Source organism: Nicotiana sylvestris, chromosome 4 (assembly GCF_000393655.2).
Source record: "Nicotiana sylvestris chromosome 4, ASM39365v2, whole genome shotgun sequence".
In the NCBI taxonomy this organism is placed as follows: Eukaryota; Viridiplantae; Streptophyta; class Magnoliopsida; order Solanales; family Solanaceae; genus Nicotiana; species Nicotiana sylvestris.
Window position 1 is genome coordinate 140,061,404 of NC_091060.1, and position 72,089 is coordinate 140,133,492.

At 37.7% G+C, this 72,089-nt stretch overlaps 1 protein-coding gene across 1 annotated transcript; it reads right to left on the reverse strand.

The window, feature by feature from the left end:
* Positions 1 to 6,513: 6,513 nt before the first annotated feature.
* LOC138890242 (secreted RxLR effector protein 161-like) lies at positions 6,514 to 8,174 on the reverse strand. Its single transcript, XM_070173612.1, has 2 exons — positions 7,733 to 8,174; positions 6,514 to 6,731 (listed from the first exon to the last, which is right to left on the reverse strand). The coding sequence occupies exons 1-2, from the start codon at positions 8,172 to 8,174 to the stop codon at positions 6,514 to 6,516; spliced, it is 660 nt and encodes a 219-aa protein (XP_070029713.1).
* Positions 8,175 to 72,089: the final 63,915 nt, after the last annotated feature.

A 72,089-nucleotide genomic window follows, 5' to 3' on the forward strand; every position in this document is an offset into this window, starting at 1 on the left:
CAAGCAGAATCAGCTAAGACCCAAGATCAAGTTGAAAAAGAATCATAGATAGGAATCTTGTAACTAGCGGTTGACAGGCATACATAGTTAGTTCAGTTTCAATTTTCCTTTGGTTGTAATAAGGAGGTCAGTAAAGCAGTAGTGGTAACAACAACAGCAGTAACAACAAGCATTGCAATCCAATGGTAGTCCCAGATACCAAAGTTTCCCGAACTACATCTACCTGATTCCTGTTTAGCCCAGGATATGTAAGAAATCTTTGAAGCAAAGATTCGGTCAATTTTTTTCAAAATGTGCTTCGCACGGAGTAGTCAAACAGAAAAAAATCGCGCATATCCGCTCACTTTATCTTTGTACAGAAACTCTTCGTGTTTTCGCACAAAGAGGGGCAGCTGTGAGCACGTGATTTTTGTTTACGCGATAATCACTCCAAAAGAAATCAAAAAATAATAACAAATGGTCTTGTTGTACGATTTTTGGAACTTACGTGGCATTTTTGGTAGTTATTTGTGGTTTTGTCCATTCTTATTTAGTCTTATCAAACAAAAATACAAAAAAAGATATATGTCGTGTGTAATTAAACCATAATTCGGTTATTAAAAGGAAAATCACAAAAAAATATATGCATATTTTATTCTATTTGTCGCCATGGTGTGATTTTACTTATTTGAATATTTTAATATGTGTGTGATAATTGTGTTAAGTGCTAACTAATGGGTGTTTAATTTCACTTTAATTAGGTATTGTGTTTTAAATTAGAAAATAAAAGAAAAAAGTGCAAATTGGTTTTAAAATCGGATTGGGCCTGTTTTTCTTTAAGAAAATTTGAGGCCCAAAAGCAGCCCAAGGCAGCCGGTCCAAGCGACCCATCTCCCAGGCCACCAAACGACGTAGTTTGGCACCAAAACTACGTCGTTTCAAGAACAATCCATCTCAGCCGTCCAAACCAAGTTGATCTGACGGCCCTCGTCATATATCCATACCCATTGTTTAAACCCGACTCGTTCAACCCCGGACCAACCCAACCCCTTGCAGTTGAAACGACACCGTTCCTCACCAGCTGAAAGATCCTGGCCCTTCATCTCGCTTCATCCAACGACCAGGATCTGATCACTCACTAACTATATAAACCCAAAACCTTACCCCACGCCCCCATCCAAACACCCCCCCTTCATCGTCCCAAACACAGACCTCCCAAACCCTAGCCACCCCTGTGCACCTTCACCGTAAACCCAGCGGCAATGACGCTGGTGACCACCACCTCAACACCCTAGGACCACTCAACCACCCTGAACACAGATCTGCTAGCCTTAGGTCTCGAATTTTCCCCCACCGTCTCGAATCTTCATTTGAAGATTCGAGCCGGGCCTCGACCTATGCCAAACCACCCCAAATTCATACCAGGTATCCCCTTGACCTTCCTCGTGACCAAACCAAGCTTGGTTTGGTCCGAATCTACCCACAAATCCCAAAACCCCAAACCTGAAGATTTGAACCCTAGAACACAAGAATATTTGGAGTCTGTTTAGATTTAAACGGAAGTTTGGGGTCTAATAGACCCTAATCGAAGTGTTCTCGGTCAGAGAACACCTCGATTAAGATCTGTTCGACCTCAAATGGGCAAATCAAGCTCGGGCCTGGGTCATCTGTGTTTAAGCTTTTCTGGTTTGTTCACTTTTCCCTTTTGTTGTCTATTTTAGTTTAGATTAGTTTATCGGCATGTTTATTTAGTTTGTTTGTTTATTTTGGGATTTCTGTTGTCAGTTGTTCTCCATCTCCATAAAACCTTTTATTTGGTCGATTGTTTATTCTGTTATGTTGAATCCGTATAGTGGTATACATATTTCAATTTGATTGATATCGTCGAATCAATAATGCCTGTAGTTTTCCTGTGTCGTGCAAATTGTCGAGAACAGTTTGATGCCCCATTTGTATTATTTGTTTAATCGACCAATTGTTCCACGTTATAATTAGTATAGTCGATTAGATAAATGACGTCGATTAGTCTCGTAGGACTGAATGTTCAAATGCCCTAATTCTGATAAGCTTCATATGATTGATCGAACCATTCTCGTTTAACTGATTATTTGAAACTATCTGCGAATGGTTTGTTGGCTGCAGTACAAAGGCTGGAACTCAGTGAGGATAGTTGTGAATTTGAACTCCCATTAGTTTGGATTTTCAGTTTGATAAGCTTAGGGTAATACGGTTAATAATCAGTGGATTCAGGGTTAGTTTAAGGTTGTAAAAGCTGTGAAAAGCTTAAAGGCAAGTGGGCTGACAGTAAAGTATTAAAACATTGATTCAACTAATGGAATTAATTGACCAATAGTGGGATTAATGACATATTGAGTACCTTTAATGGCTGGAAACCAGTAACAACATGTGTTTTGTCAAAGTTAGGGAATTAGAGTAGAAATGGACAGCATGTGCTGTCAGGACATGCCCACACTGCCCATGTCTGCTGTTTTTAATAAAGACATGTCACTTTAGCAGTAAAGAAAGGGCCTGTCAGGGGAATCTCATGGGAGGGGGTTTTTATTTTTAATCTGTGAGTGGGAAAACAGAAAGAGAACATGGGAGGGGTGGCAGTTGGTTTAGAAGCTGTGGAATGGGCTGAGGCTATAAATAGAGGGGGTTTTCCATCAGTTAAGGGGGAGAGAATTAAGAGGGGAAAATAAGAAGAGAGAGGGACAGAAGCTAAAAAACTGGGAAGAGAGTTGAGGGCATTAGTTCTGAAAATTAGAAAGAGATTAGTTCTGAAAATAGGAGATAGTTCTGAAAAATCAGAAAAGAGAGGGTGCTGAAATCAGAAAGAGAGCAAGAGTTTTAAAAACCATAAAGAAGAATTTTCCAGGGCCTTAGTGTGTTTAAAGTTTAGGTTTCACAACAAAGAACTTCAGTTTTGTCTTTTGCTCAGAAATTCAAAATCAGAAACTACTGTTTTATTGTCTCTGCTTGCAATCTTAGCAATCTTCTTGTACTGTTGGGATTTATCGGGCAGCCTAGTTATCTGTTGACTTTTAAGCACTACTTTTCAAGCTCTTCTTTGGGTTCTATTCTTTCATGGAGATTCCTGATGCTGTTGTTATTGGTTTTACTAGTCCTGCTGTACTGCTGCTTTGTGTGTGCTACTACTGCTCTACTGACTTTTCTGCCTCTTCAATTGTAAGCACTTTCCAGGTACACATTTGAATCTCATACTGCTGTAACAGTTAAAAGCATGAAATGAAAGATGCAAAGGAGTTTTATCAGTCGCTGCTTTACTTACAACTTTATAAATGTTGCTAAAATTGTGTAATTCTTTAGTCTGTAGCTCAATGGAGAACACATTAGTGAGTTTCGTATCTAATTGAAAACTCAGTTGGTTTAATTATTGTGATTCACAATGGCTAAGTTTGTTTAGTTATACACATGATGTACTTATGTAATTTGTAAAAATGCATGAGTATTTGGTATAGCAATGACTAGACTCCATCTTTGGTTATATTTTGTACATAAGGTACTGTTTCTAATCTTGCCCAAAGTAATATAGTTTCTTTTTCATCATTCGAGATGACTTTATTAAATCTGATTCCGTTAGGCAGTCTATAGAACCATGTTCGAATCCTATTAGTAGCAGTTTCTAGTAGTTAACTCCGCTAATCTAGTGTAAATAAGTTAGTTTAAATTCGAACTTGAAGAACATGTAGCGTAAGTTTAGCATTTTCATTAATCTTGTACATTAATCTCCTTTAGCAAATTAAAAGCATGCTCGCTCATGGAATAAGGCTCGAAACGATTCCCCGCCTCGTAAACAATTAATCCAATAACTAACAAGAGGCCCGAATTGGCCAAGCATGTAATTTGATTAGCATATATTTTCTCCTTCTATTTTTTAGAGACGAATGTAATAGAGATGTAGTCGCTGTAGGTTTACCCTTTCAAATAATGAGACGAGCCTCGCCAAAAAAATAAAAAGGCAAATTGCGGGGCCCTCAATAATTGGTCATAATAAATACTTAGAATTTGGGATGGACTGTTTAGTGAATTCCACTGCCTTCCCCAAAGATAATAACGCGTTAGACTTTTTAGGCGCGACTTAATTAAATTACATTCTTAAATTCGGGTGCGCATTTATGTGACCCAAATTCAAATCTCAACGGAGTCGAAATGTGTTAACAACTACGGGTGCATTGATTGTGACGTGGTTCGAGATGCATTTTCACGACGTTGCAATTCTATAAAAAATAAATGATAATAATAAAAGCGGTTTAAACTTAATAAAAGCACATAAGTCATAACATGTATTTAAATCAGATATTTAGCCATTATAACAATTTAAGCGACCGTGCTAGAACCACGGGATTCGAGGGTGCCTAACACCTTCCCTCGGGTCAACAGAATTCCTTACTTAGAATTTCTGGTTCGCAGACTTCATTTGAAAAGTCGAATATTTTCCTCGATTTGGGATTCAAGATAAACCGGTGGCTTGGGACACCAAAAGCCAAACCTTTCCCAAGTGGCGACTCTGAATTAAATAAATAATCCCATTTCGAATATTGTCACTTAAATTGGAAAAACTCCCTCGCGCATTTTACCCCTCGGGGCGGGCGCGCAAAAAGGAGGTGTGACAGTCATATTATACTATTATTTTCTCCCTTTTGGCATCATTAAAAAGACACAATCAGAAGAATAACACAAAGAAGTCTAGCCAAGATAACTCATGCCACATATGTGCACACAAACATGATAGAGAATAGAAACACAGAAGTAAAGCACTGATATAATAAAAGAGGATAGAATTTATATTGATAAAACTTTGATATGCCTTTGCTTAAAAATCAAGAGGCAATATTGGACTATTAAAGCAGGAGGAATAGTGTTTCATCCCAACCACAAAAAAAAATGCCAAAACAACAAAAAAAACATAAAAAATTGAAGAACATTTCCAGAATCTGGTCACTGACGGGATACTTAGGAGGCACTAGGAGTAGAAGGCTTGGAGGCTGCAACAAGTGTTTGGAGAACAAGGTATATTCGGGCATTGGCCGACTTTTGCTCGTTGAGCAGTTCTGCTTTCAGGTTCTCTACTTGTGCCCTGAGATCAACATTCTCCTTTGCCAAACGAGCTACCTTATCATTTGACGCTGGAACCCCTTGGGCTTGCCGACCTTCCAAGATAGCATTCATAGCCTTCAACCGATGAATTTCCTCAATTGCACTATTTTGAGCATTAATCAGCTGTGAGACGGTTGATGTACTTCCTACTCCCCCATTCTTTTCCAGGCACTCGCATTTTTCCAATGTAGTCTGTGAGAAAGTTTGCTTCTTAGTCCCCGCCTTGCCTTACCCCAATGGCACTGCAAAGAAGTTAAATACTCTGGTAAGCAAAAACCCGTACGGAAGGCCATGATTGTCATCCTTGAAAGTGGCTACCTTTTGCATGTGCTCAATCATAATAGCAAGCACGATTACAGGGCTAAAGCTGTCCAGTTGCTCCATTAAGAACAGGTCAGACTTAGAGGTCACGGACCTCCTCTCATCTCGAGGCAATAGAACTTTGTTGACCAACTCAAAAAGTAGCTGATAGATAGGGAGTAACGCCTTCTTATGGATCTGGTCCCCCTTCTGGTTTGCGTTGTTCTTTACCACGGTATTTCTAAAGTTGAACTGACAAATATCCTTTACACTGGACACACCGGCTGTAGGAACTTTAAAAATTTCACCAAGAAGTTTTACATCAAACACTATATCCACTCCATTCACCAAAGCACAGATGTGGTCGGTGTCAACGGGAAAAAGGCTAGAAAATAAGCTTTGTACTTCATCCGCATAAGCCTTAGGGCCATCTATTTGAAATAGATGCCCCCATCATTGAAACTCAACCATTTCAAGAATCTGTCGCATGCCAGCCATCTCACAGATTGCGGGGTTAAATGTACGACCCAGCAGAACCTTTTAGTGCCTTAGGCGTTCTGAGCCAAGACTGACTTCACTCCTTAACCGCTTCACAGAACCAGGTTCCTAAACAATTTCAGAATTGCGTTTTCCGGACTTCTCACCACTTAATTTTCCATTTCGCTTAGATTTGACTAGCACATCCTCATCAGACATTGAGAACTCACTCACAATCTCCTTTAATTTGGAGCTATAAGGTGACCCTTTTTCTATTGAAGTAGGCTTTTTCTTTTTCTAAGACCGTCTAACCAAATAACCAGGTTCATCTAGTGTTTCTTCTTCCACCTATACTACATGGATCACCTCATCATTTACGTGTACACTGTCTTTCACTAACTTCCTCATTTTCTTCTTACTACTTTTCTTGCTCTTTTGAAGGGCAAAATCGTAGGCCACCTTAGCTTGAAGCCTGGTAGTAGGTCGTTTGGTTTCAGAATCAGGAAAGGACACAACCCACCGCTTAACTATGAACACATCAAGAGTCACGTTATCTAGGTCCTCCTCATCACTGGACCTCATTTTAGGTACTTGTAATTCCAAAGGCACAACAGCGAATGCAGTAGCAGAACTGTCCTAGGAATGAAAGCCCTGAGCTGGGTCCTCCGGAGAGGGATCAGGTTCCTCATGTGAGGGCCTAGTAGTATCTGCTAGTGCATCACCTTCTATAGTTACAATGGCCCTTTCGTCCCCCACACCTTGTACCTTGTTTTTCCGAGAGATGATCTCATGCAATACACCATTAGCAGACACCACAAAAACGGTTACATCATTCTCTTTCTCAATTGGTACAACTGCCACCACGAAATCGGTAGCAACGATGGCAGAACTCTCTGTGACCTTAGGGTTTTAACCTTGTTCTTCACTTGGTCTTTGACTAGTGGGAATCTCAGAAGATGGATAAGATGGAGCAACAATTTTAGGGTTTTTTGAAATGGAGAGAGAGATGGGGAATCTGAGTGAGGTGTGATTTTAGCATGAAGGGTAAAAGCGGGTAAGGAAGGCTCAGTAGGAACATAAGTCTCCATATGTTTATCAGTAGTAGGTACGACTGAGGCATGGAGGTCGGAGTTTGTCTTAGCCATTAGAACAATGATGTGAAGATGCTTTTGGGAAATTCTAATTGAGGACTTATGATTAGGGAGAACAGAAAAGGAATAGGCACCGGTTCTGAAATGGTGGTTAGGAGTGGAGCAATGCAACGTTTCAGAGGGAGATGAAATGATTTGAAGTGAAAAAATGTGACAGCAGGATCTGAAAAGTTGAATGACGTGGCAGTTGTGTTCTGTACCCTTTTAAAGACGTGTATTAAAAGATTCACAGAACTACTAACCTTTGGTACAAGAGCCAGGTTCTTGACCTTTTATTTGAAGGAATCAATCCTCTTTTATCATTCATGCACTGCATCTACAGCTTCTATACTCATCATGCATGTTTACCGGCAACGGTATTAAAGTGAGTTAGACATGGCCAGAAAACACTTTTAGCCAGTTATTTCTTAAAGGTGATTTTCATAGCGAGATAAAGAGGAATCAGGTTCTCAATTGGGCTTTAAAAGCCCCAGCTTCCCTCTGTTTCTTTCAAATTGTTCCCTACTTAATGCCTTGGTGAAAATGTCTGCAATTTGGTCTTCTGTGCTACAGAACTTCATACATATCACCCTTTTCTCCACATTGTCCTTTAGAAAGTGATGTCTTACATCAATATGCTTTGTCTTTTTGTGTTGAACTGGATTTTTGGCCATGTTGAGTGCACTGGTGTTGTCACATAGAAGGGGCACACTCTTAGTGAGTACCCCCAAAGTCCTCCAGTTGTTGTTTAATCCATAAAAGTTGAGCACGGCAGGATGCTACGGCTACATATTCTGCTTCAGCTGTTGAAATAGCCACTGGATTTTGTTTCCTTGTGCCCCAAGAGATAAGACATGAACCTAAGAAGTGAGCCATTCCAGAAGTGCTTTTCCTGTCGACAAGATAACCTGCATAGTCTACATCAACATAACCAATGAGATTAAAGCTGTTACTTGAGGGGTAATACCGAACCAGGTCCTGTGTTCCTTTGAGATATCTCAGTATTCTTTTGGCAGCCTTCAAATGAGATTCCTTGGGATTTGATTGAAACCTTGCACATAGCCCCACACTAAAGACAATATCAGGCCTGTTAGCTATGAGATAGAGGAGCGACCCAATAATGCCTCTATACATGGTTTGATGAACAGGAGATCCAGTTTCATCCATGTCCAGTCGAGTGGCCGTAGCAATGGGAGTGTCTATCACTTTTGATACTTCCACGTCAAATCTCTTCAAGCGCTCCTTGATGTATTTTTGCTGACAAATGGATATACCCTTTGCGGACTATTTTACTTGAAGACCCAAGAAAAAGTTCAGTTCCCCCATCATGCTCATTTCAAAATCACTTCCCATGAGTTTTGCAAAATTTTCACACAGAGAATCAGTTGTTGCCCTAAAGATGATATCATCGACATAGACCTGAACAGTGAGCATGTTCCTTCCTTGTTTCTTTAAGAACAGAGTGTTGTCTTTCCCTCTCTTAAAGCTATTTTCCAAGAGAAACTTTGACAGCCTTTCATACCAAGCCCGAGGAGCCTGCTTTAGCTCGTACAATGTTTTGTCCAGTTTAAGCACATATTCTTGGTGTTCATGACATTCAAACCTTGGAGGTTGCTTCACATAGACTTTTTCCTTAAGAAGTCCATTCAAAAATGCACTTTTGACATCCATTTGGAATAAGGTGAATTCCATATGAGATGCAAATGCCATGCGAGCGACTGGAGCAAACATTTCATCATAGTCAATCCCTTCCTCCTGATTGTAGCCTTGAACTACTAGCTTGGCCTTATTCCTTGTGGTAATTCCATGTTCATCAAGTTTGTTTCTGAATACCCACCTGATTCCTATAATGGTTCGATCTGAGGGTCGGGGTACCAGGTGCCAAACATTATTTCTTTCAAACTGATGTAACTCGTCTTGCATGGCTATAATCCTATCTGCATCTTTCAAGGCTTCCTTGATATTCTTGGGTTCTATCTAGGAGAGAAAAGCTGAGAATGCAAGTGAATTTCTAGCTCTTGACCTGGTTTGTACTCCGGAATCTAAAGGAGTAATAATGTTGTCCATCGGATGAGAACTTTGGTGTCTCCAGTTAGAAGTCTGAGGTTCATTTTGAGAGGATGTGGGTGTGTTTGGCTGGTTTTCCTGTGTTCTTCTCTCAGGTGCTAATGGAGGTCCCTGAACTGCATCAACCACTCTTTCTTCAGCTTCAGTGGTTGTAATTGAAGTACTTGGTTCCATTGGAGATGAGGGAGTATTGTCTTCACTCAGCTCTTTTACTTGTCTCATCATATCTGCCTTTCCGTTTGTCATGTCAATGACTTCACCAGGAACTAGTAAGGGTTCTTCATCTTGATCTTCTTCAGCACTCTTCTCAAAGGATGGATAAGACTCATCAAAAATAACATGAACACTTTTCTCAACACATTGAGTCCGCTTATTATATATCTTCTAAGCCTTGCTTTGAGAAGAGTAGCCCGAAAATATTCCTTCATCACTCTTGGCAATGAATTTACCAAGCTAATCCTTTCCATTGTTGAGAACATAGTATTTGCACCCAAATGTTCTTAGGTGAGTCAGCTTGGGCTTCCTTACATTCAACAATTCATAGGGGATTTTGTTCGGAAGTGATCTGATCATGCACCTGTTCACCAAGTAGCAGGCAGTGTTGATAGCTTCAGCCCAGAAGTTCTTTGCAATTCCACTGTCGATTTCCATTGTTCTTGTCATCTCTTCCAGAGTTCTGTTCTTCCTTTCTACTACTCCATTTTGTCGGGGAGTTCTGGGAGCTGAGAAGTTGTGAGTGATGCTATTTTCATTGCAGAACTCATCAAATTTGACATTGTCAAATTCTGTCCCATGATCTGATCTAATGCATGCGACTCTAGACTCCATCTTCACCTGGATTTTCTTCACAAAAGCCACAAACACTTCAACGGTTTCATCTTTAGTTCTGAGAAACAAAGTCCATATGAATCTGGAGTAGTCATCCACTATTACAAAAATGTATCTTTTTCCTCCTCTGTTTTGCACTCTAATAGGACCACATAGATCCATATGCAGAAGCTCTAGTGGCTTTGAGGTGCTTACATCCCTTATAGACTTAAATGAGGACTTTACATGTTTTTCTCTAGCATAGGCATCACAGACCTTTTGCACCTTGAATTTTGACATGGGTAGACCATGGACCAGGTCCTTCTGAATTAGTTTGTTCAGAAGAGAAAAACTTGTGTGGCCCAGTATTCTGTGCCATAGTTCAGTATCATCATCAACAACTTTCAGACAACTCAGATCACCACTTTGTAAGGACTCGAAATCAGCAACCTAGATGTTCATGTATCTTTTGGCCATAAGTACCATTTCACCAGTTACCAGATCAGTGACTGTACATTTAATGGACTTGTAATTTAATGGACTTAAGGTCATTGACATAGTACACATTTTCAATAGAATGAGTGAGTGACTTCCCGACTTTTCCAACTCCAAGAATGTACCCTTTTTTCCCATTGCCAAAGGATACACTCCCTCCTTGCAAGGCTTTTAGTGAAAGAAAGTCCATGGGGTTCCCATTCATATACTTTGAGCACCCACTATCCATGAACCATCGTTGAACGCTTCCTTTCAATGTTTGATGCACAAGGATATTAAGAGTTAGTTTTAGGAACCCAAGCAAGTTTGGGTCATTTTAGTAGGAAAGAGGATGAATAAGATCTCTCTTAGTCCATGCAGGTAATGTGCATTTTCTGTGAGTGGAACCCGGTCCCTCCTTTGTAGTCATCTTTTCAGCAAACACATTGTTTTTTTGAACAGATTGATCCCTGGACAGGCAATTTTCTTTGAAGTGCTCATTGTTCCCACATTGGGTACAAGGCCAGTTATCAGAGACATTGACGTACTTGTTGTGAGGTTTGTAAGAGGTTTTCTCCCTTTGGAACCCTATTCCCTGCCTGTTTCCACCATTATTAGTGTGCATGGCAGTGTTGGCTTCTGAGGACCACGTCCACTTTAAGAACTTTTCAAGATCATTTTTTACTCTTTTCAGATCAGTGTGGAGGTTCTTGTTTTTTTCAATTTCAGCATATATCCTAGTTCTTGGAATTTTCAACTCAGTTTCAAGCCTAATATATTCCACACTAGCTATCTCTTTTCCTTTTCCAAAATTTTCAGGTTTTGATTTAGTCCCTGGTCTCTCTATTGATTCCCTTAGGTCTGTAATTACTGTCATGAAATCACTTCTTTCTTTTTTGAGTTTTTCAATGGTTTCCTTATGGTCAATAATTACAGCCACTAAGTCATCTCTAGATTGTTCAGCTTCTCCTAGTTCTACGGTCAAGGAATCCCTATCCTCTACAAGACTATGATAGGCATCAATCAATATACTAGCTAAAGACATGAGTTTCTTAGGAGAGTAGGATTTCAGATTTCTCTGAACATCCCTGAAATTTACCTCCTTGTTTTCATCGTTTTCATCATCATCTGATTAGGCCATCAAAGCAAAGGTTGTGTCATATCCATTTTCCTCGCCTTCAACTGCCATCATGGAACTATCACCAGCATCAGTTTCATCTTCAGACTCACCAGAGGAATCTCCCCATGCTGCAAGAGCCTGTTTCATCACATTGTCAGCAGATCTTTTTCTTTTGAAGTCCTTAAAAGGAACCGGGTTCCTCTTAACTGCCTTTTCAGGGTTGTTCTTGGAGAATTCTTGCTTTAAGAGAGGACAGTCTCTGATGAAGTGTCAAGGCTTTCCACACTTCAAACAGCTTTTGCGCAGTCGGTTCAGCTTTTTCTTTTGCGAGAAAACAACACACAAAATGTAGTATTGTACCGCGCTATACATATTCAATTTTTTTGAAACGAAATAGCTTTTGCGCAGTCGGTTCAGCTTTTTTTTTTGACAAGACAACACAAAAAATGTAGTATTGTACCGCGTTATACATATTCAATTTTTACTGAAACGAAATAGCTTTTGCGCAGTCGGTTCAGCTTTTTTTGTGACAAGACAACACAAAAAATGTAGTATTGTACCGCACTATACATATTCAATTTTTACTGAAACGAAACAGCTTTTGCACAGTCGGTTAAGCTTTCAGACCGATAAGCCAACACACAAAACGTAGTATTGTACCGCATTATACATATTCAATTTTTCTAAAACGAAATAGCTTTTGCGCAGTAGGTTAGCTTTTTAGACCGACAAGACAACACACAAAATGTAGTATTGTATCGCGCTATACATATTCAATTTTTCTAAAATGAAACAGCTTTTGCGCAGTCGGTCAGCTTTTTAGACCGACAAGACAACACACAAAACATAGTATTGTACCGCGCTATACATATTCAATTTTTCTGAAACGAAACAGCAATGTCTTGATTTTTCCTTTATTATCTTTTATTTTCATGTATATTGCTTTAGTTATGGTTGTTGTGCTTTTATCTCTTCGAATATTATGTTATGAAATTTCAATCTTCAGATTGGTCTTCTTTACTAACACCAATAAGTTGAATGTTGGACTACCATATCATCATATCAATTCAAAAGGTTGTGTTAAAAAATAAGGTGTAACAAGATTGTAGAACATAATTTTATTTGACAGATATTGCAACATATACAAGTACAGGCACTTATTACAAAAAACATTACGAAAACAAAACATTAGGTGTATCCTTAATAGTTCGGTACATTCGACGAACTTGTACCAGGAGCTGGATTACCACCGCCAGCCATACTAGCTGAAGGACATTTACGACGGTCGTATCCTGTTTACGAGCATATGCCACAATTACACGCATAAATGGTATCACCAACATCCATTTGGTTCCGTATATGCATTCTCTTTTGCACTTGTAGCTTGCGCAAATAGTCCTTGTTACACACCATTTAAATGGTTCCGGTGGCCAATAATGCTCAATACCCAATGGTTGCAACTTCCCACTATATGTGTCTATGTATGCAGCAACACCGTATTGTCTATCAACATAGTTGGTTGCCCCTAAACCAACTTGTTGAAAGCACTTCAAGGAATGTGCGCACGACATGTGGTAGATGGTTAATTTCCCACATGAATACAACCTGTTGGCTTCAATCACCGTCTGTAGATTATTCCCCCCGGTGTCCGCGGATAGCAGTGCGAACTTCAAAAACACCCCGGTCGTGATCGTACTGTAAAACTGAATGCCAATGTGCTCGCCTCATGTACTCCTTAAATATTCTTATAGGTATTGGCATAAATTGAACACCCATGTCCATCAATTCCGATGCAGCTCCTTTCAACAAACCTCTCTGCAATCGTTTGAATGTCATCCGGACCATGGCAGTGACATGCAATCCACGTGCAGGCTTCAATAAGCCGTTGAATGACTCCGACACATTTGTAGTCAAGGATCCCCATCATCTTCCACCATCAGCATGCAATGTCTACATGTGAAGCTCATGTCCTATTATCTAAGTATAGGCTCATGGATCTAAATTCCGGATCGCTTCCATGCGCCTCATGAATTTGCACTGCTGGTGCTTAGTTGCAGTCATCCACATTAAATCATACAAGGCCTTGTCGTGATATTTCTTCTGGAAATTGGCCTTCAGGTGCCTCACACAGTAACGGTGGTATGCATAGGGTTCCTACCATTCAGGCAAATGCTGTTCAGAATTTAAAATACCACCATGTCGATCAAATATTAGACAAATACCTGAACGCTGTTTGACAACGTGCTGCTTCAAGTGGTTCAAAAAAAGCTCCCACATCTCTTCGCTTTCATTGGCACAAATGGCAAAAGCTAGTAACAATATTTGTTCGTTGGCATCTACTGCAACTGCGATCAAAAGCTTAATATCATACTTTCCATAGACATGAGTACCGTCTATGGAAATTACCGAACGAAAATGCACAAAACCATCAATTGTTGGTTTAAATGACTAGAACACATAGTTGAAAATATATTTGGGTCTGTCCGGACTCCGCTCACGCCTCCATTCAACAACAGTCTCGGGGTTAAAGTATTACAGTGCGGCCATGTACCTGGGTAGAGATGAAACTGACTTATCCCAGTCACCATAAATAATTTCAAAAGCATGTTTGAGCCCGAGATATGCCTTTTTTTTGGTTATAGTACACCCATACTACTAGTGGACGACTGTAATACACTCTTTAATCTTGAACCTAATGGACACTTCCAAGTATGGAATCAAGACAAGAGAAACCAAGTCTACATCCAAGTTGAAGTGAATATCATTGAATGTGTCCATTTCACATCTGTGCGTGCTAATATATTTACCCACTTTCCACAACCCTGATTTCTTCTTGCTGGCATGCAATATCCAGTGACAACCCATAAAGTCTCTACGACATACAGCCTTGTATACCTTCGTAGTTGACTCCCTTACCGTCATCTCCCGGAACTCTCTTACGTTGTAGATTTTTACAGCCTTAATTAGGCGAACTTTATCGGGGAAATACATGCCCTTTGCCAGCACCGCTGGTCTAGACTCATCCCACATTACTGACCGAAATTCATCAGCATCCCTTGTGATGGCATCCACATCCGACATACTTGGCAAATTATCAATGTAGGGAATATTCCGCTCATGAAACAGCACGTGGGACTCGTACACTCTTGGTCTAACGGGAGCTGGAGGAGCATGCTCCCTCGTCAGCTCAGGTTCGACATTCACTTCCTCCTCATCATCACCCTCATCAGGGAAGGGTGTGTCATCTCCAGACTCATCGACATTGTTGTCATAATCACTATCATTTTCCTGACTCTGCACATCTGCCAAATCGCGAGTGAATATATCGTCTACAGGCAACTGTGTGAGGTCAGGAACATCAAGTTGCTCGTTTTCAATGCACAAAAAGAACAAAATGATAAGCTACTCAAATTGATAAATACTTTACATATAGCTATATCACTTCACTTACAAGTCGTACTGTGTTGACGTTCTATGATGGACATTTTCTTGTTAGTGATGACTCCTGGATGGACCACGTGCTCCAACACGCCAGAACTACGCATATTCCAACTAGGAGCGGGGTCATAACTTGTAAAATTCATATCCAGACGGTACCCCTTATGAAAAATATGAGCGTTAATACAAATCCAATTCAAACATAAAATAAACATCGCTAAAGCATAGGAAAATTGAAGTTTACCAGTCGTCTTGTGGATTATATAAAGTTGAAAAATTATTTTCCCGCTGCTCATTCGCTGGTGGTGATAAGTTTAAATCAAGGCAAGCTCTTTCATCAAGAATCTGTCCAGCAAAAACTGTTCCAGAATAACCACCCGATGACTGAGGGTTATCCCTATTATGCACAACCTCATTATTGGGAACGTCTTCAACCTTGACGTACATTTCTAATAATTTTATTACAATAAATTCTCTGTATTCATCCGGAATTTGCAAAAAATCTCTAAGAATTTTATCATCTTCGATGTTAAACTCAGAATAATAAGCAAAATCCTACGGAGTCACAGAATACGAAAATCTACCGGTTACTTTAAGTTTCACTGAACGTTTTCTCACACTCATTTTTTTACATAACAACGATACCAATTTATCGTACTCCATTGTAAGCAGCAATTTAACATGACACTGTGGAGGTGAACTATACCTCACAGAGTTATTCTCCATTACTACCTCACCCCTCCCCCAATATAATGAAACCCTTATTTTTGGCTCTTTAGTCATAATAAAAAAAATGCTTGATAACAAGAAGAGAAGTATGAACGGAAGTTTGAAGGAAAGTTTTGAATGGATTTTCATAAAATCCTAACGCCTTTAAATAAGGCAAGTCCTAGCTCGGGGTGGAGAATTTTTTTTATGTAAAACGTAGTATAATACTGCACTTTATATATTTGAATTATTGTTATGTCAGTTAACCGCAAAACACTTATTGGTGGCCCAAAAAAGAAGTAAACTGCAGTATGATACTGCAATTTAGGTAAAATGCAGTATTATACTGCGCTTTACTTTAACAACTAAAATTTTGTTAAAGTAAAGCGCAGTATAATACTGCGTTTTAGGTAGAGAAGTAACTTTTTTTTTCAAAATTGTAGAAACGTATTTTGAGTCCAAAAACCTGCCATTTTGGTTTCGGACTCCCATTATTTGCCAATAATTTTTATCTTAGCTACTTTCTACTTTGAGAGTGTGTATATAGAGCCCGTTTGGCCATTAAATTTTTTTTCAATTTTTTTTTCACTTATTTCGAAATCAGTGTTTGGATGAAATTTTCGATTTTCACTTGAAGATGAATTTCGAATTTTTTCAAAAATTTGAAGATTCCAAAAAATTATTTTTCAAAATTTTCACTTCGTATCAATCACAAAAATTCAAAAACAATCCAAAAGTATATTCATGTCCAAATACAACTCTAATTTTAAGTATCATTTTCACTTGATAAAAAAAATTATTTTTTTCCGAAATTTTACAATTCTTATGTCCAAACGCCCACATGGTGCAAAGCGATTTCCTGGGCGTGATAGATAGACACAAGTTCACATGATATATGTACTTCTGGGCTAGATAATGGCGTAATTTAAGCAGTGGTGGAGCTAGAAATCATACAACGAGATTCAAAAATAATAAAATGTCATACCAAAAATTTGAAACCTAGCCTAAAGAAATTTTTGAAGCCCCCCTTGCCACTGAAATAAGAAAAATTCCTATGTTTACGAGATTCAACCGTTTATATATAACTAAAAAATATATTTTACTCTATATATGTATGAACGTAATTAATTTTTCGGCAAAAGAATTCAATTGAACCACTTGCGACAAGCTAGCTTCGCCACTGAGTCCAAAGATAAATCCGTGAGATTTATTGAACTAAAGCGAATAATAAGTGGCATCAATGGGTTGTGACAGCCTCAGGATCATCTAATCGATCGAGGGATAAGGGGGTATAGTAAAAGAAACAAAAGTTCTGAAAATAATTATCGTATTTGTTCATGTATTTTAGGTCAGTGTCGTCTTTTATCCAATTAAAAGGCTGAATAAGATTTTTGGCGTGCTTTAAAATAAGATTTTTAACTCGTCCTTTTCGATAAGAATTCATTATCATTTTCTATGATTTTTGGCGTGCGTCTTTGTTTTTGTTTAATCTCTTATCAATTAAATAAAAAGGACATGTTAAGGCAAAGATGTAATCAAGAAAGGTAATATATGAGTATAAGAGGAATGGGATATTTTAAGAAACAATCCTGGGATTTGGAGTTTTATCCTCCTTTAACCGAAAAATGCCATAAACGGCCCGTCGGACGGTACACCAAACGAGCTACTGGGAGCTCACGTGTTAACTGTCCTTTTGTATTTAATATAGTACTACTATCCTTTTAATGCCTTCTGTTTTTAGATTTCAACTTTCCAAATAAGGAAGTCTTGCTCCGTGGCAAAATGTCCTTTATTTGTCTCCCTTTTCCTCTCCTTTCACTATCTCCAACCAAAAGTGGAATGGAAGAAAAAGAGAAAATAAGAGGACAAAAAAAAAGACAAGAGCAAAAGAATCACCCTAAAAATATATGTAGTGGATACATAAAATATGAAGTTTGAATTATGAACATGTCATATGAAAGTAAAGAATATTCGGTTAGAATTAAGATCTTTTTATCTGTTAAAGTTTGATAGAATAATATTCTGTTAGCAATAATGTCATTGTAGATAGCAATAAATTAAAAACGCGTAAAATTGTCACTAACATCATCATATCTTATTTTATTAATAGATTAGTTGCTCGATATAAAACAATAAAGAGTCAGATTTCACGTAAAAATTATTATTTTTAGTCAAACCATTATAAATAACTTTATCGATTCATCAAAATAAAACTCATCTATGTTGTGATCAGACTATTGATAACCCCTACATAACTTGGAGAACACTTGTATGCTCTAACATTGGCATGTGGAAGTTATGTATCTTGCTTTTCAAAATTATAATTGAACTGCATTGTTGCACGGTTTTATCGACCTTGATTAGCCAATGACGAAATCAAAAGGAAATAAACGAGTATAATATTTGTACCAATAAAATTTAACGTCTGAAATTCTATTCAAATGTAATATCTCAAAGTGTTAAGGGCCATTTTGGTAAGTTTTAGGGCATAAAAAAGCCCAGGCCTAAATTCGAGAAGTATATTTTATCGGGGAATGAAACCAAGAAACTTTAAAAGCACTCCTTAAAGGAGATTCGGAGGAACACAGCCGAATTCTAATGTATTCAAAAAGTGAAAAATATTTATTCTGGAAAGCAAATTCCTTCTGCTACACACTTTCTTAATAGTTACTAATTTTACTTAGCTTGCGTATGCACATAGATTTGATTGAAACTAGAAAAAAAAATTAAAAATTATGTTGAAAAATAGTTTTTGAAAGTTGAAGTTGTGTTTGATTGTGCATTTTACTTGAAAAATGTTGAAGTTACCTAAGTGGAAGATAAAGTTTCACCCAAAAACTGGCTCAAACAAGTTTTTTCGAACTTAATTTTTTTTTTTCAAAAACTGATCAGATTCCATAAATAAACAATATTTTCAAAAAAAAATTTAAAAAAAATAGCCAAAATCTATATTCAACCGGGAGCTTAACATCGCCTATAGATCTAGTTCTAATCTAACTAAAGATTCTGTCTTCTAACTTCTCTTTCTCTATTGCTCACGGGCCAAACCCCCTAAATAATGAAAGAAAACAATGAAACACTTGAATTAATTACAGGGTAAAAATTTATTAATTACCATGATTAAATGATATATTATATATGACGGAGAATGTGTATTAATTGATCACGATTTACTGGTAATCTTGTTGCGAAAATATGTCACTTGATACAATCATCCCATGCAGATAAGTTTTCACCTGAACTACAGTGTGTTACCACTATAGAGTAACGACACTCTTAAAAAACAAATACTATAAGAAAATCAATAAATAAAAAAGGAAAAAGGAGTTGGATCGGAGTAGTTGACCATGTCTTCCTGTCCTTAGTATTTAGCTCCAGAAATCTCTGAGTTATGAAATTGCTAGCTCGATCTGTTCTGCAGTAGCTGATCAGATATGATTCGTATCTCGCATAACCGGTAATTATAAGTCTATTTTATACATACATAAATTAAATAAGGAAAACGCAGTTTATTTATGTTTAATTTTTCTTTTTTCTTTTTTTTGGCTGCTTTCACCCTGGCAGAACTTTTTAAGAGCGAAAAGCACATGAAAAATGATCTCAAAATTAAAACGCCGATGTTAGATCGAGCATACTCTTGTTCTTCAGGTTGTATAAGGGACGTAGATAGTTTTATTTTGACAAATGAATGGCCAAAATTTCACGTGAAACCTGATCTCTAGACCTCGTTAATCACGTTAAGTTTACCACTTTTCCTTGTTTTCTACTATGCAATTAACATTTTAACAAAATAAGATATAATGTTGTTAGTGACAATTTTATGCTTTTATAACCTAGCAACGACATTATTGCTAAGGGAATATTCTTCTATCAAACTTTAACATATAAAAGGATATTTTGTTCAAACGGAATATCCTTTGCTTTCATATAACACGCGTTCATCCAGCTGTGTGAAATTAAATTAATCAGTATTCTCTCGTGGTTGTACGAAATAATTGGAACTTCATATTTTATGTATCCACTAACATGTTTTTAGGGTGATTCTTTTGTTCCTGCCTTTTTGTCCTCTTATGATCTTTTTCTTCCATTCCACTTTTGGTTGTTGGAGATATAGAAAGGAGAGGAAGAGGGAGACAAATAAAGGACATTTGCTATGGAAATTAGGAGTTGCAGGCACGGAGAAAGAGTTCCTTATTTGGAAAGTTGAAGTCTAAAAACAGAAGACATTAACAGGACAGTCAAGTGGACAATTAATACGTAGTATCTTTTTTTTTTTTTGGGTTGTTCCCAGTCCCACATAGTATCTTTCATTGTACTTTACCAAAATAAGCACTTCATAAGTAACTTCTAGTTGTACGATCGAGTCTTTAGAAATTAGAAGGAAAATAAGAGTGAAAATATTTCCCCCCATGTTTTTTAAAAGGCGCAATTGAATAATGAAGGTACTAAAGAAAGTAGAAGTGCGAGCCAATCCGCAAGATGCCATTTCTTCTTCTTGTGCTGCGTACAATATAGATCTTTGTAGTCCGGCTCTTCCTCAGACCCCGCGTATAGCGGGAGCTTAGTGCATCGGGCTGCCGGCCCTTTTATTCTCGTTTTAATAATAGTCACATAGTTAGTGAATGTTATAAGTTTAATCTACTTTTCACTCTCAATATACACATGAGTTGGTTCACCTACCTTATTGACAGTTTAATTAGATAGAGGTGACTTTTTCAATTCTTTTGGTTATTCTCTTATCTTGATTATATTCCATAAAAGAACAAATTATATATCCCCTAGTAAATTTGATCTTGAAAATTGTTTTTGAAATATTCACTTTCACCATTAGACAAAATCTTATTAACGAAGTGTAGTTTTATTATACTTTTAATGATCCATGCTTCTACGGTCTAGCTTGTTGTGGTGAATTGTCTTTGTTCAATTCCTCACAAAAGGTTAAAGATCTAAAGCCTCCAAAACAAAGGTAAAAACAAGACAATATGGTGCCATTTCTGATTTAGAAAGTGTATCTTTTGAAATCTTTGGCCATTTAATTAAGGAATTAAGTTACATACAGAATGACGTTTCTCCCAAAATGCACTTTAATTTTGTGCTCAATAAATCCTCATGGAACTAATTTTTTGTTGGCTGATTCCCAGGTGACAAGATTTCGTGGACCAATAAGATTCCTTCTTAATCCAAGACCTTAAGCGAAAATCAAGGGGAGCTTATAAATAATTAGGGTTCTTTCACCTGAAACTAAAAAGGATAAACAAGTGTCAATCATCAGCCAACATATGGCACACAAACCAATGCCAAGAAAAGTGATTTCCTTTCCCATAACGTATACTCCCTCCGGTTCACAATAAGTGACCAATTTGCTTTTTCATTTTGGTTCAAAATAAGTGTCCAGTTATGTAATCAAGAAAGAATTCAATTTATTTTTACAAAATAATCCTATGTACATATCCCTAAAAAGTTTTCTTACTCCTCACATTAAATGTTTAATTAGGGGTAGTTTAGTCATAGTAGCTATTTTTGTATAGAATTTAGTATTTTCTTAATGGGCGTGCTAAAAGCAAATTGGTTGTTAGATCTTGTTTTAATGATGCAAATAATATACATGTGCAGAAAATCAATTACAAGAAGTAAAGAAGACTGCTGGAGTGGTTCATGATGTATAAGGAAAGAAATCAATTAGCATACAATCGGCAAATCTGGAAAGGTCTCGCAAATCTGGGCGGAATCTAATCAACAAATCAATCAGCAATAACAACGATTAGCTGAGTTGGAAAGAATCAAATAAGCCTTGAGTAAAGGCACAAATTAAGGGCAGAATCACTGAAGATTGAAGGATACGAGGAGATTTGGTACGCGACCGCATTTGGAAGAACCAATAATCAAGGAGCAATCTTCATTCGTATCTCTGTTGAAGGAAAGAAATCAAGAGAAGCAACGGCTCATTCCTTATTCTTGGAAAGAATCAATTCTTTCCAAGGATCAAATCTCTTGGATTGTCAAGCCTCTACCATCCATCAAAGTATTTATACCTCGTTGTAAACCCTAGTGTATATACTTTGATCAAAATAAAATCACTCTCTTTATTCTACTGCAAACAAGCATTGTAGTTCACTAGGATCTGCTGTGTAACAAGTCAGGGAAAAAAAGAGAGCATAACACTGGTGAGGCATTGTATCAAAAACGAGTGCTAGAGAAACTGAGTGAAATTCACTACAACTGTACTCAGAAGAAACTCATATACTAAAGAGAACTCCCTTGCAACCCAAGGGGACTGGACTAGGATTCACATTGAATCCGAACCAGTATAAAAATCCTGGTGTCTTTAATTCCTGCAATTACTTTCTGCAATCTACTTCCTGTTATTATATCTGTCAATTTATCATATCTAGTCGACTACTCAAGTAATAAGTCAACTAATAAGCAATTATTTTTAAAAGAGTTACAATTCACCCCCCCTCCTTGTACTTTCAATTGGTATTAGAGTCTGGCTCACATTTTACTTTTGCTTAACAGCTTGTGAGAAAAGATCATGGCAAATCAGGTTATCATAGGAGCCCCTTTTCAGGAAGGAACTTCACAAGTTAGACCACCATACTTCAATGGACAACATTTCTTTTACTGGAAAGTACGAATGGAAATCTTTGCTAAAGCTTACGATGTCAAAGTCTGGAGAGTCATCAAAAAGGGAAACTATCTCCTACCGACTAGCACTCCACCACTTGCCGATCCTGATGATATAGATTCATACTCGAAAGAGCAACTGGAAGCGGTACAAGTGAATAACAAGGCAAGAAACCTACTTCATAATGCTATAAGTGGTGAAGAATACGAGAAAATATCGAGTTGTAAGACAGCCAAAGAGATGTGGGACAAACTTTAGGTTACATATGAGGGAACCAGCAAAGTAAAGGAAATACACATCAACATGTTAGTTCATTATTATGAACTCTTCTCAATGAAATAAGGAGAATCCATTGAAGAGATGTTTGCCAGGTTCTGCAAACTAATTAGCGACTTAAAGGCATTTGGCAAACCCTACACCAGTGGTGATCAAATAAGAAAAATTCTCAGAGGTCTGCCAATCACTTGGCAGACCAAAGTAGTCACACTGGAATCTCAAGACCTAAACAAATTATCCTATGATGAACTACGAGGAGAACTCATTGCTTTTGAAAGAACGCATCTGAAAAAGACAAATCAAGAAGAGAAAAAGAAAATAGTTGCATTCAAAACCTCTACTGAAATGGCTGAAAATGAAATTGATGATCCTGAAGCTCTACAAGAAGAGATTGCTATGATGTCTAGAAGTATGGATGGACTGATGAGAAGATACAGGAACACAAAGAAACAAAGATACCCACCAAGATGATCCAGACAATACAACGAACATGACAAGAATGATGGAAAATGCTACGAATGTGAAAAATTTGGACATATTCAAGCTGAATGCCCAGAACTGAAATGGAAGATCTCTAGAGGCTTCAATAAGAACAAATCTTTCGGAAGCTGGAGCGATGAGGATGACTTTGACCATGAAGAAATAGCAAATCTTTGCTTCATGACAATTCTGAAAAATGAAATAAACAAAACTTCAGGATGCTGGACAGATGAAGACGATTCAGATGACGAGAATGAGAACTGTTTCATGGCACGAGGTGAAACTAGTGAGGTAAGATCTTATGACTGTGAAAGATGTAATGAATTGCAGGATATTCTTGATTCAACCTTGAAAGAGTCTCACAAAATGATGAATGAGCTTAAGAGACTCACTAGGGAGGTTAAAGACTAGAAACTCAAACATGAAGTATGTGAAATTGAAAAGGAAGTACTTCAGGAAGAGTTTGAGGGTTTGCAAATGCAGCTCAACAGCTTGCGCAAATCCACCAGTCATAGTTCTGTTAGGTCAAACCAGACGACTTACAAGTCGACTGGAAAGGAACCAACCAGAACCAAGTCAACCAGTCGGTCGGACCAGGTGACTTACAAGTCAACTGGGAAAGAACCAGCTAGAACTAAGTCACCTAGTTCAAACACTTATGAAAGACCTATAAGCAGGTCTGAAGCTACATGTCATTACTGTAATAAAAGCGGGCATAAATATTCCTTTTGTTATTTTCGTAAATCAAATGTGCCAGGATGAGTTTGGAAACCAAAAAATTCTAAACCTAGTACTACTACCCTCCAGGACCCAGGCAAGCTTGGGTACCTAAAAGAAAGTAATCATCTTGTCTTGCAGGAACACCACAGAGTAAGCTACAAAGGAAAATGGTATCTAGATAGTGCGTGTTCCAGACATATGACAGGAGACAAAAACCTGTTCAAAGAAGTTACAAAAATCAATGGAGGAAGTGTTAAATTTGGAGACGATTCAAGGGGCGAAATAGTCAGTACTGGAACAATTCCCTTCAATAACAATTGTGACATTACTGAAGTTTATCTCGTCGATGGACTAAACTACAATCTTTTGAGCATAAGTCAACTCTGGATTCTGGATATGAGGTAAAGTTTAAGAAAACAGGTTGTGCTATTGAAGACGAATCAGGTAAGATAATTCTTCCTCGAAAAAGGTTTGGAAATGTTTATATACTTGATGGTTTTGAAAAGATATATGGCCATATTTGCTTATCTTCTATGTCTGATGATCCATGGTTATGGCATAGGAAACTGGGCCATGCTAGCATGCATTTGATTGAAAAATTGTCCAAACATGATTTAGTTGTTGGTTTGCCTAAATTGAATTTTTCTAGAACTCATATTTGTGATGCATGTCAAATGGGTAAACAAACCAGAAATTCTTTCAAAAATAATGATATAGTATCTACTTCAAAACCTTTGCAATTACTTCATATGGACTTATTTGGGCTTACTAGAACTGCTAGCATAGGAGGAAAGAGGTATGTATTTGTTATTGTTGATGATTTTTCATGTTTCACTTGGGTAATCTTCTTGTCTCATATGGATGAAGCTTTAAGAAATTTTGAAGTTTTCTGCAAAAGGGTTGAAAGAGAAAGAGGACATCTGATCTCAAAAATTCAGAGTGACCATGGAGGAGAATTTGAAAGCAGAGCTTTTGAAGACTTCGGTAACGATCAAGGATACACTCATAATTTCTCTTCACCACAACAAAATGGGGTTGTGAAAAGAAAGAACAGAACTCTCCAAGATATGGCAAGAACCATGCTAGTAGAACATTTATTGCCAAACCACTTCTGGGCAGAAGGTGTAAGTACTGCTTGTCACATCCTCAATCGTTGCCTCATAAGGCCAGTTCTGAAGAAGACCCCATATGAACTCTGGAAAGGTAAACGTCCGAATATCAGTTACTTCCATCCCTTTGGAAGCAAATGTTTCATTTACAGTAACGGTAAGGATAATCTTGGAAAGTTTGATCCAAGAAGTGCCGAAGGTATTTTTCTTGGTTCTTCATTAAATAGCAGATCTTTTAGAGTCTATAATAAACGTACTTTATGTGTAGAAGAATCTGTACATGTTATATTCGATGAAAATAATCCCTTGGTCGAGAAAGGAACTATTGCAGGTGATGAAGATCAAACTCAAGAAGCTTAGGATAAAGGCAAATCACAAGAGTCGACTAATACATCTGCGGTGATCGAGTCAACTGGTGAAAATAGCAGCAATATTCCAGATCCATAAATCGAGTCGACTACAAATGCAATTCGACCAAATGAATGGAGAAGCGAACCCGAATATTCCCAGAAATTTATTATAGGGGATCCAAACAAAGGAATGAAAACTAGGGCTGCTCTCAAGAAGAAAGCAAACATTGCATTTATTTCTCAAATTGAGCCAAAAAAGATAGAGGAAGCACTGAAAGATTCAAGCTGGGTGCAAGCCATGCAAGAGGAATCAGATCAGTTCAGCAAGAATCAAGTGTGGAAACTAATACCCAAACCTGATAATGTGTCTGTAATCGGAACAAAGTGGGTATTTAGAAACAAATTGAACGAGGATGGAAAGGTCATAAGAAATAAAGCTAGACTAATTGCTCAGGGCTATTCACAGCAAGAAGGAGTCGACTATGATGAGACTTTCGCCCCAGTAGCTCGTTTGGAGTCCATACAAATTCTTCAGGCATACACATGTATACAAGCTTACTAAAGCTTCAGGCTTTAAATGGATTTATCGAGGAAGAAGTTTTTGTGAAACAACCTTCAGGCTTTAAGGACTCAAAATTTCCATACCATGTATACAAGCTTACTAAAGCACTGTATGAGCTGAAACAAGCTCCAAGTGCCTGGTATGATAGGCTAAGTACCTTTCTTATTGATCATGGCTTTACAAGAGATGTTGATCTTGCAGGTGATAAAGAAGATAGAAAAAGCACAAGTGGCACATGTCAATTACTAGGAAAGACTTTAATATCTTGGAACAGTAAAAAGCAACATCAGTTGTTTTGTCCACTACTGAAGCTGAATACATTGCTATTGGACAATGTTGTGCACAACTACTATGGATGTCTCATCAATTGGGTGACTATGAGATTTCGTTTAAACCTATACAAATCTTTTGTGATAATTCTAGTGCTATTTGTAGGGGTGTGCATTCGAATCGGTTTATCGATAAATCGAATCGATTATTTGTTATCGGTTTATAGATATCGGTTTATCGATTTATCGATTTCGATTTCAAAATTTTCCTTATCGAGTTATCGATTTCGATTTCGATTTTGTCCTCTTCGGTTATCGGTTTATCGACAAAACGATAAGATATACTAAAAAATTTTTTTTACCCTTTCCTTTACCCTAAGTCTCTAACCCTATTATTTCATCTACCACATTTAAGGAATGATCATATTTAAAGCTCAAGGGAATGAAGTTCAAATTAATGGAAAATAGAATTACCCGTGATGATGTATTTTTTTTATATATACCGATGGAGTGTCGGTGGCATACATTTGATCCCTTACTTTAGTTTCGTTGCATGTGCTTGTTGAAACAATTTTTATGTTATAAATGGTGTTCGTCTTATTTTAGCTTCTTTTTGTCCATATTAGTTTGGCGTGTTTATAGCAATATACTTTCCGAGGAATCCCGTAAATTTTCTTATTGGTGTAATCGATAACCGAATTGATAAGCCCCAAAAATCAAAAAAATCAAAACCTTATTGAAACGATAACGATAAGCATATGTACAAATCGATAATCGATAAGTAATTATCGATAAAAGTCAAAATCGAATCGATAAATCGAATGCACACCCCTAGCTATTTGTCTTTCAAAAAATCCTGTGCATCATTCTAGAGCAAAGCATATAGATATTAAGCATCATTTTATTAGAGATCATGTTCTTAAGGGAGACATAGAAATATCCTTGTTGGAACTTCTGCTTAATTAGCTGATATTTTTACTAAGCCTTTGTTAGAAGAAAGATTTTGTATTTTGAGAAAATTACTTGGTATTATTTGCATTTCTAATAACTCTTAGGACCTATGTGCTCAGTTACTTTTAAAGTGCTATAATTGTCCTTTTCCCACGCCTTAATTACGACTCCGATTTTTCCCTCTCTTTTCGCTTCTTTCACATCAGTTCGCAGTTCGAAGATGGAAAGCCAATCATCACGTCTTCTCAACTGACAACTTTTCCTTTTCTGTAATCAACCGTCAAAACCCTCTTCTTAAGTTAGAAAACCCCTTCAGTCACTCTCATCTCCATCTCCTCTCCAATACCTCTAGCAAAGCCCCTTCTCTACAATGGCGAAACACTCCAAAAATCCCTCTGCCTCCACCAGAAAGAGTACCCGCTCCAAAGCAAAACCTCCTTCTGCGCCTCCTGAGCAAGTAGACCTAGGGTCTGATCACTCTGAAGGCTTCGCCTCATCTCAGGGAAATTTCTCTGAACACTCCTAACTTCTAGGAAAAAAAAGCTTTAGGCAAGTGACCCATGGAAGATCCCCCTATTTCATCCACCCCGAAGAAATCAAAGGTTGATTTCTCTGCCTTACTCGAGTCTGACCTAAATTTCTTGGATACCCCAAATAGGGATCTTTTCATTACTCTTAAAGACAAACCCATCGCCCATGGAAGGGTCGTGGATCTTGATGATATGGAAGCCCTTAACTGTAAGGTTAAAGAACGTTTTGTTTATCAAGAGTGGGAAAAATTCCTCTCTATTCCTCCGCCTAAGGTATATGAACCCCTGGTCAAAATGTTTTATGCAAATCTTCGCTCTAGTAAACCAGATAGGTTGGAATCTCTAGTGCTAGGTAAGCGCATTGTTCTTGATTGTGCCTTGTTTGACTCACTTTTTCAATGGCTTGATGACTTTGAAATCTCTTTTGACCAAGCCAAACAGTGCATTGTTGAGTGTCCCTCTAAAATCCTTCCAAACCAATTGGGCCCCAGTGATGTCAGTTTTGAAACTCGGGTTCTGGACCATATTATGGCAACCACCCTGCTTCCCCGTACTGGTTCCTTTTTAACCTTCTCTCAAAGAGATACATTCTTTGTCTACTGCCTTATCACCAAACTCAAAATCAAGCTTTCCTCCTGGGTTATCAATTTCATGATAGAAAGTGCTGAAGATCCTACTAGTTTACCCTATGGCATGGCAATCACTCATATTCTGAAAGCCCATAAAATTTCTCTGTCCAACTATCCATTCATCACTGTCTCCAAGTCCTATAATTCTAGAGCTTTTGCTAGTATAGGCTATGTGAGTATCACGGGCTCCTGGGTTAAGAAAAGTGAGAGTGAAGCAAAGCAGGCCCCTATAGAATCCAAACCTTCACCCGCTATTCCTCCTTCTACTCTTGTCAGTTCTAAGCTTAGTGAGAAGCTTTGCACTATTAACTCCGAACTCTCTGACATCAAGAACCTTCTTTCCACCAGTTAGTCTACTGTGAGTGACATTCATGCTATTTCCAAGGAAACAGGGTCTGACGTGTCAAAAATTAGAGTTGTTGTTCTCAGAGTGAGGGAGAATGCTGTCAAAGCTTTCAAGGAGGTTCACGACAGGCTGGATGGTATGAGCGTCTCTGCAAATACAAGCTTCGAACAGTTAAAGGAGGCCAACTGCAACACCCTTACCTATTTCCTACGCCGCTAGTATGGATGTTTTTAAGACTATGTGTTTGGTTTTTTTTTTGACAATTTGTTTTGGTGGTTTGTGGGTTGTGGTTTAAGCCCCTGGATAATTATGTTTTTGCTGCTACTGTGGGCTGTTTTACCATCCGCTGGATAATCTCTTTACCCCTTCTGCTTTACTGCTTTCTATTCTCTTATTTCCTCTTTGCTGATGACAAAAGGGGGGAGAAAATCTGTGTATAGGTAGCATATATTGGTATATTGTGCAGGTACAATTCGACTACATACATTAAGGAGGAGTATCATGGAACAAGTTGACTGCATACATTGAGGGGGAGTATCATGGACAAGTCAAGTCGACTAGTAAAACACAGGGAAGTCTACTGGTGTTTACTTCTTTATATTATTATATTATTTTGCCATCATCAAAAAAGAGAAGATTGTTAGATCTTGTTTTAATGATACAAATAATATACATGTGCAGGAAATCAATTACAAGAAGTAAAGAAGACTGCTAGAATGGTTCATGATGTATAAGGAAAGAAATCAATTAGCATACAATCGGCAAATCTGGAAAGGTCTCGCAAATCTGGGCGGAATCTAATCAACAAATCAATCAGCAATAACAACGATTAGCTGAGTTGGAAAGAATCAAATAAGCCTTGAGTAAAGGCACAAATCAAGGGCAGAATCACGGAAGATTGAAGGATACGAAGAAATTTGGTACGCGACCGCATTTGGAAGAACCAACAATCAAGGAGCAATCTTCATTTGTATCTCTGCTGAAGGAAAGCAATCAAGAGAAGCAACGACTCATTTCTTATTCTTGGAAAGAATCAATTCTTTCCAGGGATCCAATCTCTTGGGTTGTCAAGCCTCTACCATCCATCAAAGTATTTATACCTCATTGTAAACCCTAGTGTATATACTTTGATCAAACTAAAATCACTCTCTTTATTCTACTGCAAACAAGCATTGTAGTTCACTAGGATTTGCTGTGTAACAAGTCAGGGAAAAAAAAGAGCATAACGCTGGTGAGGCATTGTATAAAAAACGAGTGCTAGAGAAACTGAGTGAAATTCACTACAACTGTACTTGGAAGAAACTCATTTACTAAAGAGAACTCTCTTGCAACCCAAGGGGACTGGACTATGATTCACATTGAATCCAAACCAGTATAAAAATCCTGGTGTCTTTAATTCCTGCAATTTACTTCCTGCAATTTACTTCCTGTTATTATATCTGTCAATTTATCATATCTAGTCGACTACTCAAGTAATAAGTCAACTAATAAGCAATTATTTTTAAAAGAGTTATAATTCACAACCTCTCCTCCCCTCTTGTACTTTCATTGGTCACTTATTGTGAACCGGAGGGAGTACCTTCCAACACCTTACTTAAGTAATAAAAAGTGCTGTATTTTCTTTTTTTGTTAAATAAGTCATTATCTCATTGAAAATTACTTCTATCATATGTGGTTAAAAAGTACTTGTTGCCCTAAATGACATTATAACAGGATAAGTAATCTTTCTATTAGAATATTGAGAATTTTCTTTCATAGGTAGCAGCGCTATGTCGCCCATGATATATGTTAGTACTTGCTTCCAATCTCCTTTGTTTATTTATGTGGGAAACGAAAACTTTTAACCTAAACTAAAGCGTGTTTTTGGTACTTTTCACAAGTACTGGACGAGTTCCTAACTGGTTGTAGTGGCAAGAAAATTGTTGCTCAAACTGCGAAGAGTTCTTAGTTGTAACAAGTTTAATTTGAATCACATAAATCAACTTTAAATGTGAGATGTTTCTTGCACCATGCTACCTTTCTTTTATAAATTAATTTGTGAATAAAAGAGACATTAGAAACAAGTTTGAATCACATAAACTTGGTTTTGATATCAATAACTATAAGTCTATAACAGGGGAACTTCAAAAGTGATTTTGCATCATCTTTATCATCTTGTCAAATGAATAAGCTATTAAGGTATATTTGATTTGTATTGTAATGTTGTGGCTTAATATCAGTCTTTTGAGTTTTATTCGTCTTCCATATCGGTCAAGGGCATGATATGTATTATGTAATGATCTCTTCATATAACTTAATTGGACAATTCTTATTCATCAGCTAGGTAAGAGGTTGAGCCACATAGTTAGTGTCCAAGAGAATTTAATTTTCTTAATTTGGTACATTAGATGGGGTGTAAATGGATATTTAAAAACTGACTAAATCTACCGAATCGTAACCGCTTTTTAGTTTTTTTTTTTAAAATAAAAACATATATTTTTATATAAATCTATAACATACCGATAATTAGGGTACGTTTTTTATTTTATGAAAATAAACCGAAAAAAAAAATTATACTGTACCGAATAAATTTACAAGGGAAAAAAAATATGTATTAAGTTTAAAAATAATAACTTTGTCACGCCCCAACCTTGGGAGGCGAGGCTGGCACCCGGTGCCGCACTGACTCGAGCGAACCACTCTGAAACTCATTCATTCCTTTTTGTAACTATCATGTGGAAACATGGCCACAACTCGTAATGTACAATTGTAAGTGGACAATATTGTATTTCTGAATCATTTTTTCTTTAAACATGAATACAATGGGTCGTCAAGGCCTCTGATATACTGTACAAAGTGAACCTCTGTCTACAAAGCCTATAAGATTATTTGACATCAAATGAAACAGGGTACTGGCCTACCCATAAGTTTGTAGCAAAACTGTGACACGATAACTCACAGGCTCGGCTGCACCCTGAATGAGGTGGAGTCTTACCGATAATTCGTTGAATGCCTATCTCGTCTATTATGAGGGCTCGTAAAACTGATTGTCTATTCCTGCAGGCATGAATGCAGCGTCCCTAGGAAAAAGGAACGTCAGTACGAATAATGTACCGAGTATGTAAGGCACATAAATAAGTACATAAAAGACATGAAAGAAATATAGAGTAAATGACTCAACTTGTAAGTCTGGATAACTCTGTAAATCATGAAATACTTATAGTGTCATGCATATGCGTATGAATGTCATGTCGTGCATAGGTACATATGTCATAACATCATCATACCTCTGAGGGCATCCCATCATATCATCTCGATCAGTGTGGGCAAATCATCAACATATACCAATTGATCAGGTGGTGGTGCATATATAACGCCATAACTTTTCCCATATCCATATACATATATATACGCGTATATAACGCCATAACATCATCACGCCTCTGAGGGCATCCCATCATATCATCTCGGTCACTGTGGGCAAATCATCAACATATACCAACTGATCAGGTGGTGGTACGTATATAACGCCATAACCTTTCCAATATCCCATATACATATATATACGCGTACGCCATAACATCATCACGCCTCTGAGGGCATCCCATCATATCATCTCGGCCAATATGGGCAAATCATTAACATATACCAACTGATCAGGTGGTGATGCGTATATAACGTCGTAACCTTTTCCCGTATCCCATATACATATATATACATGTAAGCACGTGATTTTTGCCCTATATGAGAAATACTCCCAGGAAATGCAAAATAAAATGATTTTTCCTTGGTGTGCAATTTTGAGTATTTTGTGATATTTTTGGATAATTATTTGCATTTGTCTGTGTTTGCTTATTTGTTAAATTAATAAAAAATATAAAAATATGTCGCATTTTGCATGTAGGTTTTCATTCTACAATTGTTAGTAATTAAATTAGTTTTACAAAAATTAAAATTACAAAAAATAGGCATCTTTTGCATTTTTAGCATTTAATGTCCAAATGAACAATTTTATGCTTAATTATTACTTAATTGTGCGTTAATTGTTATTGGGAGTTAATTTGCGATTTTATAACTTAATTTAGTTCTTAATAATAATTTAAGTATTTTTATAATTTAGTTTTAGAAAATAAAAGAAGAAAAGATAACAAAAATACAAATAAAAATCGGATTGGGCCACTTCTTCAATTTTCAACCCCAGGCCCAAACAATTGTCCACGACCCAGTCCACTTCACACGGGTTGACCCGGTCCGCCCCATTAACCCAATACCCAACCCCTTTCTTTATTTTTGGTCTAAACACAAAAACAAAACAAAAATAACAAAACCAAAAAACCCTAAAGACTAACTCATCCGCCTCCTCTCTTCATCCTCTCAAAACTCCAAGCTCACAACCATGGCTGCCCTCACCTAACTCTTCGTCTATTCAGAACAACCAACGTCACCACCATCCACGTCGACCTCCCCGTCTGCTTCGCCGTTGTTTCGCCGGAAAACCCTCGGCCAAAATGGAAGGAAAACCCATCGCCATGGATGCCATGTTTTGTGTGTTTGCTACTGCTTCATTTTCTTCAGCCTGCTCCAGCAGTGTCACTGCTGTTTGCTCCGTCGTCTCTGAGCTTTGCCATCGTCGTCCATGGCGGCACTGCCTTCCCGCCATTGACGCTGCCCGACTAGTCGAGCTTTCTGCTTGCTCGCCGTTTGCGTTGTCATCAACCAAGCAGGCTGCTTCAGGCTTTGCTTCAGGCTTTGCCATCGTCGTCCATGGTGGCTGCCTTCATATTCTTCACAACATCCAGTCTGCACTGCCCCGTCCCCAGCTGTCGCGTCTTTGTTTCACTACTGCCCGTCCAGTCGAGCAAGCATCGACGACTCGGGGTGCTGCTGCCTTCTGCTTCGTTTTCAAACGATGCCAAACGACCATCTCCTTTGGTCATTCGTTCGTTCGTCGTTGAGTTCGTTGTTGAGTCCGGGCAGATTTATTCCCATTTGAGGGTTGTCGAAACAGTCCATACAATCGAATTCGTCGTTGTTCATCTCTGGTTAGTAGATTTTTGAGTTTTATTTTTTGCCCGTATTTTGTTTTGATATTTTCGAATCTAAAATCGGCAAATGTTTGTTTTGTTTATCGTTTGAATTAATTTTTAGTTCATGTTCATGTGTTGTTTGTTAAATTAATTTTTCAGATTCCAAATGAAAGATTAATTACTTGTTTTTCATGTTTATTTCATGTTCGTATTATTGTTGAAGTGAATATTTGTTAGTTTAATGTTTGTTAGATTCAAATTGAAATTTAATTAATTATTTCTTCAATTTGTTTCATGTGTTATGTATTTTCCAGAAAATATTAATGTTGTTTGAATCGTTAGAATCCGTCATGTTTGTTGCTTAAAAACAGATTTAATTCATGTTCATCTTTGTTTGAAGTTCATGTTTAAATCCAGTGATTTAATGTGAGTTTATGTTTGTCTTTGATTTGTTAATTTAGTATTTTGTTGTTTGTATTGTTGTGTTCTTGCTCATACATTCATGGTCTAAATTAACTAGGATTGGTTCCCGATATGGTTAATTCATTCCATTAATTTTGAGTTGTGTTGTTCATGGTGTTCATATAATTGTTGTTGAAGATTGTTGAGAAATTGGTCATCTTGATCATATTTTGGTCAAGTTATGATTAATTGAGTGTTTAGAGCTGATGGGGGTAATTTGGTAAATTGCATTGCATTCGGGGGTAGATTTGTAATTGCAATAAGGTCGGAGGGGTAGTTTGGTAATTGAACATTATTTTGATTCTTTATGTTAAGCATGGGGGACAAATATAATGGGGTGGGGTTTTTGATGTACTTGTTTAATATAATGGGGGACAAGACAAAACATAATGGGGAGGAATCTTGTACTTGTTTAATGTAGGCATGGGGGACATATTGTAATGGGTTGGTAATGTGGCATTTATTTAATGTAGGCATGGGGGACAAAGTTTTAAAATAAAGAAGACATTTGATAGTGGGACAAAGCATGCCATTGGGGGAATAATTTGGGGGTTGGGAATTGAAGACTTGTCTTGCTATATATAGAGTCATTCTTGACATTAATAAGAGAGATTTTTGGGGGGAGAGAAAAAGAGTTGAATATTATTGAGAGGATTTTTAGAGAGAGTTGACAGATTCTTTTTACACTTGAGAGTTGACATACTTTTATACTTGGAGAGAGTTTGTGATAGTAAAAGAGAAAGACAATTTGAACTTTCACTCGAACAATTCTGTTTGCTTTTCTTCGAGTGTTATTCAAAAGTCAGAAACTACTGCATCTCGTATCTTTTCTCTCTTCTGCTTTGACTGCGATTGTACTTTTGCATTGCTGAGTTTTCAATCTGTTACTGGGTTATTCTACTGGTTTTTACTGGTTTTGCGGTGTTGCTGAACCTGCTGTTGCCGCGTTATTACTGTTGCTGACTCCTACTTCTTTTGTTCTTGTACTGCTGTTTCCAGGTACACATTTGTACACTCTTGGCTTGAAGCGAAAAATGAAATATTAATCAGGCTCCTGTTCCTGTTGAATTCTTTTGTTTGGATCTGTGTTTGAATATTAATTTTCCTCTCTCTGTATAAAAATGTAGTCGATTAATTAATTAGTAATGAGGCTGCATATGTATGATGTCTTCATCTAATAATGCTAGTTTAAATTACTTGAAGAATAGTTAATCGGCTTTGATATTATTGTGTATCCCTCTCATGTTCCAGCATTAGTAAATAATAGAATATAAAAATGAAAGCAGTTTTTCTTTGTACAAACTCGATCGCAATTTTCCAATCGCATTAGCCGTAAACTAATAACTAATAAGTTACGTTTTCAGCATGTAAATAATTAAGAGATTTTCTTTTATTTTAGAGACGAACTTAATAGAAAATATAGTCACTATAGGTTTATCCTTTAAAATAAAAATGAGACGAGCCTCGCCAAATAAATCACAAACCGCCGGGGCCCTCAATAAAATACATAACCATTGACTAGACTTTGGATTTGGCCGTTTAATGAACCTTCACGGCCTCTTCCTAAAATAACAATACGCTAGTTGCTTTAGGCGTACTTTTAATAATTTAACCTTCTTAAACACGGGTGCACATTGATGTGACCCAAATCCAAATCTCAACGGAGTCAAAATGTGTCGACGACCACGGGATTCGAGGGTGCCTAACACCTTCCCTCGGGTCAACAGAATTCCTTACTTAGAATTTCTAGTTCGCAGACTTCATTTGGAAAAGTCGAAAATTTCCTCGATTTGGGATTCAAGATAAACCGATGACTTGGGACACCAAAAGCCAAACCTTTCCCAAGTGGCGACTCTGAATTAAATAAATAATCTCATTTCGAATATTGTCACTTATATTGGAAAAACTCTCTCGCGCATTTAACCCTTCGGGGCGGGCGCGCAAAAAGGAGGTGTGACAGCTCTGGCGACTCTGCTGGGGATTAAGAACCCAGAACCATTGGTTTAGGGTTCAAGAATTCGAGCTTAGAATAATTGTTATATTTGGCTTTATTATCTGATCTTTATTACATGTTTTTGCATAACGTGCTAAATGTTGTCTTTTACCGCTTTGATATTATCTGAACTGTATATAAACTATGTCGAAACCCTTCTCTTCTTACCTCCGGGGAGAAGCTCGCTGGTCGAGACTCCCTATTCTGTTAGTGTCAATACCCGAAATAAGAAAGAGGTCGGACAAGTTACAAAGCCGGACGATCTCGCGGGTCCCCGGTACGTAGCCCCCTCCTCGACTCGAGTTGTCCGCTCGGGTACACAGTCTAGAACAAATGCCCAGGTTATAAACCTAGTATAACGAAACTTCATGCCGGATCCCTAGTAGGAACGTTTATCTGCGTCATGTTGCATTCGACTTAGGGGGATCAACACAGGGGTTGGGTCCGTCTAGGATTAGCAACCTGAAATGAAAAGACCATCCTGTTGTATCCTATTTGTTTCCGTGCATTTATTTGTCTCGGACATGCATGCTGCCTGACTTTGGAGTATTTGAAAAATAAACAAAAAAAAAATAACAGCGTATAGGGCTAATTTTCTACTTTGAAAAATAGCAATGCCCAATTACTGTCAAAACTCTGCCGAAATTTTACGATAATAAAAGGGAAAATGTTTTGTTTTCAGTAATTTGCTTTACTAAGAAAAAGAAAAACAAAAAGATAGAAAAATAGTCTTTTATTTTTGGAAAGTTGTTTGTTGAAAAGGAAAGAATTTTGTTCTAAAATAATTCGGTTAATTTGACCGAACTACGCGGGTCTGATTCTCACCGGATGTGAGATACGTAGGCAAACCTCATCGGTTCCGGTCCCAATTTTTAAAAATCCAAAAAAATATATTTTTTTTAGTTCTTTCTTTATAAATGTTTCTTTAGAAAATACAAAAAAAAAAAGAAATAAAAATAATATAGAAGTTTTCTTTAAACTCAAATAAAAAAAATAAAAAAATAAAATAAATAGTCTCCTTCTTTCTGAAGTCTTTCATATGAAAAAATGAAATAAGAATTAAAAAGCAGCAACAAAAAATCCAAAAAATACTCTTTGCTTTTTAGTCTCTTTTTTGTAAAATGTCCAAAAAAAAATATTTGAAAAAATTTAATTCCAAAATATTAGGATTTTTCTTTAGAAGTGCTTTTGTAAATAAATAAAACTCAGAATTCCACATCATTTTTTTAAAAGTCCCTCTTTCAAAATTTAAGAGGCAACATCATATACATTCTTTCATCCGTAGAAAAGGTAAAACAAACAAAAAAAATCAACCAAACACATTTTCTTTTTGTTTAAAAAATAATAAAGAAAAAAAAACATTTCCAAAGTTCAAGTCAAAAGCAAATAAATTTTTAGAAGTCTTTATTTAAAAAAAAAAAAATCAAAATAAACAAAATTTTCTTTCTTCTTTTAAAGCATTTCTTTCAAAAATTCCAAAAAAAGGGTTAGTCTAGTTACTCCATTTTCGATGCGAGAACTACGCCGGTTTGATTCTCACCGGATGTGAGATACGTAGGCAACCCTCATCGGGTCCAACCCCACCTTTTGCTAAAATAGCCAAAATCAATAAATAAATAAAAACGTGTCAAATTTTAAATTTTGCCATAAATAAGTTGGGTGGTGTCCAACCTTCCCTTTTGCTAAAAATAGCCAAAAATATATGTCAAATTTTAAATCTGTCATAAATAAGTCAGGTGATGTTGTTTTGTCATAAATAGCCGAATGTTCCCGAAAGGGACGCCGGAAGGCTGACTTTGCATAAACAACCACCTTTGGGTCATTTTTTAAGGTTTGGTCCAGTTGACCCACACAGCCTTAAAATCTTCGTCACCGAGGCGTTGAAAGGCCGTGTTGGCAATATTGAGTTTTCTAATTTGAAAAACGATAAAAAGAGTCATAAATAAGTCAGGTGATGCTGTTTTGTCATAAATAGCCGAATGTTCCCGAAAGGGACGCCGGAAGGCTGACTTTGCATAAACAGCCACCTTTGGGTCATTTTTTAAGGTTTGGTCCAGTTGACCCACACAGCCTTAAAATCTTCGTCACCGAGGCGTTGAAAGGCCGTGTTGGCAATATTGAGTTTTCTAATTTGAAAAACGATAAAAAGAGTCATAAATAAGTCAGGTGATGCTGTTTTGTCATAAATAGCCGAATGTTCCCGAAAGGGACGCCGGAAGGCTGACTTTGCATAAACAGCCACCTTTGGGTCTTGTTTAGTATTTTTTATCCAGTTGACCCACACAGCCTTAAAAACCTTCGCCCCGAGGCGCTGAAAGGCCGTGTTTGCAACACCAGGTTTTTATTGTAATTTGAAAAAAATAACAACAAAAAAAAAAAACAAAGAGTCAACGGTCGGGTGAATACCGTTTGAATTTTATCATAATAAGCCGAGCCAGCTTCGGTCGCGTCTTAAACCGTTCTTGCCGAAGTAGCCTTAGAGTATCTTTTAGTTGTCGAAAGGTTATTTTCGTAAAAGAACGGACAAGTTTGTAAAATGATCCTCCCCGGCCTCAAAATTCATGTGAAATTTGGAAGGGGCCACGTTTGCAAAAAAAAATAACCGTTCGGTTGCATTTTGTGAGTGTTGAAACCCAATTTTTTATTATGAAGAAAAAAAAATGTTTCATTACTTTTACCTTTCATTTGGCCCGAACTACGCAAGATCTGATTCATGCGGGGTCATGATACGTAGGCAATCTCCATCGGATTCGATCATAGCTATAAAATAAATTGAGAAAAAAAAAGCAAACTGAAAGAAAAGGAAAAAGAAAATCGAGTGAATAGAAAATAGAAAAAAAACAAAAAGGAAAAAAGAAAAAAAAGAGAGTGCAAAAAATAAAAGAGCGGCAAAAACAAGATCAAGAGTGACTAAAGAGAGGCAAGAATAAAAGAAAAGAGGTACATAGTGAAGAGGGCTAGTTTAGGGTCGGGATGAAACATGCAACCCGTTCAAACACATGGTAAAAGCGTTTAACTGTTTAGGTGCATTGGTTTTGTTGGTATGCAGTGATGAGCAGCCTTGCACGCGGCCACAACATTATACACAAAACTGAGCTAGACCTCCCAGAAACGCCCATCCTTACCAAGCTCCATATAGTCCCCCAATCAAATGTTCATCAGTACAATCCTCACCCAAGAGAGTCTTTCAAAAGGAATCAGTTCACCTCTATTGGTGAATCATACTCAGGCTTGTTCCAAAAGCTAGTCAGGCGAAGTCTGCTGCAGCCAGTGGCCCCAAATCGGCCAAACACCGAGTCACCCCTCCCCGCATCGAGCTAATACTAGATGTGAATGTCACTCTGGAGCAGTGGGGCACGGTACAAAGGACTGTTGGTCATTGGACCCTCAAAATGGCAGTTGAAGACTTGATTGAAGCTGAAAGAATCGTTCCCCGGGACGAAAAGGTTCCTAATATGATGAACATTCCCCTGCCTACTCTCACAAATGGGCCAATAGACGGAATGATCTGTGAAGCTGAGGAATTTGATCCGGCACTGAAGGCTATTGCAGCCATTGCGGAGACAGAAGAAAAGCCAAAAAATGATTGTCAAGCCTGAAAGTTCCCCATCAGACGGGAGTCTCGGTAGCCTGTCTTGCCATCCTTTCTGCATCTGGATTATCTCAGGGTGTGATCCAGATGTTTTACTTTATTGTCTTACTTTCCAATGTAAACCCTTCTATCTTCAAAAATCAAAAAAAAAACAAAAAAAAAGAAAAGAAAATCAAATGAAATTGATATTTCATTTTCCCGGAATGTCTCTTTTCTTAAATCTTGTCAATTTTCTCATTCTCTTTTAGTTCTGTTAAATGCAGATTTCAATAATATGACATGCTTGCGGACTTCATGCCCGAATCTTAAAACTCTGTCAGACCTCGAAATAATGAATCAAGAATTGGGTCGCCATGAAGAATAGCTTAAGGAAACAAGACAAAGAGTTGGAACAACTGAAGGAAAATTGATTCCCGAAATTGGAAAGGTCCATACATTACAACAAGAATACTGCCAGAAAGAGTGCGTTGTACTTGGGACACATTGAAGGAAATGTCCTTGAAATAACTGTCAATGCAAATGCAGTCAAAAGGTACTATGTTGGATCCTTTATATAATAAAATCTTGTCCGTTTGAAATGACGAAGGCTTTCATTCTCGCTACCCAAACACTATCAACCCTTTGCAAAACCCATTTGAGCTGGTTACTCTTCTTTGATTACCCTCTTTGGAACCTGAAAATATTATGGAAAATAAAATGAAAAAGAAAAATGAAAAAGAAGAAGAAAGAATTGGAAAAATAAGAAAATATATATACAAAAAAAAAATCCCAAAACAAAAGTGGTCTGAACTACGTCTGACTTGATTCCGAAAGGATACGTAGGCAACCTCTCCTTGGGGTTCAGTCACACCAAAATAAAATCCAAGAAGTCCCCAAAAAGTGAAACTGGGGCAGAAGTTATAATGGTTCGGCAGTGATCCCGCCCAAAAGGTTCCAAAGTTGTAGTTCAACCCAAATTCTTTTTCCCCCAGACCTTGTTCAAGTCCTTCTGATCAATCGGCAAAGTGGTTCAAAATGGGAGGATGGAGTTATTTGGACCTGATACAACAAAATGAGAAGAATAAAATGAGAGAGTCTTATTGGTGAAAACCCACACTGGCACCGTAAGGCGATGGTAAGCAGAGAAAATCAAATGAGAAGTCTTGTTAGTGAACACCCACACGGGCACTATAAGGAGATGGTAAGAAATGAAATGAAAATGCCAGCTCGTGAAAACCCACAAAAGGCACCCATGATCGAAAATGAGATCCTCACAACCACCGTCATCAACAGAATCCTAGCAAGGTTCCTCGGTATTCAAAGCAAAGTTGTGATAAATTTTTGGGAGTCAGACGGTTTACACAGATCAGGCATCCAGTCCAAAAGGCATGTCATGTTCGTTGAAGTCCGCATGTACTCTAGATAAGTCCTTCTCTCCTTTCCCCGAAAGGGACACTTCTAGTTTAAACTCTCTCCATTCAATTATTTGTTTCTCTTTGAATCCCTTTTGGTCTAACACTGTTCCAAAACCAAGACAAAGAAAGATTGGCAAGACTGATTTACAGGGCTTTCGTTTGATACACGCTAATGTGCAAAAGGCACCCAGCCTCAGCAGGTGCATCAAGTCGACCTCGACTGGCCATGGCGGCCGATGCTCAGGAATCAAAACTCTTGGAAGGAGAAAATCAAATTAAAGCGCCTATAAAGGCAATTGAAGTTGAAAGGGTTGAGTTTCACATGGCTAATCGCCTCAGCAAAGTCGAAGAAACCAAGGTACCCCCAAATGCTCTAAAATTGAAGTTGGAAGAAAGAAGACAGAAAAGAAAGGCCTACAAAGGCAAAATAAAGTTGGAAAGGTTAAGTCCCACGCGACTAGCCATTGCAGTTAGGTTTGAGGATCAAAAAATCCATGATGCTCCGAAAAAAAAAAAAAACAAAACAAAACATTGATTGAGGCCTGAACTACGTTTGACTTGATTCCGAAAGGATACGTAGGCAGCCTCTCCCTGAGGTTCAGTCACACCAACAATAAAATCCCATTCACCCTGAAATTGAAACCGGGGCACGTCGAGCAGTTTAGAAGTTAGTATCATCTACCTCTCTTTACCAAGCACAAGCCTTCAGATCAATTACCAAAGATAGTGGGAAACCAATAAGCGTCACAAATGGAGACCGGCACACTCTGAATTGAGAGAGATAAAATGAGAGAGTCTCGTCGGTGAAAACCTTCGGGCACCACGAGGCGACGGGAGTAGAGAAACCAAAATGAGAGAGCTTGTTTAGTAAAAACTCACAAAGAGTGCTATCAAGCGATGACAGGAAGAGAAATGAGAGAGGTCAGCCGGCGAAAACCCGCAAAGGGCGCTGTTGGCCGAAAAGAATGACTCCACCCCAAGGAGGTCTCGGCAAAGTTCCACCGGTTTGGAATCACAGATCCGTTCTGGTTCAGGGAAACGCAAGTTCATGGAAGGTCAGGCGTCCAGTCCAAAGAGCATGTCATGTCATTTAAAGCCAGCGTTATCTTCCTCAGATAAGTCTTTCTCGTCCCAAAAGGGACACTCCCTTCCTGAAATTTGTTTTCTCCTTTCTTTGTTTCTCTTCGAATCCCTTTTATGTTTTAACCCCAAGTTCAGGATACACCGGAAAGGGCAGGTGGCAGGTTTGTTTTCACGGAATCCCGTTTCATGAAGGAAAACACCCCGTTTCGTTGGTACGTCTGTCCAAACTTGATAAATCATGATGTTTGATGGCGTTCGAAGTAAAGAGGAAAAAGAGAAATTTCCCCCAGCAAGTCCGCCTTCGGACGAATCCCCACAGAGTCTCCCCTTGTACAATCCCCCACAGAGTCTCCCCAATATATATATAAAAAAAAATCCCCGTTGGAATTTCCCCAGCACATCCCCAGCGAGTCCCTTTGTAAAATTTTCCCAACAAGATTACCCCAACAAATCCTAGAAAGCCCGCTTTGAAACAAATCCCCAGCATCCCCATTGTACAAACATCCACACAAAGAATCCACTTTGTAAATACTCCCCCACAGAGTTTCCTTTTGTACGAATCCCCACAGAATACCTCCAATAAAATCCCCGTTGATAATCTCCAAGCAAACGGGACACAAAAAAAGAAGAAAAAAAAAGAAGCCTTACGAGGCAAATAATTACGGAATAGGGAAATACAAGCTTGAGCAGTCTAAAGGGTTTCGCCATTTGAATCAAATCAATGGCAGGATTTCGCAACAGGAATGAGGACGCAACAAAGCAACTGGGAACGATCAAGGTCACCGAACTGACCGTCATTTCCAAACTAACAATTTTTCTTTGTCTGAAAAGTTGAAACAGGTATAATCCAAGACAACCGTGCAAGAAGCAGGTGTCGCCCAAAGAAGAAGGTACATGGGTACAAGAAATATCTTGGCAATAAGGAACTCACTCGAAAGGTAAGTTTCCACGAGACTCCTTTTTATCTTCTACTAAAACAAGAAAATCCAAAAAAAAAGAAGGGTTAGCTAGCATCCTCGAACTTTACCCCCAACCAGTCAGCATTAGGGTTTTATACCCTAAACTGAACTTTTTTCAGCCAGCATTAGGGTCTTAAACCCTAAACTGAGCTTTCCCATGCAGTCAACATTAGGGTTTTAAACCCTAAACTGAACTTTTCCAATCAGTCAGCATTAGGGTTTTAAACCCTAAACTGAACTTTTTCCTTTAATCAGCATTAGGGTTTTAAACCCTAAACTGAACTTTTCCTTTTAGTCAGCATTAGGGTTTTAAACCCTAAACTGAACTTTTTCCATTCAGCCAGCATTAGGGTTTTAAACCCTAAACTGAGCTTTCCCATACAGTCAGCATTAGGGTTTTAAACCCTAAACTGAACTTTTCCAATCAGTCAGCATTAGGGTTTTAAACCCTAAACTGAACTTTTTCCTTTAATCAGCATTAGGGTTTTAAACCTTAAACTGAACTTTTCCTTTTAGTCAGCATTAGGGTTTTAAACCCTAAACTGAACTTTTTCCATTTAGCCAGCATTAGAGTTTTAAACCCTAAACTGAGCTTTTCCATGCAGTCAGCATTAGGGTTTTAAACCCTAAATTGAATTTTCCCTTTAGTCAGCATTAGGGTTTTAAACCCTAAACTAAACTTTTTCCATTCAGCCAGCATTAGGGTTTTGAACCCTAAACTGAGCTTTTCCATGCAGTCAGCATTAGGGTTTTAAACCCTGTACTGAATTTTCCATTTAGTCAGCATTAGGGTTTTGAACCCTAAACTGAACTTTTTTCCATTAAGCCAGCATTAGGGTTTTAAACCCTAAACTGAGCTTTTCCATGCAGTCAGCATTAGGGTTTTAAACCCTAAACTGAATTTTCCCTTTAGTTAGCATTAGGGTTTTAAACCCTAAACTGAACTTTTCCTTTAGTCGGCATTAGGGTTTTAAACCCTAAACTGAACTTTTTCCATTCAGCCAGCATTAGGGTTTTAAACCCTAAACTGAGCTTTTCCATGCAGTCAGCATTAGGGTTTTAAATCCTAAACTGAATTTTCCCTTTAGTCAGCATTAGGGTTTTAAACCATAAACTGAACTTTTTCCATTCAGCCAGCATTAGGGTTTTAAACCCTAAACTGAGCTTTTCCATGCAGTCAACATTAGGGTTTTAAACCCTGAACTGAATTTTCCCTTTAGTCAGCATTAGGGTTTTAAACCCTAAACTGAACTTTTTTCCATTAAGCCAGCATTAGGGTTTTAAACCCTAAACTGAGCTTTTCCATGCAGTCAGCATTAGGGTTTTAAAGGCTAAACTAAATTTTCCCTTTAGTCAGCATTAGGGTTTTAAACCCTAAACTGAACTTTTCCTTTAGTCAGCATTAGGGTTTTAAACCCTAAACTGAACTTTTTCCATTCAGCCAGCATTATGGTTTTAAACCCTAAACTGAGCTTTTCCATGCAGTCAGCATTAGGGTTTTAAATCCTAAACTGAATTTTCCCTTTAGTCAACATTAGGGTTTAAACCATAAACTGAAGTTTTTCCATTCAGCCAGCATTAGGGTTTTAAACCCAAAACTGAGCTTTTCCATACAGTCAGCATTAGGGTTTTAAACCCTAAACTGAACTTTTCCTTTAGTCAGCATTAGGGTTTTAAACCCTAAACTGAACTCTTTCATTCAGCCAGCATTAGGGTTTTAAACCCTAAACTGAGCTTTTCCATGCAGTCAGCATTAGGGTTTTAAACCCTAAACTGAATTTTCCCTTTAGTCAGCATTAGGGTTTTAAACCCTAAACTGAATTTTTCATTTAGTCAGCATTAGGGTTTTAAACCCTAAACTGAACTCTTTCATTCAGCCAGCATTAGGGTTTTAAACCCTAAACTGAGCTTTTCCATGCAGTCAGCATTAAGATTTTAAACCCTAAACTGAATTTTCCCTTTAGTCAGCATTAGGGTTTTAAACCCTAAACTGAACTTTTTCCATTCAGCCAGCATTAGTGTTTTAAACCCTAAACTGAGCTTTTCCATGCAGTCAGCATTAGGGTTTTAAACCCTAAACTGAACTTTTCCTTTAGTCAGCATTAGGGTTTTAAACCCTAAACTGAACTCTTTCATTCAGCCAGCATTAGGGTTTTAAACCCTAAACTGAGCTTTTCCATGCAGTCAGCATTAGGGTTTTAAACCCTAAACTGAATTTTTCCTTTAGTCAGCATTAGGGTTTTAAACCCTAAACTGAATTTTTCCTTTAGTCAACATTAGGGTTTTAAACCCTAAACTGAACTTTTTTCCTTCAGTCAGCATTAGGGTTTTAAACCCTAAACTGAACTTTTTCCATTTAGTCAGCATTAGGGTTTTAAACCCTAAACTGAACTCTTTCCTTTAGTCAGCATTAGGGTTTTAAACCCTAAACTGAACTTTTTCCCTTTAGTCAGCATTAGGGTTTTAAACCCTAAACTGAACTTTTTTCCCTTTAGTCAGCATTAGGGTTTTAAACCCTAAACTGAACTTTTTCCCTTCAGTCAGCATTAGGGTTTTAAACCCTAAGCTGAACTTTTTCCATTTAGTCAGCATTAGGGTTTTAAACCCTAAACTGAACTTTCCAGCCAGTCAGCATTAGGGTTTTAAACCCTTAACTGAACTCTTTTCCATTCAGTCAGCATTAGGGTTTTAAACCCTAAACTGAACTTTTCCCTTTAGTCAGCATTAGGGTTTTAAACCCTAAACTGAACTTTTTCCTTTCAGTCAGCATTAGGGTTTTAAACCCTAAACTGAACTTTTTCATTCAGTCAGCATTAGGGTGTTAAACCCTAAACTGAATTTTTCCTTTCAGTCAGCATTAGGGTTTTAAACCCTAAACTGAACTTTCCAGCCAGTCAGCATTAGGGTTTTAAACCCTAAGCTGAACTTTTCCTTTAATCAGCATTAGGGTTTTAAACCCTAAACTGAATTTTTCCTTTCAGTCAGCATTAGGGTTTTAAACCCTAAACTGAACTTTCCAGCCAGTCAGCATTAGGGTTTTAAACCCTAAACTGAACTTTTTCCTTTCAGCCAGCATTAGGGTTTTAAACCCTAAACTGAACTCTTTTCCATTCAGTCAGTATTAGGGTTTTAAACCCTAAACTGAACTTTTCCTCTAGGTAGCATTAGGGTTTTAAACCCTAAACTGAACTTTTCCCATTTAGTCAGCATTAGGGTTTTAAACCCTAAACTGAACTCTTTCCTTTAGTCAGCATTAGGGTTTTAAACCCTAAACTGAACTTTTTCCCTTTAGTCAGCATTAGGGTTTTAAACCCTAAACTGAACTTTTTCCCTTTAGTCAGCATTAGGGTTTTAAACCCTAAACTGAACTTTTTTCCTTTAGTCAGCATTAGGGTTTTAAACCCTAAACTGAACTTTTCCTTTAGTCAGCATTAGGGCCCCAACCCTAAACTGAACTTTTCCCCAGTTGGTCAGTATTAGAGTTTCAACTCTAAAACTGAACTTCTCCCCAGCTAGTTGGTATTAGGGCTCCAACCCTAAATTAAGCATTCATATCTTCTTTCATCAATTTTATGAACTTCTTGGCGAATAATTCACGAAATTTTCCTAGTAAAACTGGGGCAAAAAATTTCATTCGTTTGTTTTTCCCGCAGGTCTAACCTCGAGCCACACGGATCGAAATGACCCACGAGATGAGTCTCAACTCAGAATCTAAGAAGAAAAAGACAAAAAGAAGATGTCCCGAGATATTCGGAAAGGCGAGAGGCGGATCGTTCAAAGGTTTGATCAAGGTCCCGAGTTCTACCAACCCCGTCCTATTCAGTATCGCAGAAATAAATAAGCGCCTACAACTTGCAAGCATCAAGATTCAGATCGGAGTCTACAAGTAGAATAAGCTAAGACCCAAGATCAAGTCGCAAAAGAATCATAGATAGGAATCTTGTAACTAGCAGTTGACATACATATAAGTGTTTAGTTCAGTTTCAATTTTTCTTTGGTTGTAATAAGGCGGTTAGTAAAGCAGCGGTGACAACAGCAACAACAGTAACAGCAAGCATTGCAATCCCATGGTAGTCCCAGCTACCCAAAGTTTCCCGAACTACATTAACCTGATTCCCCTTTAGCCAGGGATATGTAGGAAACCGTTGAAGCAGAGGTTCGGTTAAATCTTTTTCAAAAAAAAATGCTTCACACGGAGTACTCGGATAGGCAAAAATCGCTCACTTTATCTTTGCGCGAAAACCCTTCGTGTCTTCGGGTGGTGATGCGTATAGGACCTAGTGATGTCAGTGCATTGGGCCTCGGATAGGCCAAACAGTGCATTGTTGAGTGTCCCTCTAAAATCTTTCCAAACCAATTGGGCCCCAGTGATGTCAGTTTTGAAACTCGGGTTCTGGACCATATTATGGCAACCACCCTGCTTCCCCGCACTGGTTCCTTTTTAACCTTCTCTCAAAGAGATACATTCTTTGTCTACTGCCTTATCACCAAACTCAAAATCAAGCTTTCCTCCTGGGTTATCAATTTTATGATAGAAAGTGCTGAAGATCCCACTAGTTTACCCTATGGCATGGCAATCACTCATATTCTGAAAGCCCATAAAATTTCTCTGTCCAACTATCCATTCATCACTGTCTCCAAGTCCTATAATTCTAGAGCTTTTGCTAGTATAGGCTATGTGAGTATCACAGGCTCCTGGGTTAAGAAAAGTGAGAGTGAAGCAAAGCAGGCCCCTATAGAATCCAAACATTCACCCGCTATTCCTCCTTCTACTCTTGTCAGTTCTGAGCTTAGTGAGAAGCTTTGCACTATTAACTCCGAACTCTCTGACATCAAGAACCTTCTTTCCACCACTTAGTCTACTGTGGGTGACATTCATGCTATTTCCAAGGAAACAGGGTCTGACGTGTCAAAAATTAGAGTTGTTGTTCTCAGAGTGAGGGAGAATGCTGTCAAAGCTTTCAAGGAGGTTCACGACAGGCTGGATGGTATGAGCGTCTCTGCAAATACAAGATTCGAACAGTTAAAGGAGGCCAACTGCAACACCCTTACCTATTTCCTACGCCGCTAGTATGGATATTTTTAAGACTATGTGTTTGGTTTTTTTTTTGACAATTTGTTTTGGTGGTTTGTGGGTTGTGGTTTAAGCCCCTGGATAATTATGTTTTTGCTGCTACTGTGGGCTGTTTTACCATCCGCTGGATAATCTCTTTACCCCTTCTGCTTTACTGCTTTCTATTCTCTTATTTCCTCTTTGCTGATGACAAAAGGGGGGAGAAAATCTGTGTATAGGTAGCATATATTGGTATATTGTGCAGGTACAATTCGACTACATACATTAAGGAGGAGTATCATGGAACAAGTTGACTACATACATTGAGGGGGAGTATCATGGACAAGTCAAGTCGACTAGTAAAACACAGGGAAGTCTACTGGTGTTTACTTCTTTATATTATTATATTATTTTGCCATCATCAAAAAGGGGGAGATTGTTAGATCTTGTTTTAATGATGCAAATAATATACATGTGCAGGAAATCAATTACAAGAATTAAAGAAGACTGCTAGAATGGTTCATGATGTATAAGGAAAGAAATCAATTAGCATACAATCGGCAAATCTGGAAAGGTCTCGCAAATCTGGGCGAAATCTAATCAACAAATCAATCAGCAATAACAACGATTAGCTGAGTTGGAAAGAATCAAATAAGCCTTGAGTAAAGGCACAAATCAAGGGCAGAATCACGGAAGATTGAAGGATACGAAGAAATTTGGTACGCGACCGCATTTGGAAGAACCAACAATCAAGGAGCAATCTTCATTTGTATCTCTGCTGAAGGAAAGCAATCAAGAGAAGCAACGGCTCATTTCTTATTCTTGGAAAGAATCAATTCTTTCCAGGGATCCAATCTCTTGGGTTGTCAAGCCTCTACCATCCATCAAAGTATTTATACCTCATTGTAAACCCTAGTGTATATACTTTGATCAAACTAAAATCACTCTCTTTATTCTACTGCAAACAAGCATTGTAGTTCACTAGGATTTGCTGTGTAACAAGTCAGGGAAAAAAAGAGCATAACGGTGGTGAGGCATTGTATAAAAAACGAGTGCTAGAGAAACTGAGTGAAATTCACTACAACTGTATTTGGAAGAAACTCATTTACTAAAGAGAACTCTCTTGCAACCCAAGGGGACTGGACTATAATTCACATTGAATCCGAACCAGTATAAAAATCCTGGTGTCTTTAATTCCTGCAATTTACTTCTTGCAATTTACTTCCTGTTATTATATCTGTCAATTTATCATATCTAGTCGACTACTCAAGTAATAAGTCAACTAATAAGCAATTATTTTTAAAAGAGTTATAATTCACAACCTCTCCTCCCCTCTTGTACTTTCATTGGTCACTTATTGTGAACCGGAGGGAGTACCTTCCAACACCTTACTTAAGTAATAAAAAGTGCTGTATTTTCTTTTTTTGTTAAATAAGTCATTATCTCATTGAAAATTACTTCTATCATATGTGGTTAAAAAGTACTTGTTGCCCTAAATGACATTATAACAGGATATGTAATCTTTCTATTAGAATATTGAGAATTTTCTTTCATAGGTAGCAGCGCTATGTCGCCCATGATATATGTTAGCACTTGCTTCCATTCTCCTTTGTTTATTTATGTGGGAAACGAAAACTTTTCACCTAAACTAAAGCGTGTTTCCAGTACTTTTCACAAGTACTGGACGAGTTCCTAACTGGTTGTAGTGGCAAGAAAATTGTTGCTCAAACTGCGAAGAGTTCTTAGTTGTAACAAGTTTAATTTGAATCACATAAATCAACTTTAAATGTGAGATGTTTCTTGCACCATGCTACCTTTCTTTTATAAATTAATTTGTGAATAAAAGAGACATTAGAAACAAGTTTGAATCACATAAACTTGGTTTTGATATCAATAACTATAAGTCTATAACAGGGGAACTTCAAAAGTGATTTTGCATCATCTTTATCATCTTGTCAAATGAATAAGCTATTAAGGTATATTTGATTTGTATTGTAATGTTGTGGCTTAATATCAGTCTTTTGAGTTTTATTCGTCTTCCATATCGGTCAAGGGCATGATATGTATTATGTAATGATCTCTTCATATAACTTAATTGGACAATTTTTATTCATGAGCTAGGTAAGAGGTTGAGCCACATAGTTAGTGTCCAAGAGAATTTAATTTTCTTAATTTGGTACATTAGATGGGGTGTAAATGGATATTTTAAAACTGACTAAATCTACCGAATCGTAACCGCTTTTTAGTTTTTTTTTTAAATAAAAACATAGATTTTTATATAAATCTATAACTGTACCGATAATTAGGGTACGTTTTTTATTTTATGAAAATAAACCGAAAAAAAAATTAAACTGTACCGAATAAATTTACAAGGGAAAAATATACATATGTATTAAGTTTAAAAATAATAACTTTGTCACGCCCCAACCTTGGGAGGCGAGGCTGGCACCCGGTGCCGCACTGACTCGAGCAAACCACTCTGAAACTCATTCATTCCTTTTTGTAACTATCATGTGGAAACATGTCCACAACTCGTAATGTACAATTGTAAGTGGACAATATTGTATTTCTGAATCATTTTTTCTTAAAACATGAATACAATGGGCCGTCAAGGCCTCTGATATACTATACAAAGTGAACCTCTGTCTACAAAGCCTATAAGATTATTTGACATCAAATGGGACAGGGTACTGGCCTACCCATAAGTTTGTAGCAAAACTCTGACACGATAACTCATAGGCTCGGCTGCACCCTGAATGAGGTGGAGTCTTACTGATAATTCGTTGAATGCCTATCTCGTCTATTATGAGGGCTCGTAAAACTGATTGTCTATTCCTGCAGGCATGAATGCAGCGTCCCTAGGAAAAAGGGACGTCAGTACGAATAATGTATCGAGTATGTAAGGCACATAAATAAGTACATAAAAGACATGAAAGAAATATAGAGTAAATGACTCAACTTGTAAGTCTGGATAACTCTGTAAATCATGAAATACTTATAGTGTCATGCATATGAGTATGAATGTCATGTCGTGCATAGGTACATATGTCATAACATAATCATGCCTCTGAGGGCATCCCATCATATCATCTCGATCAGTGTGGGCAAATCATCAACAATACCAACTGATCAGGTGGTGGTGCATATATAACGCCATAATTTTTCCCATATCTCATATACATATATATACGCGTATATAACGCCATAACGTCATCACGCCTCTGAGGGCATCCCATCATATCATCTCGGTCACTGTGGGCAAATCATCAACATATACCAACTGATCAGGTGGTGGTACGTATATAACGCCATAACCTTTCCAATATCCCATATACATATATACATATATATACGCATAACGCCATAACGTCATCACGCCTCTGAGGGCATCCCATCATATCATCTCGGCCAATATGGGCAAATCATTAACATATACCAACTGATCAGGTGGTGATGCGTATATAACATCGTAACCTTTTCCCGTATCCCATATGCATATATATACATGTAAGCACGTGATTTTTGCCCTATATGAGAAATACTCCCAGGAAATGCAAAATAAAATGATTTTTCCTTGGTGTGCAATTTTGAGTATTTTGTGATATTTTTGGATAATTATTTGCATTTGTCTGTGTTTGCTTATTTGTTAAATTAATAAAAAATATAAAAATATGTCGTATTTTGCATGTAGGTTTTTATTCTACAATTGTTAGTAATTAAATTAGTTTTACAAAAATTAAAATTACAAAAAATAGGCATCTTTTGCATTTTTAGCATTTAATGTCCAAATGAACAATTTTATGCTTAATTATTACTTAATTGTGCGTTAATTGTTATTGGGAGTTAATTTGCGATTTTATAACTTAATTTAGTTCTTAATAATAATTTAAGTATTTTTATAATTTAGTTTTAGAAAATAAAAGAAGAAAAGATAACAAAAATACAAATAAAAATCGGATTGGGCCACTTCTTCAATTTTCAACCCCAGACCCAAACAATTGTCCACGACCCAGTCCACTTCACACGGGTTGACCCGATCCGCCCCATTAACCCAATACCCAACCCCTTTCTTCATTTTTTGGTCTAAACACAAAAACAAAACAAAAATAACAAAACCAAAAAACCCTAAAGACTAACTCATCCGCCTCCTCTCTTCATCCTCTCAAAACTCCAAGCTCACAACCATGGCTGCCCTCACCTAACTCTTCGTCTACTCAGAACAACCAACGTCACCACCATCCACGTCGACCTCCCCGTTGTTTCGCCGGAAAACCCTCGGCCAAAATGGAAGGAAAACCCATCGCCATGGATGCCATGTTTTGTGTGTTTGCTACTGCTTCATTTTCTTCAGCCTGCTCCAGCAGTGTCACTGCTGTTTTGCTCCGTCGTCTCTGAGCTTTGCCATCGTCGTCCATGGCGGCACTGCCTTCCCGCCATTGACGCTGCCCGACTAGTCGAGCTTTCTGCTTGCTCGCCGTTTGCGTTGTCATCAACCAAGCAGGCTGCTTCAGGCTTTGCCATCGTCGTCCATGGTGGCTGCCTTCATCTTCTTCACAACATCCAGTCTGCACTGCCCCGTCCCCAGCTGTCGCGTCTTTGTTTCACTACTGCCCGTCCAGTCGAGCAAGCATCGACGACTCGGGGTGCTGCTGCCTTCTGCTTCGTTTTCAAACGATGCCAAACGACCATCTCCTTTGGTCATTCGTTCGTTCGTCGTTGAGTTCGTTGTTGAGTCCGGGCAGATTTATTCCCATTTGAGGGTTGTCGAAACAGTCCATACAATCGAATTCGTCGTTGTTCATCTCCGGTTAGTAGATTTTCGAGTTTTATTTTTTGCCCGTATTTTGTTTTGATATTTTCGAATCTAAAATCAGCAAATGTTTGTTTTGTTTATCGTTTGAATTAATTTTTAGTTCATGTTCATGTGTTGTTTGTTAAATTAATTTTTCAGATTCCAAATGAAAGATTAATTACTTGTTTTTCATGTTTATTTCATGTTCGTATTATTGTTGAAGTGAATATTTGTTAGTTTAATGTTTGTTAGATTCAAATTGAAATTTAATTAATTATTTCTTCAATTTGTTTCATGTGTTATGTATTTTCCAGAAAATATTAATGTTGTTTGAATCGTTAGAATCCGTCATGTTTGTTGCTTAAAAACAGATTTAATTCATGTTCATCTTTGTTTGAAGTTCATGTTTAAATCCAGTGATTTAATGTGAGTTTATGTTTGTCTTTGATTTGTTAATTTAGTATTTTGTTGTTTGTATTGTTGTGTTCTTGCTCATACATTCATGGTCTAAATTAACTAGGATTGGTTCCCGATATGGTTAATTCATTCCATTAATTTTGAGTTGTGTTGTTCATGGTGTTCATATAATTGTTGTTGAAGATTGTTGAGAAATTGGTCATCTTGATCATATTTTGGTCAAGTTATGATTAATTGAGTGTTTAGAGCTGATGGGGGTAATTTGGTAAATTGCATTGCATTCGGGGGTAGATTTGTAATTGCAATAAGGTCGGAGGGGTAGTTTGGTAATTGAACATTATTTTGATTCTTTATGTTAAGCATGGGGGACAAATATAATGGGGTGGGGTTTTTGATGTACTTGTTTAATATAATGGGGGACAAGACAAAACATAATGGGGAGGAATCTTGTACTTGTTTAATGTAGGCATGGGGGACATATTGTAATGGGTTGGTAATGTGGCATTTATTTAATGTAGGCATGGGGGACAAAGTTTTAAAATAAAGAAGACATTTGATAGTGGGACAAAGCATGCAATTGGGGGAATAATTTGGGGTTGGGAATTGAAGACTTGTCTTGCTATATATAGAGTCATTCTTGACATTAAAAAGAGAGATTTTTGGGGGAGGGGGAGAGAAAAAGAGTTGAATATTATTGAGAGGATTTTTAGAGAGAGTTGACAGATTCTTTTTACACTTGAGAGTTGACATACTTTTATACTTGGAGAGAGTTTGTGATAGTAAAAGAGAAAGACAATTTGAACTTTCACTCGAACAATTCTGTTTGCTTTTCTTCGAGTGTTATTCAAAAGTCAGAAACTACTGCATCTCGTATCTTTTCTCTCTTCTGCTTTGACTGCGATTGTACTTTTGCATTGCTGAGTTTTCAATCTGTTACTGGGTTATTCTACTGGTTTTTACTGGTTTTGCGGTGTTGCTGAACCTGCTGTTGCCGCGTTATTACTGTTGCTGACTCCTACTTCTTTTGTTCTTGTACTGCTGTTTCCAGGTACACATTTGTACACTCTTGGCTTGAAGCGAAAAATGAAATATTAATCAGGCTCCTGTTCCTGTTGAATTCTTTTGTTTGGATCTGTGTTTGAATATTAATTTTCCTCTCTCTGTATAAAAATGTAGTCGATTAATTAATTAGTAATGAGGCTGCATATGTATGATGTCTTCATCTAATAATGCTAGTTTAAATTACTTGAAGAATAGTTAATCGGCTTTGATATTATTGTGTATCCCTCTCATGTTCCAGCATTAGTAAATAATAGAATATAAAAATGAAAGCAGTTTTTCTTTGTACAAACTCGATCGCAATTTTCCAATCGCATTAGCCGTAAACTAATAACTAATAAGTTACGTTTTCAGCATGTAAATAATTAAGAGATTTTCTTTTATTTTAGAGACGAACTTAATAGAAAATATAGTCACTATAGGTTTATCCTTTAAAATAAAAATGAGACGAGCCTCGCCAAATAAATCACAAACCGCCGGGGTCCTCAATAAAATACATAACCATTGACTAGACTTTGGATTTGGCCGTTTAATGAACCTTCACGGCCTCTTCCTAAAATAACAATACGCTAGTTGCTTTAGGCGTACCTTTAATAATTTAACCTTCTTAAACACGGGTGCACATTGATGTGACCCAAATCCAAATCTCAACGGAGTCAAAATGTGTCGACGACCACGGGTGCATTGATTGTGACGTGGTTCGAGATGCATTTCCACGACATTGCAATTCTATAAAAATAAATGATAATAATAAAAGCGGTTTAAAATTAATAAAAGCAAGTAAGTCATAACATGAATTTAAATCAGATATTTAGCCATTATAACAATTTAAGCGACCGTGCTAGAACCACGGGATTCGAGGGTGCCTAACACCTTCCCTCGGGTCAACAGAATTCCTTACTTAGAATTTCTGGTTCGCAGACTTCATTTGGAAAAGTCGAAAATTTCCTCGATTTGGGATTCAAGATAAACCGGTGACTTGGGACACCAAAAGCCAAACCTTTCCCAAGTGGCGACTCTGAATTAAATAAATAATCTCATTTCGAATATTGTCACTTAAATTGGAAAAACTCCCTCGCGCATTTAACCCTTCGGGGCGGGCGCGCAAAAAGGAGGTGTGACAGCTCTGGCGACTCTGCTGGGGATTAAGAACCCAGAACCATTGGTTCAGGGTTCAAGAATTCGAGCTTAGAATAATTGTTATATTTGGCTTTATTATCTGATCTTTATTACATGTTTTTGCATAACGTGCTAAATGTTGTCTTTTACCGCTTTGATATTATCTGAACTGTATATAAACTGTGTCGAAACCCTTCTCTTCTTACCTCCGGGGAGAAGCTCGCTGGTCGAGACTCCCTATTCTGTTAGTGTCAATACCCGAAATAAGAAAGAGGTCGGACAAGTTACAAAGCCGGACGATCTCGCGGGTCCCCGGTACGTAGCCCTCTCCTCGACTCGAGTTGTCCGCTCGGGTACACAGTCTAGAACAAATGCTCAGGTTATAAACCTAGTATAACAAAACTTCATGCCGGATCCCTAGTAGGAACGTTTATCTGCATCATGTTGCATTCGACTTAGGGGACTCAACACAGGGGTTGGGTCCGTCTAGGATTAGCAACCTGAAATGAAAAGACCATCCTGTTGCATCCTATTTGTTTCCGTGCATTTATTTGTCTCGGACATGCATGCTGCCTGACTTTGGAGTATTTGAAAAATAAACAAAAAACAAAATAACAGTGTACAGGGCTAATTTTCTACTTTGAAAAATAGCAATGCCCAATTACTGTCAAAACTCTGCCGAAATTTTGCGATAATAAAAGGGAAAATGTTTTGTTTTCAGTAATTTGCTTTACTAAGAAAAAGAAAAACAAAAAGATAGAAAAGATAGTCTTTTATTTTTGGAAAGTTGTTTTTTGAAAAGGAAAGAATTTTGTTCTAAAATAATTCGGTTAATTTGACCGAACTACGCGGGTCTGATTTCTCACCGGATGTGAGATACGTAGGCAAACCTCATCGGTTCCGGCCCCAATTTTTAAAAATCCAAAAAAATATATTTTTCTTTAGTTCTTTCTTTATAAATGTTTCTTTAGAAAATACAAAAAAAGAAATAAAAAATAATATAGAAGTTTTCTTTAAACTCAAATAAAAAAAATAAAAAAAATAAAAATAAATAGTCTCCTTCTTTCTGAAGTCTTTCATATGAAAAAATGAAATAAGAATTAAAAAGCAGCAACAAAAAATCCAAAAAATACTCTTTGCTTTTTAGTCTCTTTTTTGTAAAATGTCCAAAAAAAATATTTGAAAAATTGAATTCCAAAAAATTAGGATTTTTCTTTAGAAGTGCTTTTGTAAATAAATAAAACTCAGAATTCCACATCATTTTTTAAAAGTCCCTCTTTCAAAATTTAAGAGGCAACATCATATACATTCTTTCTTCCGTAGAAAAGGTAAAACAAACAAAAAAAAATCAACCAAACACATTTTCTTTTTGTTTAAAAAATAATAAACAAAAAAAAACATTTCCAAAGTTCAAGTCAAAAGCAAATAAATTTTTAGAAGTCTTTCTTTTAAAAAAAAAAACAAAAATCAAAATAAACAAAATTTTGTTTCTTCTTTTAAAGCATTTCTTTCAAAAATTCCAAAAAAAAGGGTTAGTCTAGTTACTCCATTTTCGATGCGAGAACTACGCCGGTTTGATTCTCACCGGATGTTAGATACGTAGGCAACCCTCATCGGGTCCAACCCCACCTTTTGCTAAAATAGCCAAAATCAATAAATAAATAAAAACGTGTCAAATTTTAAATTTTGCCATAAATAAGTTGGGTGGTGTCCAACCTTCCCTTTTGCTAAAAATAGCCAAAAATATATGTCAAATTTTAAATCTGTCATAAATAAGTCAGGTGATGTTGTTTTGTCATAAATAGCCGAATGTTCCCGAAAGGGACGCCGGAAGGCTGACTTTGCATAAACAACCACCTTTGGGTCATTTTTTAAGGTTTGGTCCAGTTGACCCACACAGCCTTAAAATCTTCGTCACCGAGGCGTTGAAAGGCCGTGTTGGCAATATTGAGTTTTCTAATTTGAAAAACGATAAAAAGAGTCATAAATAAGTCAGGTGATGCTGTTTTGTCATAAATAGCCGAATGTTCCCGAAAGGGACGCCGGAAGGCTGACTTTGCATAAACAGCCACCTTTGGGTCATTTTTTAAGGTTTGGTCCAGTTGACCCACACAGCCTTAAAATCTTCGTCACCGAGGCGTTGAAAGGCCGTGTTGGCAATATTGAGTTTTCTAATTTGAAAAACGATAAAAAGAGTCATAAATAAGTCAGGTGATGCTGTTTTGTCATAAATAGCCGAATGTTCCCGAAAGGGACGCCGGAAGGTTGACTTTGCATAAACAGTCACCTTTGGGTCTTGTTTAGTATTTTTTTCAGTAGACCCACACAGCCTTAAAAACCTTCGCCCCGAGGCGCTGAAGGGCCGTGTTTGCAACACCAGGTTTTTATTGTAATTTGAAAAAAAAACAACAAACAAAAAAAACAAAGAGTCAACGGTCGGGTGAATACCGTTTGAATTTTGTCATAATAAGCCGAGCCACCTTCGGTCGCGTCTTAAACCGTTCTTGCCGAAGTAGCCTTAGAGTATCTTTTAGTTGTCGAAAGGTTATTTTCGTAAAAGAACGGACAAGTTTGTAAAATGATCCTCCCCGGCCTCAAAATTCATGTGAAATTTGGAAGGGGACACGTTTGCAAAAAAAAAAATAACCGTTCGGTTGCATTTTGTGAGTGTTGAAACCCAATTTTTTATTATGAAGAAAAAAAATGTTTCATTACTTTTACCTTTCATTTGGCCCGAACTACGCAAGATCTGATTCATGCGGGGTCATGATACGTAGGCAATCTTCATCGGATTCGATCATAGCTATAAATATAAATTGAGAAAAAAAAAACAAACTGAAAGAAAAGGAAAAAGAAAATCGAGTGAAAAGAAAATAGAAAAAAAACAAAAAGGAAAAAAGAAAAAAAAAGAGTGCAAAAAATAAAAGAGCGGCAAAAACAAGATCAAGAGTGACTAAAGAGAGGCAAGAATAAAAGAAAAGAGGTACATAGTGAAGAGGGCTAGTTTAGGGTCGGGATGAAACATGCAACCCGTTCAAACACATGGTAAAAGCGTTTAACTGTTTAGGTGCATTGCATCCCATCTTGCGATTTCCTATATGTTAAATGCTTCAAAACTAACAAGGTTGTGTGTGTGAGTAAATTAGCCAGGTTCTGTTCAGGTGATTGGTTTTGTTGGTATGCAGTGATGAGCAGCCTTGCACGCGGCCACAACATTATACACAAAACTGAGCTCCACCTCCCAGAAACGCCCATCCTTACCAAGCTCCATATAGTCCCCCAATCAAATGTTCATCAGTACAATCCTCACCCAAGAGAGTCTTTCAAAAGGAATCAGTTCACCTCTATTGGTGAATCATACTCAAGCTTGTTCCAAAAGCTAGTCAGGCGAAGTCTGCTGCAGCCAGTGGCCCCAAATCGGCCAAACACCGAGTCACCCCTCCCCGCATCGAGCTAATACTAGATGTGAATGCCACTCTGGAGCAGTGGGGCACGGTACAAAGGACTGTTGGTCATTGGACCCTCAAAATGGCAGTTGAAGACTTGATTGAAGCTGAAAGAATCGTTCCCCGGGACGAAAAGGTTCCTAATATGATGAACATTCCCCTGCCTACTCTCACAAATGGGCCAATAGACGGAATGATCTGTGAAGCTGAGGAATTTGATCCGGCACTGAAGGCTATTGCAGCCATTGCCGAGACAGAAGAAAAGCCAAAAAATGATTGTCAAGCCTGAAAGTTCCCCATCAGACGGGAGTCTCGGTAGCCTGTCTTGCTATCCTTTCTGCATCTGGATTATCTCAGGGTGTGATCCAGATGTTTTACTTTATTGTCTTACTTTCCGATGTAAACCCTTCTATCTTCAAAAATAAAAAAAAAACAAAAGAAAAAGAAAAGAAAATCAAATGAAATTGATATTTCATTTTCCCGGAATGTCTCTTTTCTTAAATCTTGTCAATTTTCTCATTCTCTTTTAGTTCTGTTAAATGCAGATTTCAATAATATGACATGCTTGCGGACTTCATGCCCGGATCTTAAAACTCTTGTCAGACCTCGAAATAATGAATCAAGAATTGGGTCGCCATGAAGAATAGCTTAAGGAAACAAGACAAAGAGTTGGAACAACTGAAGGAAAATTGATTCCCGAAATTGGAAAGGTCCATACATTACAACAAGAGTACTGCCAGAAAGAGTGCGTTGTACTTGGGACACATCGAAGGAAATGTCCTTGAAATAACTGTCAATGCAAATGCAGTCAAAAGGTACTATGTTGGATCCTTTATATAATAAAATCTTGTCCGTTTGAGATGACGAAGGCTTTCATTCTCGCTACCCAAACACTATCAACCCTTTGCAAAACCCATTTGAGCTGGTTACTCTTCTTTGATTACCCTCTTTGGAACCTGAAAATATTATTGAAAATAAAATGAAAAAGAAAAATGAAAAAGAAGAAGAAAGAATTGGAAAAATAAGAAAATATATATACAAAAAAAAATCCAAAAACAAAAGTGGTCTGAACTACGTCTGACTTGATTCCGAAAGGATACGTAGGCAACCTCTCCTTGGGGTTCAGTCACACCAAAATAAAATCCAAGAAGTCCCCCAAAAGTGAAACTGGGGCAGAAGTTATAATGGTTCGGCAATGATCCCGCCCAAAAGGTTCCAAAGTTGTAGTTCAACCCAAATTCTTTTTACCCCAAACCTTGTTCAAGTCCTTCTGATCAATCGGCAAAGCGGTTCAAAATGGGAGGATGGAGTTATTTGGACCTGATACAACAAAATGAGAAGAATAAAATGAGAGAGTCTTATTGGTGAAAACCCACACGGGCACCGTAAGGCGACGGTAAGCAGAGAAAATCAAATGAGAAGTCTTGTTAGTGAACACCCACACGGGCACTATAAGGAGATGGTAAGAAATGAAATGAAAATGCCAGCTCGTGAAAACCCGCAAAAGGCGCCCATGATCGAAAATGAGATCCTCACAACCACCGTCATCAACAGAATCCTAGCAAGGTTCCTCGGTATTCAAAGCAAAGTTGTGATAAATTTTTGGGAGTTAGACGGTTTACACAGATCAGGCATCCAGTCCAAAAGGCATGTCATGTTCATTGAAGTCCGCATGTACTCCGGATAAGTCCTTCTCTCCTTTCCCCGAAAGGGACACTTCTAGTTTAAACTCTCTCCATTCAATTATTTGTTTCTCTTTGAATCCCTTTTGGTCTAACACTGTTCCAAAACCAAGACAAAGAAAGATTGGCAAGACTGATTTACAGGGCTTTCGTTTGATACACGCTAATGTGCAAAAGGCACCCAGCCTCAGCAGGTGCATCAAGTCGACCTCGACTGGCCATGGCGGCCGATGCTCAGGAATCAAAACTCTTGGAAGGAGAAAATCAAATTAAAGCGCCTATAAAGGCAATTGAAGTTAAAAGGGTTGAGTTTCACATGGCTAATCGCCTCAGCAAAGTCGAAGAAACCAAGGTACCCCCAAATGCTCTAAAATTGAAGTTGGAAGAAAGAAGACAGAAAAGAAAGGCCTACAAAGGCAAAATAAAGTTGGAAAGGTTAAGTCCCACGCGACTAGCCATTGCAGTTAGGTTTGAGGATCAAAAAATCCATGATGCTCCGAAAAAAAGAAAAACAAAACAAAACATTGATTGAGGCCTGAACTACGTTTGACTTGATTCCGAAAGGATACGTAGGCAGCCTCTCCCTGAGGTTCAGTCACACCAACAATAAAATCCCATTCACCCTGAAATTGAAACCGGGGCACGTCGAGCAGTTTAGAAGTTAGTATCATCTACCTCTCTTTACCAAGCACAAGCCTTCAGATCAATTACCAAAGATAGTGGGAAACCAATAAGCGTCACAAATGGAGACCGGCACACTCTGAATTGAGAGAGATAAAATGAGAGAGTCTCGTCGGTGAAAACCTTCGGGCACCACGAGGCGACGGGAGTAGAGAAACCAAAATGAGAGAGCTTGTTTAGTAAAAACTCACAAAGAGTGCTATCAAGCGATGACAGGAAGAGAAATGAGAAGAGGTCAGCCGGCGAAAACCCGCAAAGGGCGCTGTTGGCCGAAAAGAATGACTCCACCCCAAGGAGGTCTCGGCAAAGTTCCACCGGTTTGGAATCACAGATCCGTTCTGGTTCAGGGAAACGCAAGTTCATGGAAGGTCAGGCGTCCAGTCCAAAGAGCATGTCATGTCATTTAAAGCCAGCGTTATCTTCCTCAGATAAGTCTTTCTCGTCCCAAAAGGGACACTCCCTTCCTGAAATTTGTTTTCTCCTTTCTTTGTTTCTCTTCGAATCCCTTTTATGTTTTAACCCCAAGTTCAGGATACACCGGAAAGGGCAGGTGGCAGGTTTGTTTTCACGGAATCCCGTTTCATGAAGGAAAACACCCCGTTTCGTTGGTACGTCTGTCCAAACTTGATAAATCATGATGTTTGATGGCGTTCGAAGTAAAGAGGAAAAAGAGAAATTTCCCCCAGCAAGTCCGCCTTCGGACGAATCCCCACAGAGTCTCCCCTTGTACAATCCCCCACAGAGTCTCCCCAATATATATATATAAAAAAAAAAATCCCCGTTGGAATTTCCCCAGCACATCCCCAGCGAGTCCCTTTGTAAAAATTCCCCAACAAGCTTACCCCAACAAATCCTAGAAAGCCTGCTTTGAAACAAATCCCCAGCATCCCCATTGTACAAACATCCACACAAAGAATCCACTTTGTAAATACTCCCCCACAGAGTTTCCTTTTGTACGAATCCCCACAGAATACCTCCAATAAAATCCCCGTTGAGAATCTCCAAGCAAACGGGACACAAAAAAAAAAGAAAAAAAAAGAAGCCTTACGAGGCAAATCATTACGGAATCGGGAAATACAAGCCTGAGCAGTCTAAAGGGTTTCGCCATTTGAATCAAATCAATGGCAGGATTTTGCAACAGGAATGAGGACGCAACAAAGCAACTGGGAACGATCAAGGTCACCGAACCGACCGTCATTTCCAAACTAACAATTGTTCTTTGTCTGAAAAGTTGAAACAGGTATAATCCAAGACAACCGTGCAAGAAGCAGGTGCGCCCAAAGAAGAAGGTACATGGGTACAAGAAATATCTTGGCAATAAGGAACTCACTCGAAAGGTAAGTTTCCACGAGACTCCCTTTTATCTTCTACTAAAACAAGAAAATCCAAAAAAAAAAGGGTTAGCTAGCATCCTCGAACTTTACCCCCAACCAGTCAGCATTAGGGTTTTATACCCTAAACTGAACTTTTTTCAGCCAGCATTAGGGTTTTAAACCCTAAACTGAGCTTTCTCATGCAGTCAGCATTAGGGTTTTAAACCCTAAACTGAACTTTTCCAATCAGTCAGCATTAGGGTTTTAAACCCTAAACTGAACTTTTTCCTTTAATCAGCATTAGGGTTTTAAACCCTAAACTGAACTTTTCCAATCAGTCAGCATTAGGGTTTTAAACCCTAAACTGAACTTTTTCCTTCAATCAGCATTAGGGTTTTGAACCCTAAACTGAACTTTTCCTTTTAGTCAGCATTAGGGTTTTAAACCCTAAACTGAACTTTTTTCATTTAGCCAGCATTAGGGTTTTAAACCCTAAACTGAGCTTTTCCATGCAGTCAGCATTAGGGTTTTAAACCCTAAACTGAATTTTCCCTTTAGTCAGCATTAGGGTTTTAAACCCTAAACTGAACTTTTTCCATTCAGCCAGCATTAGGGTTTTAAACCCTAAACTGAGCTTTTCCATGCAGTCAGCATTAGGGATTTAAACCCTGAATTGAATTTTCCCTTTAGTCAGCATTAGGGTTTTAAACCCTAAACTGAACTTTTTTCCATTCAGCCAGCATTAGGGTTTTAAACCCTAAACTGAGCTTTTCCATGCAGTCAGCATTAGGGTTTTAAACCCTAAACTGAATTTTCCCTTTAGTCAGCATTAGGGTTTTAAACCCTAAACTGAACTTTTTCCATTCAGCCAGCATTAGGGTTTTAAACCCTAAACTGAGCTTTTCCATGCAGTCAGCATTAGGGTTTTAAACCCTAAACTGAATTTTTCCTTTAGTCAGCATTAGGGTTTTAAACCCTAAACTGAACTTTTTCCATTCAGCCAGCATTAGGGTTTTAAACCCTAAACTGAGCTTTTCCATTCAGCCAGCATTAGGGTTTTAAACACTAAACTGAGCTTTTCCATGCAGTCAGCATTAGGGTTTTAAACCCTAAACTGAACTTTTCCGTTAGTCAGCATTAGGGTTTTAAACCCTAAACTGAACTCTTTCATTCAGCCAGCATTAGGGTTTTAAACCCTAAACTAAGCTTTTCCATGCAGTCAGCATTAGGGTTTTAAACCCTAAACTGAATTTTTCCTTTAGTCAGCATTAGGGTTTTAAACCCTAAACTGAATTTTTCCTTTAGTCAGCATTAGGGTTTTAAACCCTAAACTGAACTCTTTCATTCAGCCAGCATTAGGGTTTTAAACCCTAAACTGAGCTTTTCCATGCAGTCAGCATTAGGGTTTTAAACCCTAAACTGAATTTTCCCTTTAGTCAGCATTAGGGTTTTAAACCCTAAACTGAACTTTTTCCATTCAGCCAGCATTAGGGTTTTAAACCCTAAACTGAGCTTTTCCATGCAGCCAGCATTAGGGTTTTAAACCCTAAACTGAGCTTTTCCATGCAATCAGCATTAGGGTTTTAAACCCTAAACTGAATTTTTCCTTTCAGTCAGCATTAGGGTTTTAAACCATAAACTGCACTTTTTCCATTTAGTCAGCATTAGGGTTTTAAACCCTAAACTGAACTTTTCCCTTTAGTCAGCATTAGGGTTTTAAACCCTAAACTGAACTTTTTCCTTTCAGTCAGCATTAGGGTTTTAAACCCTAAACTGAACTTTTCCCTTTAGTCAGCATTAGGGTTTTAAACCCTAAACTGAACTTTTTCCATTCAGTCAGCATTAGGGTTTTAAACTCTAAGCTGAACTTTTTCCATTTAGTCAGCATTAGGTTTTTAAACCCTAAACTGAACTTTCCAGCCAGTCAGCATTAGGGTTTTAAACTTTAAACTGAACTCTTTTCCATTCAGTCAGCATTAGGGTTTTAAACCCTAAACTGAATTTTTCCTTTGATCAAGGTCCCGAGTTCTACCAACCCCGTCCTATTCAGTATCGCAGAAATAAATAGGCGCCTACAACTTGCAAGCATCAAGATTCAGATCGGAGTCTACAAGCAGAATCAGCTAAGACCCAAGATCAAGTCGCAAAAGAATCATAGATAGGAATCTTGTAACTAGCAGTTGACATGCATATAAGTGTTTAGTTCAGTTTCAATTTTTCTTTGGTTGTAATAAGGCGGTCAGTAAAGCAGCGGTGACAACAGCAACAGCAGTAATAGCAAGCATTGCAATCCCATGGTAGTCCCAGCTACCCAAAGTTTCCCGAACTACATTAACCTGATTCCCCTTTAGCCAGGGATATGTAGGAAACCTTTGAAGCAGAGGTTCAGTTAAATCTTTTTCAAAAAAAAATGCTTCACACGGAGTACTCGGATAGGAAAAAATCGCTCACTTTATCTTTGCGCGAAAACCCTTCGTGTCTTCGGGTGGTGATGCGGATAGGCCCCAGTGATGTCAGTGCATTGGGCCTCGGATAGGCCAAACAGTGCATTGTTGAGTGTCCCTCTAAAATCCTTCCAAACCAATTGGGCCCCAGTGATGTCAGTTTTGAAACTCGGGTTCTGGACCATATTATGGCAACCACCCTGCTTCCCCGCACTGGTTCCTTTTTAACCTTCTCTCAAAGATATACATTCTTTGTCTACTTCCTTATCACCAAACTCAAAATCAAGCTTTCCTCCTGGGTTATTAATTTCATGATAGAAAGTGCTGAAGATCCCACTAGTTTACCCTATGGTATGGCAATCACTCATATTCTGAAAGCCCATAAAATTTCTCTGTCCAACTATCCATTCATCACTGTCTCCAAGTCCTATAATTCTAGAGCTTTTGCTAGTATAGGCTATATGAGTATCACGGGCTCCTGGGTTAAGAAAAGTGAGAGTGAAGCAAAGCAGGCCCCTATAGAATCCAAACCTTCACCCGCTATTCCTCCTTCTACTCTTGTCAGTTCTGAGCTTAGTGAGAAGCTTTGCACTATTAACTCCGAACTCTCTGACATCAAGAACCTTCTTTCCACCACTTAGTCTACTGTGGGTGACATTCATGATATTTCCAAGGAAATAGGGTCTGACGTGTCAAAAATTAGAGTTGTTGTTCTCAGAGTGAGGGAGAATGCTGTCAAAGCTTTCAAGGAGGTTCACGACAGGCTGGATGGTATGAGCGTCTCTGCAAATACAAGCTTCGAACAGTTAAAGGAGGCCAACTGCAACACCCTTACCTATTTTCTACGCCGCTAGTATGGATGTTTTTAAGACTATGTGTTTGGTTTTTTTTTTTGACAATTTGTTTTGGTGGTTTGTGGGTTGTGGTTTAAGCCCCTGGATAATTATGTTTTTGCTGCTACTGTGGGCTGTTTTACCATCCGCTGGATAATCTCTTTATCCCTTCTGCTTTACTGCTTTCTATTCTCTTATTTCCTCTTTGCTGATGACAAAAGGGGGGAGAAAATCTGTGTATAGGTAGCATATATTGGTATATTGTGCAGGTACAATTCGACTACATACATTAAGGAGGAGTATCATGGAACAAGTTGACTGCATACATTGAGGGGGAGTATCATGGACAAGTCAAGTCGACTAGTAAAACACAGGGAAGTCGACTGGTGTTTACTTCTTTATATTATTATATTATTTTGCCATCATCAAAAAGGGGGAGATTGTTAGATCTTGTTTTAATGATGCAAATAATATACATGTGCAGGAAATCAATTACAAGAAGTAAAGAAGACTGCTAGAATGGTTCATGATGTATAAGGAAAGAAATCAATTAGCATACAATCGGCAAATCTGGAAAGGTCTCGCAAATCTGGGCGGAATCTAATCAACAAATCAATCAGCAATAACAACGATTACCTGAGTTGGAAAGAATCAAATAAGCCTTGAGTAAAGGCACAAATCAAGGGCAGAATCACGGAAGATTGAAGGATACGAAGAAATTTGGTACGCGACCGCATTTGGAAGAACCAACAATCAAGGAGCAATCTTCATTTGTATCTCTGCTGAAGGAAAGCAATCAAGAGAAGCAACGGCTCATTTCTTATTCTTGGAAAGAATCAATTCTTTCCAGGGATCCAATCTCTTGGGTTGTCAAGCCTCTACCATCCATCAAAGTATTTATACCTCATTGTAAACCCTAGTGTATATACTTTGATCAAACTAAAATCACTCTCTTTATTCTACTGCAAACAAGCATTGTAGTTCACTAGGATTTGCTGTGTAACAAGTCAGGGGGAAAAAAGAGCATAACGCTGGTGAGGCATTGTATAAAAAACGAGTGCTAGAGAAACTGAGTGAAATTCACTACAACTGTACTTGGAAGAAACTCATTTACTAAAGAGAACTCTCTTGCAACCCAAGGGGACTGGACTATGATTCACATTGAATCCAACCCAGTATAAAAATCCTGGTGTCTTTAATTCCTGCAATTTACTTCCTGCAATTTACTTCCTGTTATTATATCTGTCAATTTATCATATCTAGTCGACTACTCAAGTAATAAGTCAACTAATAAGCAATTATTTTTAAAAGAGTTATAATTCACAACCTCTCCTCCCCTCTTGTACTTTCATTGGTCACTTATTGTGAACCGGAGGGAGTACCTTCCAACACCTTACTTAAGTAATAAAAAGTGCTGTATTTTCTTTTTTTGTTAAATAAGTCATTATCTCATTGAAAATTACTTCTATCATATGTGGTTAAAAAGTACTTGTTGCCCTAAATGACATTATAACAGGATAAGTAATCTTTCTATTAGAATATTGAGAATTTTCTTTCATAGGTAGCAGCGCTATGTCGCCCATGATATATGTTAGTACTTGCTTCCAATCTCCTTTGTTTATTTATGTGGGAAACGAAAACTTTTAACCTAAACTAAAGCGTGTTTTTGGTACTTTTCACAAGTACTGGACGAGTTCCTAACTGGTTGTAGTGGCAAGAAAATTGTTGCTCAAACTGCGAAGAGTTCTTAGTTGTAACAAGTTTAATTTGAATCACATAAATCAACTTTAAATGTGAGATGTTTCTTGCACCATGCTACCTTTCTTTTATAAATTAATTTGTGAATAAAAGAGACATTAGAAACAAGTTTGAATCACATAAACTTGGTTTTGATATCAATAACTATAAGTCTATAACAGGGGAACTTCAAAAGTGATTTTGCATCATCTTTATCATCTTGTCAAATGAATAAGCTATTAAGGTATATTTGATTTGTATTGTAATGTTGTGGCTTAATATCAGTCTTTTGAGTTTTATTCGTCTTCCATATCGGTCAAGGGCATGATATGTATTATGTAATGATCTCTTCATATAACTTAATTGGACAATTCTTATTCATGAGCTAGGTAAGAGGTTGAGCCACATAGTTAGTGTCCAAGAGAATTTAATTTTCTTAATTTGGTACATTAGATGGGGTGTAAATGGATATTTAAAAACTGACTAAATCTACCGAATCGTAACCGCTTTTTAGTTTTTTTTTAAAATAAAAACATATATTTTTATATAAATCTATAACATACCGATAATTAGGGTAGGTTTTTTATTTTATGAAAATAAACCGAAAAAAAAATTAAACTGTACCGAATAAATTTACAAGGGAAAAATATACATATGTATTAAGTTTAAAAATAATAACTTTGTCACACCCCAACCTTGGGAGGCGAGGCTGGCACCCGGTACCGCACTGACTCGAGCGAACCACTCTGAAACTCATTCATTCCTTTTTGTAACTATCATGTGGAAACATGGCCACAACTCGTAATGTACAATTGTAAGTGGACAATATTGTATTTCTGAATCATTTTTTCTTAAAACATGAATACAATGGGCCGTCAAGGCCTCTGATATACTATACAAAGTGAACCTCTGTCTACAAAGCCTATAAGATTATTTGACATCAAATGGGACAGGGTACTGGCCTACCCATAAGTTTGTAGCAAAACTCTGACACGATAACTCACAGGCTCGGCTGCACCCTGAATGAGGTGGAGTCTTACCGAGTATGTAAGGCACATAAATAAGTACATAAAAGACATGAAAGAAATATAGAGTAAATGACTCAACTTGTAAGTCTGGATAACTCTGTAAATCATGAAATACTTATAGTGTCATGCATATGCGTATGAATGTCATGTCGTGCATAGGTACATATGTCATAACATCATCATGCCTATGAGGGCATCCCATCATATCATCTCGATCAGTGTGGGCAAATCATCACCATATACCAACTGATCAGGTGGTGGTGCATATATAACGCCATAACTTTTCCCATATCCCATATACATATATATATATACACGTATATAACGCCATAACATCATCACGCCTCTGAGGGCATCCCATCATATCATCTCGGTCACTGTGGGCAAATCATCAACATATACCAACTGATCAGGTGGTGGTACGTATATAACGCCATAACCTTTCCAATATCCCATATACATATATACATATATATACGCGTACGCCATAACATCATCACGCCTCTGAGGGCATCCCATCATATCATCTCGACCAATATGGGCAAATCATTAACATATACCAACTGATCAGGTGGTGATGCGTATATAACGTCGTAACCTTTTCCCGTATCCCATATACATATATATACATGTAAGCACGTGATTTTTGCCCTATATGAGAAATACTCCCAGGAAATGCAAAATAAAATGATTTTTCCTTGGTGTGCAATTTTGAGTATTTTGTGATATTTTTGGATAATTATTTGCATTTGTCTGTGTTTGCTTATTTGTTAAATTAATAAAAAATATAAAAATATGTCGCATTTTGCATGTAGGTTTTCATTCTACAATTGTTAGTAATTAAATTAGTTTTACAAAAATTAAAATTACAAAAAATAGGCATCTTTTGCATTTTTAGCATTTAATGTCCAAATGAACAATTTTATGCTTAATTATTACTTAATTGTGCGTTAATTGTTATTGGGAGTTAATTTGCGATTTTATAACTTAATTTAGTTCTTAATAATAATTTAAGTATTTTTATAATTTAGTTTTAGAAAATAAAAGAAGAAAAGATAACAAAAATACAAATAAAAATCGGATTGGGCCACTTCTTCAATTTTCAACCCCAGACCCAAACAATTGTCCACGACCCAGTCCACTTCACACGGGTTGACCCGGTCTGCCCCATTAACCCAATACCCAACCCCTTTCTTCATTTTTTGGTCTAAACACAAAAACAAAACAAAAATAACAAAACCAAAAAACCCTAAAGACTAACTCATCCGCCTCCTCTCTTCATCCTCTCAAAACTCTAAGCTCACAACCATGGATGCCCTCACCTAACTCTTCGTCTACTCAGAACAACCAACGTAACCACCATCCATGTCGACCTCTCCGTCTGCTTCGCCGTTGTTTCGCCGGAAAACCCTCGGCCAAAATGGAAGGAAAATCCATCGCCATGGATGCCATGTTTTGTGTGTTTGCTACTACTTCATTTTCTTCAGCCTGCTCCAGCAGTGTCACTGCTGTTTGCTCTGTTGTCTCTGAGCTTTGCCATCGTCGTCCACGGCGGCACTGCCTTCCCGCCATTGACGCTGCCCGACTAGTCGAGTTTTCTGCTTGCTCGCCGTTTGCGTTGTCATCAACCAAGCAGGCTGCTTCAGGCTTTGCTTCAGGCTTTGCCATCGTCGTCCATGGTGGCTGCCTTCATCTTCTTCGCAACATCCAGTCTGCACTACCCCGTCCCCAGCTGTCGCGTCTTTGTTTCACTATTGCCCGTCCAGTCGAGCAAGCATCGACGACTCGGGGTGCTGCTGCCTTCTGCTTCGTTTTCAAACGATGCCAAACGACCATCTCCTTTGGTCATTCGTTCGTTCGTCGTTGAGTTCGTTGTTGAGTCCGGGCAGATTTATTCCCATTTAAGGGTTGTCGAAACAGTCCATTCAATCGAATTCGTCGTTGTTCATCTCCGGTTAGTAGATTTTCGAGTTTTATTTTTTGCCCGTATTTTGTTTTGATATTTTCGAATCTAAAATCGGCAAATGTTTGTTTTGTTTATCGTTTGAATTAATTTTTAGTTCATGTTCATGTGTTGTTTGTTAAATTAATTTTTCAGATTCCAAATGAAAGATTAATTACTTGTTTTTCATGTTTATTTCATGTTCGTATTATTGTTGAAGTGAATATTTGTTAGTTTAATATTTGTTAGATTCAAATTGAAATTTAATTAATTATTTCTTCAATTTGTTTCATGTGTTATGTATTTTCCAGAAAATATTAATGTTGTTTGAATCGTTAGAATCCGTCATGTTTGTTGCTTAAAAACAGATTTAATTCATGTTCATCTTTGTTTGAAGTTCATGTTTAAATCCAGTGATTTAATGTGAGTTTATGTTTGTCTTTGATTTGTTAATTTAGTATTTTGTTGTTTGTATTGTTGTGTTCTTGCTCATACATTCATGGTCTAAATTAACTAGGATTGGTTCCCGATATGGTTAATTCATTCCATTAATTTTGAGTTGTGTTGTTCATGGTGTTCATATAATTGTTGTTGAAGATTGTTGAGAAATTGGTCATCTTGATCATAGTTTGGTCAAGTTATGATTAATTGAGTGTTTAGAGCTGATGGGGGTAATTTGGTAAATTGCATTGCATTCGGGGGTAGATTTGTAATTGCAATAAGGTCGGAGGGGTAGTTTGGTAATTGAACATTATTTTGATTCTTTATGTTAAGCATGGGGGACAAATATAATGGGGTGGGGTTTTTGATGTACTTGTTTAATATAATGGGGGACAAGACAAAACATAATGGGGAGGAATCTTGTACTTGTTTAATGTAGGCATGGGGGACATATTGTAATGGGTTGGTAATGTGGCATTTATTTAATGTAGGCATGGGGGACAAAGTTTTAAAAAAAAGAATCCATTTGATAGTGGGACAAAGCATGCCATTGGGGGAATAATTTGGGGGTTGGAAATTGAAGACTTGTCTTGCTATATATAGAGTCATTCTTGACATTAAAAAGAGAGATTTTTGGGGGGAGAGAAAAAGAGTTGAATATTATTGAGAGGATTTTTAGAGAGAGTTGACAGATTCTTTTTACACTTGAGAGTTGACATACTTTTATACTTGGAGAGAGTTTGTGATAGTAAAAGAGAAAGACAATTTGAACTTTCACTCGAACAATTCTGTTTGCTTTTCTTCGAGTGTTATTCAAAAGTCAGAAACTACTGCATCTCGTATCTTTTCTCTCTTCTGCTTTGACTGCGATTGTACTTTTGCATTGCTGAGTTTTCAATCTGTTACTGGGTTATTCTACTGGTTTTTACTGGTTTTGCGGTGTTGCTGAACCTGCTGTTGCCGTGTTATTACTGTCGCTGACTCCTACTTCTTTTGTTCTTGTACTGCTGTTTCCAGGTACACATTTGTACACTCTTGGCTTGAAGCGAAAAATAAAATATTAATCAGGCTCCTGTTCCTGTTGAATTCTTTTGTTTGGATCTGTGTTTGAATATTAATTTTCCTCTCTTTGTATAAAAATGTAG

Bases quoted from the DNA above. Each gene is read 5' to 3' on its own strand.
- LOC138890242 (XM_070173612.1), bottom strand. From the start codon at position 8,174: ATGGATGAAACTGGATCTCCTGTTCATCAAACCATGTATAGAGGCATT. The intron at 6,732-7,732 runs GTACTCACTAAG...TCGTGGTGGCAG, and splicing joins ACAACTGGAGGACTTTGGGG to TTGTACCAATTGAGAAAGAG.